The sequence below is a fragment of the Aquarana catesbeiana genome, linkage group LG13 (genome assembly GCF_042186555.1).
Source record: "Aquarana catesbeiana isolate 2022-GZ linkage group LG13, ASM4218655v1, whole genome shotgun sequence".
In the NCBI taxonomy this organism is placed as follows: domain Eukaryota; kingdom Metazoa; phylum Chordata; class Amphibia; order Anura; family Ranidae; genus Aquarana; species Aquarana catesbeiana.
This window is the reverse complement of record NC_133336.1, coordinates 225,254,011-225,326,099: the sequence shown is the minus strand read 5'-3', so window position 1 is coordinate 225,326,099 and position 72,089 is coordinate 225,254,011. Positions and strand designations below refer to the sequence as shown.

General features: G+C 46.1%; 2 protein-coding genes across 2 annotated transcripts; both read left to right on the top strand.

The window, feature by feature from the left end:
* The first annotated feature begins 34,413 nt into the window (after positions 1 to 34,413).
* On the top strand, positions 34,414 to 57,522 carry LOC141116863 (toll-like receptor 2). The gene is given in 4 exon segments (XM_073609336.1): positions 34,414 to 34,538; positions 43,812 to 43,940; positions 54,049 to 56,483; positions 56,486 to 57,522. Coding segments are annotated over 2 exon segments (2,484 nt in total). The 5' UTR covers positions 34,414 to 34,538; positions 43,812 to 43,940; positions 54,049 to 54,074; the 3' UTR covers positions 56,561 to 57,522.
* Positions 57,523 to 66,635: 9,113 nt separating this feature from the next.
* LOC141116861 (C-C chemokine receptor type 3-like) lies at positions 66,636 to 68,167 on the top strand. Its single transcript, XM_073609334.1, has one exon. The coding sequence runs from the start codon at positions 66,940 to 66,942 to the stop codon at positions 67,999 to 68,001; it is 1,062 nt and encodes a 353-aa protein (XP_073465435.1). The 5' UTR covers positions 66,636 to 66,939; the 3' UTR covers positions 68,002 to 68,167.
* The last annotated feature ends 3,922 nt before the right edge of the window (positions 68,168 to 72,089 follow it).

Sequence of the window (72,089 nt, the reverse complement as noted above, 5' to 3'; positions counted from 1 at the left end):
TCAAGGTCAGGGATGAGGAAGATAATTGTGAGGTACTCACCCTGAACATATATCATAAAGGGCACCATCATGGCACAAGGCATAGAGGAACAATTAGAGGAGTTTAAGCATATCTTCCCCCAAATTAAAGATCAGGCCAAGGTTTATAAGGATTTAAAAGCTACAGATAAAAAGGATAAGAAACAGATACCAGCAAAGACGTCCATAGACATGGCTGATGTCCCCTCACCCAACATCCTCCATTGCTTAATCTCATCTAGAGAGAGATTTTGTACAGCTCCAAAGACAGTTAGGTGACAAAAATGTAAATGACCAGCTGAGGGATGAGCTAAACACATTCAAGTCTGAACACAAGTCTGTCCTATTAGAAATCCGATCTACAATGCAACAGCTATGACAAGAAAACGCTCAATCGAGGGAAGAAATAAATACACTAAAATCACAAATGATACTCCACAATCAGGAAACAGAATTAAAAGGCATGGTCTATACAAAGTGCCCATCAACAAACAACAGACTAGTGAGACCCATCAACTTCCTAAAATTTAACATTACAAAGCCCAGCAACAGCCAAAACAACTCCAATAATCCAGAAACCCCAAACAAACCATTATCAAACCACAAGAACAGGCAGCAAACTCCTGAAATTGTTTTAATAATAAACTCAAATGGAAAATACCTTAACACCAAACGGCCTTCCCAAGAACAAGAATCTCCAAAATTCACTGTTTCCACAATTGAACAGGCAACAGGAGTCATCAACGATCCATATTTCACTAACCCCCAAACATATCATTTATATACACAATAGGCACAAACATTCAGGAACAATGGGACGTTATCGTGGACAAATTACTGCAACTAACAGAGTCTGCACAACAAAAATTCCCACAGTCCAAAGTAATTCTGTTCCTCCATTCTTCCAAGGAGAGACATACCAAACAGCGTAATCGAACTAATCAACACAGAGCTGGCAGACAAAACCAGGTCTAAGCCTTCCATTCACCTGGCACAACGCCATTCTATAACGCCCCAATACCTCTATGACAACAAACATCTGAACAAACAAGGGGTCAGTCACCTGGCAAGAGAATTCAAAGACATTGTTCTTGAGAGAACTCACAACCCTGAACATGGCAAACCCATTCTCAGACAGACACAAATAAAACTGCAAGACCCCAAACCTCACCACTAATACAATACAAGAACAATACACTCAGCCAAAAAACAGGGCCACGAAGATGGCAAGAATGGAGTAAACCACCCGCCCCAAGATGGATGTTAAGATCACTACAGAGCAGAGAAAAGGAGGAGATAGGAACCCTCCTCAGCACATAATGCAATAAACTACGTGACTGAGCTAAAAAAAAAAAGCAAAAAAGACAATGACAACCCACCCATAACCTGATTTGTCCCAGGAAATTTACCCATTACAAGGTATAGAAATATACAAACAAAAAATGATATCATTAGTAATCAGTAGCTGGAACATTCAGGGTCTGAACGCTTCAGCCTTCGGATCCAAAGAAAATGATCCAGATTTCAAGCAAAGACTACGTGAGACGGACATACAAATCCTACTAGAAACATGGGCCCCGGGCACAGGATGAACCATCAGTAACCTACTGGCTATAGGAATTCTCTGTCCCCGCACAGAAAGATAAAAACATCAAACAGGGTCGGTGTTCAGGAGGAATACTAGTCTGGTATAAGGAGGAGCTACATGGGAACATTAGTGCAATCAAAAAAGGAGAGAGCCACATCTGGCTAAGAATAAGCAGCTCCATCCTTACCTCTCAGTCAGACATCTACCTGTGTGCAGCATACATTGCCCCCAGCAGAGTCCCCATATTTCTGACCAGACACCTATGAGGTCCTACAAAGTGAGGTTATCCACTTCCAGTCCCCTGGGACAAGTGCTCATCTGTGAAGACCTCAATGCTAGGACAGGAAGGGAAAAGGACTATGCAAGTTCTGATGGCAACACATACATACTGGGCCATGCAAATTATGATCATGAGTCAATACAGGTACAAAGAAACAGCTATGACAGTACAAACCAACAAAAATGGAAGAAAATTGCTGAATTTGTGTCGCAGTCTGGGCCTCTACATCCTCAACGGCCGTACCAAGGGAGACTCTCTAGGAACGTACACATTTAGCTCCCATGTAGGCAGCAGTGTGGTAGACTATGCCATCACAGATATGAACCCCACACTCATCAATGGTTTTACAGTCACCCCACAAACACACCTGTCAGACCACAACCGACTACTGCTATACAATAAATCTTCTAGCAAACCATCACCAAAACTCCACCGGGCCTCTCTCTGCAACCTGCCACCATCATTTAAATCAGGGATCCTCAAACTACGGCCCTCCAAGCTGTTGCGGAACTACACCTCCCATGAGGCATTGTAAAACTCTGAACATTCACAGACATGACTAGGCATGATGGGAATTGTAGTTCCTGAACAACTGGAGGGCCATAGTTTGAAGACCTCTGATTTAAATGGTCCAAACCTGTCTACCACAAAATACAGAGAGGGTAACTGACAGACCTGACATTAAGAAACAGCTTGAAAACTTCCAAAACAAAGCCTATGAGATAAGGCCCAACGAGGTGTGAACCAGGCAGCAAAGGGACTTTCCATAAAATACTACACACCATCGCAGAAACAGCCAGCTGAGAAAAGCCAACTACAAGAAACCATCCAACCAAACAATCCAATAAATGGTTCGACAAAGAATGCAAAGCATTAAGGAAACACCTTACGGACAGTCCTCCAAATAACAAACATAGAGACCTGGACAACACTGACCTAAGTATAGCCCTTGGCACCCTACAGAAAAAATACAAACAAACACTTAAAAAGAAAAAGAAAAACTTTATCTTCAAAAACCTGCAACAGCTGGAAGAGGCACTTCAGGAAAAATTCTTTCTGGGAAATATGGAAGAATATTGGCTCAGCACCCAGGAAAAACAACCTCCACATCCAGAAACGGTGACATCTGGCTCAACTACTTTAAGAACCTCTACAAAGATATTCAGAGGAGGCTCTAACTGTAGAACAAAAAGACATCATCAAAAGACTTAATGATCTGGAGGAAAAAATTAAGGACTTCCAGAACCCCCTAGATGTATCGGTTACACCAGAAGAAATTAGGGGAGAAAATCCAAAACCTGCAAACCAAAAAATCCAGTAGGATGGATGGAATCCTGCCAGAGATGATTAAACAAGGGCTCCCCAGATGTACACGCTGCACTATGCAAAATGTTCAATCTGGTCCTAAACGCTGGTTACTACCCTACAGTATGGAAACCAAGGCCTTCATAACACCCATCCATAAAGAGTGGTGGACCAGTAATGATCCAAGCCAACTACAGGGGGATATGTGTCAGCAGCACACTAGGGAAACTATTCAACAGTATCCTCAATAAACTGATCCTCAACTTCCTGACACAACACAATGTTTCTCAGCAGAAGTCAGACAGGGTTCATGCCAAACCATCACACCACAGACCACATTTACACCCTGCACAGCCTCATCAAGAACCATGTGCACAATACAAAACATGGAAAGATATTTGCCTTCTTTGTGGACTATAATGCCGCGTACACACGGTCTGACTTTTCGGCTACAAAAGTCCGACAGCCCGTCCGACAGACTTTCGACTGACTTTTGGCGGACTTGCGGCAGACTTTCTAACGAACGGACTTGCCTACATACGATCACACAAAAGTCCGACGGATTCGTACGTGATTACGTACACCGGACTAAAATAAGGAAGTTGATAGCCAGTAGCCAATAGCTGCCCTAGCGTGGGTTTTTGACTAGCATACAGACGAGCGGATTTCGGGGTCCGGCGTAGTTACGACGTAAAGATTTGAAGCATGTTTCAAATCTAAAGTCCGTCAGATTTGCGGCTGGAAAAGTCTGCTGAAAGTCCGGGGAAGCCCATACACGATCGGATTGTCTGCCGTATTTGGTCAGTCGGCGTCCGTCGGACTTTTGTAGACGAAAAGTCCGACCGTGTGTACGCGGCATTAGAAGGCATTTGACTCCGTGTGGCACCCAGGCCCGTCCCTTAAACTATTAGAGAGTGGAATAGGAGGGAAAACATATGAGGTTATCAAGAGTTCATACACTGAGAACAGCTGCAGTGTAAAGGTGAATGGGAAAAGAACCGAACACTTCGGGCAAGCCCGAGGAGTCAGACAGGGCTGCAGCCCAAGTCCAACCCTCTTCAACATCTACATCAATGAACTGGCTGCAGCTCTAGAATCCTCCCCGGCACCAGGATTGACTCTACATGACACTGAGGTGAAGTTCCTGCTGTATGCAGATGACCTCCTACTTCTGTCACCAACAAAGAAAGGCCTACAAGATAGTCTGGAAGTGCTGGAGAAATACAGCGCCACATGGGCGCTACCAATCAACTCAAGTAAGACAAAGATCATGGTGTTTCAAAAGAAAAATACTAAACAAACAAAGAGCCCTTCCTTTACATTAAACAACTGCACTGTTGCTGAAACTAACAGCTACACATACCTCGGCTTAGAAATGAACAAATCAGGAAGTTTCAAGCCAGCCATAGAGGCACTAAAAGACAAGGCATGCAGAGCCTTCTATGCCATCAGGAGACAGCTGTACCACCTAAAACCACCAGTGAGGGTCTGGCTCAAAATATTTGATAGCGTCATCACCCCAATTCTTCTTTATGGCAGTGAAGTTTGGGGTCCTGTCACCTACCCAGACCAATCCAAATGGGATCCCAGCCCAACAGAAATATTCCATCCGGAATTTTGAAAGCACCTCCTCCAAGTCCATTGGAGCACCTCCAACAGTGCTTTCCGATCTGAGTTGGGCAGATTTCCCTTACTTCTCGCAGTACAGAAGAGGGCACTATCATACTGGGACCACCTACAAAACAGCAGTCCCAACTCATACCACCATAAAGCCTTATTGAACAGTAAGGACCAGTCCAAGCCGTGTGGCCTGCAACAACTCATCGACACCTTGTCTATCCCAAACTCTCAACAATGTGGCCTGACAAAATCTCAAATAAAAAACATAAGCAATGACTCCAAAGAAAAACATGTTGGAGAATGGAGAAATGAGCTAACAAACTCCAAAAAGCTAACTGTTTACCAGTCATTGCAGAGAGACTACAAACTGGCCCCATACCTGGAGGTGCTACAAGACCCCAAAGACAGACAGACCCTGAGCCTGTACAGGCTGAGTGCCCACAGCCTGAAAATCGAATTAGGATGGCACAAACAGACCTACAAGGCCAGGGAGAGTAGACTGTGCCAGCAATGTGACCAGGGGGTCCTGGAGGATGAGGACCACTTCCTGCTACATTGCCCAAAGTACTCATCAGTGAGGGACACTCACTTCCAGAGACTCTCCACTCTCATCCCGGACTTCAATTCTATAGAAGAGAAGAAGAAACTCCAATTTCTACTGGGAAAAGAGGAGCCAACTGTAAAAATTGCTGCCCAATATGTGACAGCGTGTCACCGACTGAGAGGGACATGAAAGACTGAGGACTTAAAAATCCTTTACATGGACTTATGCCCATTCCCCTCTATATTATCCCCCCCTTCTTTTTCTTATAGAAACTCAACTGCTTTGGCAATGCTAACATGTATGTGGTCCTGCCAATAAAGCTTATTTGAATTGAATTGAATTGAGGGGGGAGAGAGAGAGGGGGGGAGAGAGAGAGGGGGAGAGAGAGAGGAGAGAGAGAGAGGGGGGAGAGAGAGGGGGAGAGAGAGGGGGGAGAGAGGGGAGGGATAGAGAGGGGGGAGAGAGAGGGGGGGAGAGAGGAGAGAGATAGAGGAGAGAGGGGGAGAGGAAGAGAGAGGGGGAGAGGGGAGAGAGAGGGGGGAGCGAGAGAGAGGGAGAGAAAGAGAGGGAAGAGAGAGGGGGGAGAAAGAGGGGGGAGAGGGGGAGAAAGAGGGGGGAGAGAGAGGGGGGAGAGAGAGGGGGAGAGAAAGGGGAAGAGAAAGAGAGAGAGAGGGGGGAGAGAAAGAGAGAGGGGGGACAGAAAGAGAGAGGAGGGGGAGAGAGGGGGGGAGAGAAGGGGGAGAGAGAGATAGAGGAGAGAGAGAGAGGAGGGAGGGGGAGAGGTGAGAGAGGGGGAGAGGGAGGGAGAGAGAGAGATAGAGGAGATAGAGAAATGGGGAGAGGGGAGAGGGGGGAGTGAGAGAGAGGGAGAGAAAGAGGGGGAGAGAAAGAGAGAGAGGGTAGAGAGGGGAGAGAGAGGGGGAGAGGGGAGAGAGAGATAGGGGGAGTGAGAGAGAGAGAAAGAGGGGGGAGAGAGAGGGGGAAAAAGAGAGAGAAAGGGGGAGAGAAAGAGAGAGAGGGGGGAGAGAAAGAGAGAGAAAGGGGGGAGAGAAAGAGAGAGAAAGGGGGAGAGAAAGAGAGAAAGAGGGGGACAGAGAGAGAGGAGGGGGAGAGAGATAGAGGGGAGAGAGGGGGAGAGAGAGGGGGGAGAGAGGGGGGAGAGAGAGGGGGGAGAAAGAGAGAGAGGGGGGAGAGAAAGAGAGAGAGAGGGGGGACAGAGAGAGGGAAGGGGGAGAGAGGGGGGAGATAGAGGGGGGAGAGAGGGGGAGAGGGGAGAGAGTGGGGGAGAGGAGAGAGGGAGAGAGAGAGAAAGAGGGGGGAGAGAGAGGGGGGAGAGAGAAAGGGGGAGAGGGGGGAGAGAGAGGGAGAGAGAGGGAGGGAGGGGGAGAGGGGAAGTGGGAAGAGAGAGGGGGAGAGGGGAGAGAGAGAGGGGGGAAAGAGAGGGGGAGAGAGGGGGGAGAGGGGGGAGAGAGGGAGAGAGAGAGAGAGAGAGAGAGAGAGAGAGGGAGAGAGGGGGGAGAGCGAGAGGGGGGGAGAGGGAGAGGGGGAGAGAGAGAGAGAGAGAAGTGGGAGAGAGGGGGGAGAGAGGGGGAGATGGAGAAAGGAAAAAAAACAAGCCATTACCAGCCTGTAAAAGCATCTGATCACACTACTCAGTTTGATCAGAGGCTTCGGAGGCTAGAGGAGAGATCTGGGGTCTATTAGACAAGAGGACCTGTCACGTCTCATGCTATCATAAGGGATGCTGTTTGTCCTTTGTGACAGCAATAAAGTTGATTTAAAAAATGTAAAATAGTATTAAAAAAATGAATAAAAACAATTTAAATTGCTCCCCTGTTTTTACATGCACATGTGAATGGGCATGTAGGTCCTGCACTCATATGTAAACTACAATTGTACCACACATGTGAGGTATCGCCATGAACGTTGGAGCGACAGCAATAATTCTAGCACCAGACCTCCTATGTAACTGTAAACGTGTAGCCTGTAGGCTTTAAAGGTGCTACAAATGGATAAATATATAAATAATGTTCTTTATCTACTTACTGGCTTAACACCACCTTTTATATTTTACCAAAGAATTGGGTATTCTAGTGTGTTTTGTGTGCACTAAAATTAATTTTTTAAAACGCTGTGCAAGTATCATGTAACATAAAAAATTGCAACACCCACCATTTTATTCTACAGGGCCTCTGTCTATAATTATATATATATATATATATATATATATATATATATATATATATATATATATATATATATATATATATATATATATATATATATATATATATATATATATATATATATATATATATATATATATGTGTGTGTGTGTGTGGTTTAGGGCTTCTAAGTAATTTTCTAGCATAATAATGCTGATTCTTACATGTATGAGAGAAATGTCAGAATTGGCCTGGGGGGGTGGAGTGGTTAAGCTGATCCCCTTCACAGGTATGTACAGTATAGGAGTAGAGTTTCTCTTTAGGTTGCAGTTGATTTTCACACGCTGATGTCTCACCACATTGTTGTCACAGAGCAAACAGCTGCTGATGACAGAAGTGTGTTATGTTCTCCTGCTGCTCATCGGGGGCCCCCATTGTTCATCCATGTGACTGCTCCGGGTCCCCTCCAGAGTCGGCTCTTTGTTTTTCCATATAACCGCTCCCACAGCAAACACCCAACTGTCACTTTTTTTTTTACAGAACACGCCAGCAATAGAATCCACCTCTGGGCAAATGTTTTCACTCTCCAGCTTTTTTTTCTCTCTTTTATTATTGACTGGTAGGGATGAGCCGAACACCCCCCGGTTCGGTTCGCACCAGAACCTGGGAACGGACCGAAAGTTCGCACAAACGTTAGAACCCCATTGATGTCTATGGGATTCGAACGTTCAAAATCAAAAGTGCTCATTTTAAAGGCTAATTTGCATGGTATTGTCCTAAAAAGGGTTTGGGGACCCGGGTCCTACCCCAGGGGACATGTATCAATGCAAAAAAAACGTTTAAAAACGGCCGTTTTTTCGGGAGCAGTGATTTTAATGATGCTTAAAGTAAAAAAAAAAAAAGTGAAATATTCCTTTAAATATCGTACCTGGGGGGTGTCTATAGTATGCCTGTAAAGTGGCGCGTGTTTCCCGTGTTTAGAACAGTCCCTGCACCAAATGTCATTTTTAAAGGAAAAAATCTCATTTAAAACTACTTGCGGGTTTAATGTAATGTCGGGTCCTGGCAATATGGATGAAAATCAGTGAGACAAATGGCATGGGTACCCCCCAGTCCATTACCAGGCCTTTTGGGTCTTGTATGGATATTAAGGGGAACCCCGCACCCAAATTAAAATAAGGAAAGGTGTGGGGCCACCAGGCCCTATATACTCTGAACAGCAGTATACAGGCGGTGCAAACAAGACAGGGACTGTAGGTTTGTTGTTAAGTAGAATCTGTTTGTAATTTTGAAGGGGTACATTTTTAACGTGTTTAGCTCCAGCCAAAAAATCTTTTTTAAGCTTTTTGGAAAACATAGGGAAGGGTTATCACCCCTGTGACATTTGTTTTGCTGTCTTTACTCCTCTTTAGAAGATTTCACCTCACTTTTTGTCCCAATGACAAATGCTTTTTGAGAATTTGGGGTTTTTTTGTGGAACAACGATTGGAAAGCATCAGTGGAAAGGAGAAATGTTTTTCCCATATTAACTCTTACAGAAGAGAATTTCCCTTCCTAGGGGTAGATTTCATCTCACTTCCTGTTGTCTCCTTCCGTTTGCAAGTAGGAGTCATTTGTAAGTTAGATGTTTGAAAGTAGGGTCCTTCCCTATATACTCAGCAGAAATTTGGGCCTTAGGTGTTGTTGTGGCCACAACACTGTAAGCCCTCACAGGGCCCTGCTGTGATATATTACATCAAGAATTGTAATTACATGCCCCTGTTGAACAGGGGCAGAAAAATTGCGCCTTTGGTGGTGGTGGTGGTGGTGGTGGTGCTGGTGCTACAACACTGCAACCCCTCACAGACACTCTAGTTGGAACGCAGGAACGAGCCCTGCTGCAAAGTATTGCATCAAAAATTGTAATTACACGCCCCTGTTAAACAGGGGCAGAAAAATTGGGCCTTAGGCACTGGTGCTGGTGCCACAACACTGCAACCCCTCACAGACACTCTAGTTGGAACACAGGAACGAGCCCTGCTGCAAAGTATTGCATCAAAAATTGTAATTACACGCCCCTGTTAAACAGGGGCAGAAAAATTGGGCCTTAGGCACTGGTGCTGGTGCCACAACACTGCAACCCCTCACAGACACTCTAGTTGGAACGCAGGAACGAGCCCTGCTGCAAAGTATTGCATCAAAAATTGTAATTACACGCCCCTGTTAAACAGGGGCAGAAAAATTGGGCCTTAGGCACTGGTGCTGGTGCCACAACACTGCAACCCCTCACAGACACTCTAGTTGGAACGCAGGAACGAGCCCTGCTGCAAAGTATTGCATCAAAAATTGTAATTACACGCCCCTGTTAAACAGGGGCAGAAAAATTGGGCCTTAGGCACTGGTGCTGGTGCCACAACACTGCAACCCCTCACAGACACTCTAGTTGGAACGCAGGAACGAGCCCTGCTGCAAAGTATTGCATCAAAAATTGTAATTACACGCCCCTGTTAAACAGGGGCTGAAAAATTGTGCCTTAGGCACTGGTGGTGGCGCCCAGAACCAAAAATGTTCTTACAAGCTATCAGCGTGATCATTGAGGAGGAAGAGGATAATTACTCAGGGATAGTCACTCAGCATCAGCATAGGCAGTCTTTGAAGGGATCTGAGATTTCAAAAAAAATTATTCGGTTACATCAGCATCAGGTGCTTGGTAGCTGGTGGTGATCCAAGACTGATTCATTTTTATGAAGGTCAGTCGATCGACTGAGTCGGTGGACAGACGCACCCTGTGATCGGTTACCACACCTCCAGCAGCACTGAATGTGCGTTCCGAAAGAACGCTGGATGCAGGACAGGCCAGTAGCTCAATTGCATACTGTGGCCAGTGATCCATCCTCAAGACCCAGTAACCCAAAGGATTTTCGGTGGGAAAGGTGTCCAAGTCTGATCTTGCCCCTAGGTATTCCTGCACCATGTAAAACAGACACTGGCGATGGTTGCTGGAACCGATCATACCTTGTGGCTGCGGACCAAAAAATTGTCTGAACGCATTGGTCAGACGGCCACCTTCTCCACCACTCCTTCTTTGACTGACCGAAGCCTCAGCAACACGTTGTCCAGAAACAGGAGTTTGTAACCTCCCAGTCTCTGGGAACACGTTGCACAGACCTTTCTGCAAGGCCTCCCGAAGATGTTTCATCCTCTGCTCCCTCTGCGATGGCAAGATAAGGTCTGCAACCTTACCCTTGTAACGTGGATCAAGGAGGGTTGCCATCCAGTATTGGTCCTTCTCCTTGATACCACGAATACGAGGATCCTTCCGCAGGCTTTGCAGGATCAGGGAGGCCATGCAGCGTAGGTTTCCTGAGGCATTCGGTCCAGAGTCCTCTGGGTCACTAAGGACGACATGGTCCGCAGCCACCTCCTCCCAGCCACGTACAAGTCCATGTGTTTCTTGGGACTGATCCCTTAAAGACTGCTGCTGATGCTGAGTGCCAGGCTCCACCTCCATACTGACACAATATTCCTCCTCCTCCTCCTCCTCCTCCTCCTCCTCCTCATCCTCTTCCTGTGTGATCGGCGGGCACGCAGGAACACTGTCTGGATAAAGGGGGCCTTGAGAGCTAAGGAAGTCCTCCTCTTCCTGCCTCTGTTCTGCCTCAAGTGCCCTGTCCATTATTCCACGCAGCGTGTGCTCCAACAGGTGGACAAGGGGGACAGTGTCACTGATGCATGCACTGTCACTGCTCACCATCCTCGTGGCCTCCTTAAATGGTGACAGGACAGTGCATGCATCCCTGATCATGGCCCACTGGCGTGGGGAAAAAAAACAAGCTCCCCTGACCCTGTCCTGGTGCCATAATCGCACAGGTACTCATTGATGGCCCTCTGCTGCGTGTGCAGCCGCTGCAGCATGGCCAACGTTGAGTTCCACCTGGTGGGCATGTCACAGATTAGGCGGTTCTTGGGCAGGTTAAACTCCTTTTGGAGGTCCGTCAGCCGAGCACTGGCATTATATGACCGGCGGAAATGCACACAGACTTTCCTGGCCTGCCTCAGGACATCCTGTAAGCCCGGGTACCTGCCCAAGAACCGCTGCACCACCAAGTTAAGGACGTGAGCCAAACAGGGCACATGGGTCATTTGTCCCTGTCGGAGGGAAGAGAGGAGGTTGGTGCCATTGTCGCAAACCACCATTCCTGCCTTAAGTTGGCGTGGCGTCAACCACCTCTGAACCTGCCCCTGCAGAGCTGACAGAACCTCTGCCCCAGTGTGGCTCCTGTCCCCCAAGCACACCAGCTCAAGCACCACATGGCATCTTTTTGGCCTGCGTACTTGCGTAGCCCCTTGAACGGCTACGGAGCACCGCTGGTTCCGAGGACAAAGCACAGGAAGAGGCCATGGAGGAAGAAGAAGAGGAGGGGGTGGAGGAGAGAGGTGTGTCACAATCATTAGCATTTTGGAGGCGTGGTGGCGGAACAACCTCCAACACTACTGCACCTTGTCCTGCATCCTTCTCAGCTGCCAGCAGAGTCACCCAATGCACCGTGAAACTTAGGTAACGTCCCTGTCCATGCCTGCTGGACCATGAGTCAGCGGTAATATGCACCTTACCGCTGACCGCCCTGTCCAGCGAGGCATGGACATTGCCTTCCACATGCCGGTAGAGAGATATAGGAAGGACAGAGATACTCAACTGTAAGCACCACATCCTATGATAAAGTACTAAATAAGGGATAAGGGCTGAATTGCCCGAAGGAAGGGGAAAAGGACTTTTAAGGTGCTGTTTACATCAAAGATATAATCAAAAATTCTGTACAATCATATTAAAAAATGAAAAATTTTATTGAATTGAGATTAAAATATTCATGTCTCTCATAGAAAGTGGGACATGCTTTTAAGAACAGTATGACATTAATAATATCACCCAAAATTGTTCACATTGGACAATGCAACATAAAGCAACTACTTAAAGGTGCCATAACAATCTGCCGCTCGACATGTTTCGCTCTAATACGAGCTTCTTCAGGAGTTTAAAGGCTATGATTGTAGTGGACTCTATAATAATGGGAGAATAAACAATAATCAATACATGCGTTCAAACATATTAAAAATACATCCAATGGATGAATAAACTGGCTTATCAGAAGACAGGTTAATACAGAGCATATAATTGCATACACATAAGTAGAAGTTTGGGAACCAAACAGTTCAACCAAATATATATGGGAAATCAAAGTTTGTATATCTTACCAAGCTGTAATGCATCAATACGACATAAATGTTTCAATAGAGTGGCAAATTAGTGCTGATTTCGAACCGGGAAGTTCTCTCATATATATAGGGACATCGCTGCCATAGTGAGACCACAGGGGAACACAAAGTTATATAATGGCCCTTTAGAGAAATAAAACAGATTTAGAATTAATAAGGGGGGGGAGGTGTATGGGAGAGGGGAAATCAAATTTCAAAACATCCTTGTTTGATTTTAAGGTATATTTTCTGGGGTAGAACCAATTAAGAGTATTTACCTAAAGCATAAAAGTATCACGGTAAATGTATGTCAGATGGATATGGCTAAGTACCATAGTTTCATCAAACTGGTCAATGGTGACTACACAAACGATAACCAACCGCGATGTTTTCTGAGTGGAAAAAAGATACAGTATAAAGGACCATAAAAGTTCCGCAAGTGCAGCTCACTACCAACTGACAGTAATGCTGCAGAGGGAGAACTTACTTAGTGGGCAGTAGTCCGGCATGCAGGCTTGGGAGAGCTTCACGCTGCCTCCATTGAACAGCGCCGGTAGCAGAGCTGTGGGCGGTGTGTGACCGCCTTTATGTACCCCCACCACGGCGGCGTCTGGTTTCGCCGCCGTGATGCGGACGCTTGTTGAGGCTGGCTGCGTCATAACCTGGGGGAGGAAGAACGCGGCGGCGTCAATCTGACGTCGGTAACGTGCCAAGAACGTAGTGCGCATGTCTATGGATTCATTGAGCCCGTGGGACATCCGGGCGCCGAAAACGCCATGTTGGTAAAGGGAAAAGAAAAGATATAAACAGCTAGAACTAGACTGAAGCATTCAGCCCATCTAGCAACCAATAATTCAAAATAGAGGCTCATATGCATCATTTTATGGATATTAAAACACCCCATCTAATGCCGCAACCCGGATCAATAAAAAAGGGGCCACCACTCTGGGGACGATTGGCTCTACATCCCCAATAGTGGGTGCCCCGGGCGTCCGTGTGGTCTAAATTGACAGAGATGAACCCAATATGAGAGTATTCTCGGGAAATTGTTGCTAATCATAAAAAGAAACAAAAAGACTTTTTGTTAAAAAATCTTTGATAGATATTTGCAACAACAGCCTGCAAGAGTATAGCACAAATAAATCAGTGAAGGTTCAACGATATCAAGTAAGACATACAAAAATGTATATGGTCATAATCTAGTTATTATTGAATATTTTAACATAGCTTATACAAATATGTGACGCCAAATCAGTACAGCATTGAGAATACAGAATATAGTTAATATTTTAACATAGGTTATACATATATGTGACGCCACATCAGTACAGCATTGAAAATACTAAATATGATTAATGACCTATCAAAACAGAAAAGGCAAGAGAAAAGAAAAAAAAAAACACTATATTGTATTTGGAAAGCCAAAAAATAGAAAGCCAAGGAATGGAAAAAAGGGGGGGGGGAAGGGGGGGGAGGGGGGGGACAACAAGGTCATATCTAAGCTGGGAATGCCCCAGTTTTCAAAGAAATGGCTTAAAACTGAACGCATCGTTCATGCCTGGATGCTGGAGAGCTGACAACTCGTGTATCCAGCGTGCCTCCTTTTGGAGGAGGAGCTTGTCATAGTCTCCCCCTCTTACACCCGGAGGAATGTGTTCCAAGGCAAAAAAGTGTAAACAGTTAGCGTCAAAGTTGTGCTGTAGGCCAACATGACGACTGATGGGGGTTTCCATTCTTTTTTTCTGTATAAGGGAAACATGATCCCTAATACGGCAAAAAAAGGGGTCTCTTTGTCTTTCCGATGTAAAACATCTTACATTCGCATAACATAATGTATACTATACCGATGGATTGACATGTTACTGCAAATCTTGGTTTGAACAGATGCCCATTGGGCAACAAGAGACTACGAGTGGCTAAAATATATCTGCAGTATGAACATTGATGGCAAGGTCTACTTCCCCTATCAGTCTCTTTAATTTTTGCACTGTGGCTTTCATAGTGGCTATTAGGGATGAGCTTCGTGTTCGAGTCGAACCCATGTTCGACTCGAACATCGGCTGTTCGATCGTTCGCCGAATTGCGAACGTTATGGGCCGTTCGCGCTAAATTCGTGTGGCGCGTCACGGCCCATAATTCACTGCGGCATCGCAGTGCATTGCTGGCTGATGATTGGCCAAGCATGCACTATGACCCGCATGCTTGGCCAATCACAGCGCTGTCAGTAGAGAGAGCTGTAATTGGCCAAAGCCAGGGTGGCTTTGGCCAATTACGGCTCAGGGCATTTAGTACACACCCCACACTATATAAGGCCGCCTGCACGGCGGCCCTGTGTAGTGTGTGTTCCGGTGTGCTGAGAGATAGAGAGAGAGAGAGACAGTGTCATTTGATTTGAGTTAGATAGATTAGGCAGAACAGTCAGTCAGTTAGCTGCACTTACAGTGTATTGTGTATATATATGCATCCCAGGTGTTGCATATATATATATACACTGTATTCAGTTTAGCTAGATCCGTTCCTGTTATCTTCTATCTAGACTATTTACATTTAATGCAGTGCGTCCTGCTCACAGTGTTCAGCTAGATCCGTTCCTGTTATCTTCTAGACTATTTACATTTAGTGCAGTGCGTCCTGCTCACAGTGTTCAGCTAGATCCGTTCCTGCTATTTACATTTAGTGCAGTGCGTCCTGCTCACAGTGTTCAGCTAGATCCGTTCCTGTTAAATTCCTACTGACCGGCAGGCTTGTCTGGTTACAGTATATAAAGCTACCTGAAGAAAATTACAGGTGTTCTATTTGATCCTATTAGTACCACGGTCAGGCAGCTAGACTATTTACATTTAGTACAGTGTGTCCTGCTCACAGTGTTCAGCTAGATCCGTTCCTGTTATCTTCCTACTGACAGGCAGGCTTGTCTGGTTACAGTATATAAAGCTACCTGAAGAAAATTACAGGTGTTCTATTTGATCCTATTAGTACCACGGTCAGGCAGCTAGACTATTTACATTTAGTACAGTGCGTCCTGCTCACAGTGTACAGCTAGATCCGTTCCTGTTATCTTCCTACTGACAGGCAGGCTTGTCTGGTTACAGTATATAAAGCTACCTGAAGAAAATTACAGGTGTTCTATTTGATCCTATTAGTACCACGGTCAGGCAGCTAGACTATTTACATTTAGTACAGTGCGTCCTGCTCACAGTGTTCAGCTAGATCCGTTCCTGTTATCTTCCTACTGACAGGCAGGCTTGTCTGGTTACAGTATATAAAGCTACTTGAAGAAAATTACAGGTGTTCTATCCCAGCTTAGTGCAGCTACAGGCCATTAGTATGTCTGGAAGGCCAAGAAGGAGAGGCAGACAGTCACAAGCCAATAAGAGAGGGCAAGCAGGCTCTGTGTCTAGTGCTGGTCGTGGAGACGGTGCATCCTCATCAGCACGTGGCCATGGGACACGCTTGGCCTTTTTTTCGGCAGCTGGCCATGTTGAGCCGCAACATGCGGAAGACTTGGTCGAGTGGATGACCAAGCCGTCCTCATCCTCCTCATCCTCTCTCACCCATGCCCAGGGTGCTTTGTCTGGCAAAGCAGCGGCCTCTTCCCTCAGCTCAATGTCATCAGTGACTCCTTCCCTAGCTCCACCATGTCCTCATGAGGATTCCCTCGAACTGTTTGACCACAGTGTTGGGTACATGCTCCAGGAGGATGCCCAGCGTTTGGAAGGCTCTGATGACGATACTGAGCTCGATGAAGGCAGTAACATGAGCGCGGACAGAGGGGGTGCCCAAGAAGGACAGCAATCTGGCAGTCATGCTCCCCCTGCTGCAGCATACTGCCAGGTTTGCTCCAGTGATGAGGAGGGAGGGGATGATGAGGTCACTGACTCAACGTGGGTGCCTGATAGGAGAGAGGAGGAGGAGGAGGAGGAGGAGGAGGAGGAGGAGGAGGAGGAGGCGGCAGCACATCACCAACGAGGCAGGATGCCCTCCAGGGGCCAGCCTAAGGGCAGCACATTGACTGCATCACACCCCAAAGCTCCACATGTGCAGGGCGCTGCAGTCTCTGCGCGTTATTCAAAAAGTTCTTTGGTGTGGGCCTTTTTTGAGACGAGTGCATCAGATCGCACCGCTGCTATTTGCAACATATGTCTCAAGCGTATCTCGCGTGGCCAAAATATCTCCCGCTTGGGTACCACATGCTTGACCAGACATATGTTGACCTGCCATGCAGTTCGTTGGCAAGCGTATCTAAAAGACCCACACCAAAGAACAAAGAGGATCTCTCCTTGCTCCTCATCAGCTGAGATTTCCAACCCCACTAGACCTTCAGTCCTCTCTGAGACCTGCAGTGAGAGGAATGAAGGTGTAGAATTAGGTGTGTCACAGCCAAGTACTTGTGGGCAATCTGCTTTTGGTACACCGACGTCAGATTGTACCAGGCAAATTTCCCTGCCCCAGCTGCTGCACCGCCGAAAGAAGTTTGCTCCCAGCCATCCACATGCCCAGCGGTTGAATGCTAGCTTGGCAAAATTGCTAGCACTTCAACTGCTGCCTTTTCAGTTGGTAGACTCTGCCCCCTTCCGTGAGTTTGTGGAATGTGCGGTTCCTCAGTGGCAGGTACCCAAACGCCACTTTTTCTCACGGAAGGCGATTCCGGCTCTCTACCGGCATGTGGAAGGCAATGTCCATGCCTCGCTGGACAGGGCGGTCAGCGGTAAGGTGCATATTACCGCTGACTCATGGTCCAGCAGGCATGGACAGGGACGTTACCTAAGTTTCACGGCGCATTGGGTGACTCTGCTGGCAGCTGGGAAGGATGCAGGACAAGGTGCAGTAGTGTTGGAGGTTGTTCCGCCACCACGCCTCCAAAATGCTGATTGTGACACACCTCTCTCCTCCACCCCCTCCTCTTCTTCTTCCTCCATGGCCTCTTCCTCGGAACCAGCGGTGCTCCGTAGGCGTTCAAGGGGCTACGCAAGTACGCAGGCCAAAAGATGCCATGCGGTGCTTGAGCTGGTGTGCTTGGGGGACAGGAGCCACACTGGGGCAGAGGTTCTGTCAGCTCTGCAGGGGCAGGTTCAGAGGTGGTTGACGCCACGCCAACTTAAGGCAGGAATGGTGGTTTGCGACAATGGCACCAACCTCCTCTCTGCCCTCCGACAGGGACAAATGACCCATGTGCCCTGTTTGGCTCACGTCCTTAACTTGGTGGTGCAGCGGTTCTTGGGCAGGTACCCGGGCTTACAGGATGTCCTGAGGCAGGCCAGGAAAGTCTGTGTGCATTTCCGCCGGTCATATAATGCCAGTGCTCGGCTGACGGACCTCCAAAAGGAGTTTAACCTGCCCAAGAACCGCCTAATCTGTGACATGCCCACCAGGTGGAACTCAACGTTGGCCATGCTGCAGCGGCTGCACACGCAGCAGAGGGCCATCAATGAGTACCTGTGCGACTATGGCACCAGGACAGGGTCAGGGGAGCTTGGTTTTTTTTCCCCACGCCAGTGGGCCATGATCAGGGATGCATGCACTGTCCTGTCACCATTCGAGGAGGCCACGAGGATGGTGAGCAGTGACAGTGCATGCATCAGTGACACTGTCCCCCTTGTCCACCTGTTGGAGCACACGCTGCGTGGAATAATGGACAGGGCACTTGAGGCAGAACAGAGGCAGGAAGAGGAGGACTTCCTTAGCTCTCAAGGCCCCCTTTATCCAGACAGTGTTCCTGCGTGCCCGCCGATCACACAGGAAGAGGACGAGGAGGAAGAGGAGGAGGAGGAAGATTGTGTCAGTATGGAGGTGGAGCCTGGCACTCAGCATCAGCAGCAGTCTTTAAGGGATCAGTCCCAAGAAACACATGGACTTGTACGTGGCTGGGAGGAGGTGGCTGCGGACCATGTCGTTCTTAGTGACCCAGAGGACTCCGGACCGAATGCCTCAGCAAACCTACGCTGCATGGCCTCCCTGATCCTGCAAAGCCTGCGTAAGGATCCTCGTATTCGTGGTATCAAGGAGAAGGACCAATACTGGCTGGCAACCCTCCTTGATCCACGTTACAAGGGTAAGGTTGCGGACCTTATCTTGCCATCGCAGAGGGAGCAGAGGATGAAACATCTTCGGGAGGCCTTGCAGAAAGGTCTGTGCAACGCGTTCCCAGAGACTGGGAGGTTACAAACTCCTGTTTCTGGACAACGTGTTGCTGAGGCTTCGGTCAGTCAAAGAAGGAGCGGTGGAGAAGGTGGCCGTCTGACCGATGCGTTCAGACAATTTTTTGGTCCGCAGCCCCAAGGTATGATCGGTTCCAGCAACCATCGCCAGCGTCTGTTTTACATGGTGCAGGAATACCTAGGGGCAAGATCAGACTTGGACACCTTTCCCACCGAAAATCCTCTGGGTTACTGGGTCTTGAGGATGGATCACTGGCCAGAGCTTGCACAGTATGCAATTGAGCTACTGGCCTGTCCTGCATCCAGCGTTCTTTCGGAACGCACATTCAGTGCTGCTGGAGGCGTGGTAACCGATCACAGGGTGCGTCTGTCCACCGACTCGGTCGATCGGCTGACCTTCATAAAAATGAATGAGTCTTGGATCACCACCAGCTACCAAGCACCTGATGCTGATGTAACCGAATAATTTTTTTTGAAATCTCAGATCCCTTCAAAGACTGCCTATGCTGATGCTGAGTGACTATCCCTGAGTAATTATCCTCTTCCTCCTCAATCATCACGCTGATAGCTTGTAAGAACATTTTTGGTTCTGGGCGCCACCACCAGTGCCTAAGGCACAATTTTTCAGCCCCTGTTTAACAGGGGCGTGTAATTACAATTTTTGATGTAATACTTTGCAGCAGGGCTCGTTCCTGCATTCCAACTAGAGTGTCTGTGAGGGGTTGCAGTGTTGTGGCACCAGCACCAGTGCCTAAGGCCCAATTTTTCTGCCCCTGTCTAACAGGGGCGTGTAATTACAATTTTTGATGCAATACTTTGCAGCAGGGCTCGTTCCTGCGTTCCAACTAGAGTGTCTGTGAGGGGTTGCAGTGTTGTGGCACCAGCACCAGTGCCTAAGGCCCAATTTTTCTGCCCCTGTCTAACAGGGGCGTGTAATTACAATTTTTGAAGCAATAATTTGCAGCAGGGCTCGTTCCTGCGTTCCAACTAGAGTGTCTGTGAGGGGTTGCAGTGTTGTGGCACCAGCACCAGTGCCTAAGGCCTAATTTTTCAGCTCCTGTTCAACAGGGGCATGTAATTACAATTCTTGATCTATTATTTCACAGCAGGGCCCTGTGAGGGCTTACAGTGTTGTGGCCACAGCAACACCTAAGGCCCAAATTTCTGCTGAGTATATAGGGCAGGACCCTACTTTCAAACATCTAACTTACAAACGACTCCTACTTGCAAACGGAAGGAGACAACAGGAAGTGAGATGAAATCTACCCCTAGGAAGGGAAATTCTCTCCTGTAAGAGTTAATATGGGAAAACAAGTTCTCCTTTCCACTGATGCTTTCCAATCCTTGTTCCACAAAAAAACCCAAATTTTCAAAAAACATTTTTCATTGGGACAAAAAAGTGAGGTGAAATCTTCTGAAGAGGAGGAAAGACAGCAAAACAAATGTCACAGGGGTGATAACCCTTCCCTATGTTTTCCAAAAAGCTTAGAAAAGATTTTTTGGCTGGAGCTAAACACGTTAAAAATGTTCAAAATTACAAACAGATTCTACTTAACAACAAACCTACAGTCCCTGTCTTGTTTGCACCGCCTGTATACTGCTGTTCAGAGTATATAGGGCCTGGTGGCCCCACACCTTTCCTTATTTTAATTTGGGTGCGGGGTTCCCCTTAATATCCATACAAGACCCAAAGGGACTGGTAATGGACTGGGGGGTACCCATGCCGTTTGTCTCACTGATTTTCATCCATATTGCCATGACCCGACATGACATTAAACCCGCAAGCAGTTTTAAATGAGATTTTTTCCTTTAAAAATGACATTTGGTGCAGGGACTGTTCTAAACATGGGAAACACGCGTCACTTTACAGGCATACTATAGACACCCCCCAGGTACGATATTTAAAGGAATATTTCACTTTTTTTTTTTTACTTTAAGCATCATTAAAATCACTGCTCCCGAAAAAACGGCCGTTTTTAAAAGTTTTTTTTGCATTGATACATGTCCCCTGGGGTAGGACCCGGGTCCCCAAACCCTTTTTAGGACAATACCATGCAAATTAGCCTTTAAAATGAGCACTTTTGATTTCGAACGTTCGAGTCCCATAGACGTCAATGGGGTTCTAACGTTCGTGCGAACTTTCGGTCCGTTCGCGGGTTCTGGTGCGAACCGAACCGGGGGGTGTTCGGCTCATCCCTAGTGGCTATGTACAAGTGAATCTCTCAGGGATCGACAACGTCTGAAAGTAATCTCCGGATATGGATTTAGATGTTTGGCCACCTTTTCGTCTCCCATTAATAAGTACCAGTACTTTTTAAGGATATCACGTGTTTGTTGATGTTGACTGGAGTAAGTAGTGATGAGCCTGACACCCGGGTTAGCTTTTTTACGACTGGTGTTGTGCAAAAGAGAGGCTCTATTTTGATTTTTTGCTCTGAGGTATGCTTTTTTAAGGCATTTTTTGCTATACCCTCGGTTGAGGAAGCGTGAGCGTAAACATTTAGCTTCCCTTTCGAAGTCAGACTCATCACTGCAATTGCGTTTTGCTCGTAAATATTGCCCGTAGGGCACGCTCGTGATAAGAGGAACTGGGTGGGAGCTGGTAGAGAGCCGGAATCGCCTTCCGTGAGAAAAAGTGGCGTTTGGGTACCTGCCACTGAGGAACTGCACATTCCACAAACTCACGGAAGGGGGCAGAGTCTACCAACTGAAAAGGCAGCAGTTGAAGTGCTAGCAATTTTGCCAAGCTAGCATTCAACCGCTGGGCATGTGGATGGCTGGAAGCAAACTTCTTTTGGCGGTGCAGCAGCTGGGGCAGGGAAATTTGCCTGGTACAATCTGACGTCGGTGTACCGAAAGCAGATTGCCCACAAGTACTTGGCTGTGACACACCTAATTCTACACCTTCATTCCTCTCAGTGCAGGTCTCAGAGAGGACTGAAGGTCTAGTGGGGTTGGAAATCTCAGCTGATGAGGAGCAAGGAGAGGTCCTCTTTGTTCTTTGGTGTGGGTCTTTTAGATACGCTTGCCAACGAACTGCATGGCAGGTCAACATATGTCTGGTCAAGCATGTGGTACCCAAGCGGGAGATGTTTTGGCCACGCGAGATACGCTTGAGACATATGTTGCAAATAGCAGCGGTGCGATCTGATGCACTCGTCTCAAAAAAGGCCCACACCAAAGAACTTTTTGAATAACGCGCAGAGACTGCAGCGCCCTGCACATGTGGAGCTTTGGGGTGTGATGCAGTCAATGTGCTGCCCTTAGGCTGGCCCCTGGAGGGCATCCTGCCTCATTGGTGATGTGCCGCCTCCTCCTCCTCTCTCCTATCAGGCACCCACATTGAGTCAGTGATCTCATCATCCCCTCCCTCCTCATCACTGGAGCAAACCTGGCAGTATGCTGCAGCAGGGGGAGCATGACTGCCAGATTGCTGTCCTTCTTGTGCACCCCCTCTGTCCGTGCTCATATTACTGCCTTCATCGAGCTCAGTATCATCATCAGAGCCTTCCAAACGCTGGGCATCCTCCTGGAGCATGTACCCAACACTGTGGTCAAACAGTTCGAGGGACTCCTCAGGAGGACATGGTGGGGCTAGGGAAGGAGTCACTGATGACATTGAGCCGAGGGAAGAGGCCGCTGCTTTGCCAGACAAAGTACCCTGGGCATGGGTGAGAGAGGATGAGGGGGATGAGGACGGCTTGGTCATCCACTCGACCAAGTCTTCCGCATGTTGCAGCTCAACACGGCCAGCTGCCGAAAAAAAGGCCAAGCGTGTCCCATGGCCACGTGCTGATGAGGGTGCACCGTCTCCACGACCAGCACTAGACACAGAGCCTGCTTGCCCTCTCTTATTGGCTTGTGACTGTCTGCCTCTCCTTCTTGGCCTTCCAGACATACTAATGGCCTGTAGCTGCACTAAGCTGGGATATATATATATATATATATATATATATATATATATATATATATGTACTGATACTGCAGCCAGCAAAATCAACTGCCTGCCTGTAGTATGAGAACACCACCAACCTTCTACAGGTAGCTTTAGCTGAACACTGTGAGGTGGACGCACCCCACTAACTTGTAGGTTTAGCTGAACACTGTGAGCAGGACGCACTGCACTAACTGTAAATAGTCTAGCTGCCTGACTGTGGTACTAATAGGATCAAAAGAACACCAGTAATTTTCTTCAGGTAGCTTTATATACTGTAACAAGACAAGCCTGCCTGTCAGTAAGAAGATAACAGGAACGGATCTAGCTAAACTGAATACAGTGTATATATATATATATATATATATATATATATATATATATATATATATATATATATATATATATATGCAACACCTGGGATGCATATATATACACAATACACTGTAAGTGCAGCTAACTGACTGACTGTTCTGCCTAATCTATCTAACTTAAATGAAATGTCACTGTCTCTCTCTCTCTCTCTCTCACAATGAACACCGGAACACACACTACACAGTGCCGCCGTGCAGGCAGCCTTATATAGTGTGGGGCGTGTACTAAATCCCCTGAGCCATAATTGGCCAAAGCCTCCTTGGCTTTGACCAATTACGGCTCTCTGTTCAGGCGGCGCTGTGATTGGCCAAGCATGCGGGTCATAGTGCATGCTTGGCCAATCATCAGCCAGCAATGCACTGCGATGCCGCAGTGAATTATGGGCCGTGACGCGCCACAAGAATTTGGCGCGAACGGCCCATATCATTCGCAATTCGGCGAACGACCGAACAGCCGATGTTCGAGTCGAACATGGGTTCGACTCGAACACGAAGCTCATCCCTATTGACTGGCTGCGTCCTGAATCCGAGCTTCATCTCCGATTGGCCGGTTTCTGGTGGGCAAGCCACCGGCTTAGGACTTTGTTTGTAAACATTGCTTCTTTCTGACATGAATCTATTTTGATTGATTTGATTTGTATGTTATGATATGCTTTCCATAAATGTTTTTACCAACATGTATCAATGTAAAAGATTTCTGTAGAGTGATACGTCCTTCCTGTTTTGTAATACTGCGTGGTGATTGGGCTTCACTGTTCTCCTTTTTTTTTCTTTGTTTTTTAATCATTCGTCATGGAACAGAGCCAGCTATAAATCATGACTAGCTGGGTTATGCGCCACCTACAGGTGACTGGAAACTTGCAGAAAAAAAAAAAAGACAAGACATTCTCCTCTTATGCCTTTGCCAGCATCAGAAGCAGTGGTGGCTGGTGGTAATTTTTTGGGGGGCGGGGCAGAAAACATTGCACCCGCAGACGCACCCCACCCCCCCAAACCCCGTGCTCTACTCCGTGGGTGTCACGAGTGGCTTCTCCTTTGGCTAAGCGGCTTCTGTCTCCTCACTCCTCGGCAGCCAATCAGAATGCTTCTCCAATCCAGTCTTAAACCCGCTTCCTGATTGGCAGAGAGGAGATCCAGCGTGAGAATAGCGAATATTCATTCGCTATTCTCACACAACTCTATGGGCTCGGTTCTCTTTCTCTGCGCCCCGAGCCCACCCTATTTTGAAGCCTATTAGAGCCTTTAGCTCTAATCGGTGCTTAAAAAAAAAAAACACCCCACCCCCGGCATTGGAATTCATGCATCCTAAAAGGGCATAGACGCATGGATTGGGGGCGGCACCCGTGCGATTTACGTACAAGAACCTGGCATTTCTGGGTAGGGGTCGCTCGTGCACCTCCCTATCTGTGCTGTGATTCGCTTCAGCACAAGTCAGTCATCAGAATTTTATTGTGAAGGGGTGGTGAGGATTCTGATGTGAATGGAGAGGGGACTGAGGACTCTGATGTGAATGGAGGAGGGGACTGAAGACTCTGATGTGAATGGAGGAGGGGACTGAGGACTCTGATGTGAATGGAGGAGGGGACTGAAGACTCTGATGTGAATGGAGGAGGGGACTGAAGACTCTGTTGTGAATGGAGGAGGAACTGAGGACTCTGATGTGAATGGTGGAGGGGACTGAGCACTCTGTTGTGAATGGAGGAGGGGACTTAGGACTTTGATGTGAATGGAGGAGGGGACTGAAGACTCTGATGTGAATGGAGGAGGGGGCTGAGGACTTTGATGTGAATGGAGGAGGGGACTGAAGACTCTGATGTGAATGGAGGAGGGGACTGAGGAATTTGATGTGAATGGAGGAGGGGACTGAAGACTCTGATGTGAATGGAGGAGGGGACTGAGGACTTTGATGTGAATGAAGGAGGGGACTGAGGACTCTTATATGAATGGAGGAGGGGACTGAAGACTCTCATGTGAATGGAGGAGGAGACTGAGGACTCTCATGTGAATGGAGGAGGGGACTGAGGACTCTCATGTGAATGGAGGAGGGGACTGAGGACTCTCATGTGAATGGATGAGGGGACTGAGGACTCTCATGTGAATGGAGGAGGGGACTGAGGACTGTCCTGTGAAGGGAGAAGGGGACTGAGGACTCTCGTGTGAATGGAGGAGGGGACTGAGGACTGTCCTGTGAAGGGAGAAGGGGACTGAGGACTCTTGTGTGAATGGAGGAGGGGACTGAGGACTCTCATGTGAATGGAGGAGGGGACTGAGGACTCTCGTGTGAATGGAGGAGGGGAATGAGCACTCTGATGTGAATGGAGACAGGGACTGAGCACTCTGTTGTGAATGGAGGAGGGGACCGAGGACTCTCATGTGAATGGAGGAGGGGACTGAGGACTCTGATGTGAATGGTGGAGGGGACTGAAGACTCTGATGTGAATGGAGACGGGGACTGAGGACTCTGTTGTAAATGGAGGAGGGGATTGAGGACTCATGTGAATGGAGGAGGGGACTGAGGACTCTCATGTGAATGGAGGAGGGGACTAAGGACTCTCATGTGAATGGAGGAGGGGACTGAGGACTCTCATGTGAATGGAGGAGGGGACTGAGGACTCTCATGTGAATGGAGGAGGGGACTGAGGACTCTCGTGTGAAGGGAGGAGGGGACTGAGGACTCTCGTGTGAATGGAGGAGGGGACTGAGGACTCTCATGTGAAGGGAGGAGGGGACTGAGGACTCTCATGTGAATGGAGGAGGTGAATGAGGACTCTCATGTGAATGGAGGAGGGGAATGAGGACTCTGATGTGAATGGAGGAGGGGGACTGAGGACTCTCATGTGAATGTGAGGAGGGGGGACTGAGGACTCTCATGTGAATGGAGGAGGGGGACTGAGGACTCTCATGTGAATGTGAGGAGGGGGACTGAGGACTCTCATGTGAATGGAGGAGGGGGCTGAGGACTCTGATGTGAATGGAGGAGGGGACTGAGGACTCTGATGTGAATGGAGGAGGGGACTGAGGACTCTGATGTGAATGGAGAGGGGACTGAGGACTCTGATGTGAATGGAGGAGGGGACTGAGGACTCTGATGTGAATGGAGAGGCTACTTAGGACTCTGATGTGAATGGAGGAGGGGACTGAGGACTCTGATGTGAATGGAGAGGGGACTGAGGACTCTGATGTGAATGGAGGAGGGGACTGAGGACTCTTATATGAATGGAGGGGGGGACTGGGGACTCTCATGTGAATGGAGGAGGGGACTGAGGACTCTCATGTGAATGGAGGAGGGGACTGAGGACTCAGATGTGAATGGAGGAGGGGACTGAGGACTCTGATGTGAATGGAGGAGGGGACTGAGGACTCTGATGTGAATGGAGGAGGGGACTGAGGACTCTTATGTGAATGTGAGGAGGGGGACTGAGGACTCTGATGTGAATGGAGGGGGAGACTGAGGACTCTGATGTGAATGGGGGACTCAGATGTGACAGAGGGACTCCTATTTTAGACTGGGGTACCCTGAGATTTTTCATACTTTTAAATATGTGCCATGACAGGGGTGAAAAAAGAACTGATCTACAGCACATGGCTCGTCCTTTCCAGGGGTCATTCAGCAGTGGTCCTGATTGCACCCTCTAATGTACAGATCATTGAGGGGGAATCTACAATCACATGATATAAAATCTTAAAAATATGGAATAGATTTTTTTTTTAAGAATTGGAAAACTTCCCCAAAATCCAGAATCCGCATTCACTAAGAATAAGGGAAGAGAGATTAATTGACATCTTATATTTCCAATCAGGTGCGATCAATAATTACCTAAAAGGACAATTTTTTTTTACACATAAACTTTGTATCTTATGCAACTTTATTGGTTGTGCTGAACACTAGAGGATTCTTCTTAATAGACTGCCATCTTGTGGAGATTTAAGGGTAATGCACCAAAAAAAAAATCATGAACACTTGTCAATTTAGGGAGATTCATGCAGGCACCTGCAGTTAAAAATTTAGGTCCACTTTTATGCGATTTAGTTTTGACATCAAGGAAGTAAATGGAAATAAATATTCTATTATAGGAAGTGTTGTGATTAAAAAAAAAAAAAAGGAAAAAATCGGCCAAATTACGGTTTAGTCTTTTTGATACATCTTGCCAAATGTTGCTGTTTTTTTTTTTGGCTAATATATGATTTGAAATGGAAATGGTACAATGTTTAAGTGACAAACACTGACATTGCACACCCACCCACAGCCCATTCCTACAACCTAAAGCCCCACCTAACCCTAAACCCCACCCCCTGTAGTTCCACCCTAACCCTGCAGCTTCAGCCTCCCTCTAACTTCTACAGTGGTTCCTACAGCCCCACCCTCATTGCAATGGTTCCTAGAGCCTCACCCTCACTACAATGGTTCCTAGAGCCCCACCCTACACCCCCACCCTCGCTACAATGGTTCCTAGAGCCCCACCCTACACCCCCACCCTCGCTACAATGGTTCCTACACCCCCACCCTCACTACGATGGTTCCTAGAGCCCCACCCTCACTACAATGGTTCCTAAAGCCCCACCACCCTACACCCCCACCCTCACTACAATGGTTCCTAGAGCCCCACCCTCACTACAATGGTTCCTAGGGCCCCACCCTCACTACAATGGTTCCTAGAGCCCCACCCTCACTACAATGGTTCCTAAAGCCCCACCACCCTACACCCCCACCCTCACTACAATGGTTCCCAGAGCCCCACCCTCACTACAATGGTTCCTAGAGCCCCACCGTCACTACAATGGTTCCTAGAGCCCCACCCTCACTACAATGGTTCCTACAGCCCAACCCCAACTACAATGGTTCCTACAGCCCCACCCTCACTACAATGGTTCCTACAGCCCAACCCCAACTACAATGGTTCCTACAGCCCCACCCTCACTACAATGGTTCCTACAGCCCAACCCCAACTACAATGGTTTCAATAGTCCCACCCTAACTCTAAATCCCAAGACTGATCACTGCTGCTCTCTCACCAGGGGGACTGGTCTTGTCTCCGCCCCCTCCTGTAGTTTTCTGCAATCAGTCTGTAATGGGTGTAGCTTTCTGGCTCTCTCCCACAGCTCTGCACAGGCTATGCACAGCACAGTGATGATGTCACTGCTACTTGAATGTGGTATAGTTTTCCAATTGAGGTATTTCAGAAAACTAGACCACATTTCGGCCACTAGATGGAGCTGACATTCAGCTTGTACACATACTTCTGCCCTTTTGTGCAGTGAATGTTTTATAAATTGTTTTGCATGTGCGCATGCATGCATTTTAAAAGGGTAACTAAAGGTTTGTTTAAAAAACAAACATGTTATACTTACCTCCTCTGTGCAGTTGGTTTTCCACAGAGTGGCTCCGATCCTCCTCTTCTGGGGCCCCTCAGTGGCGCTCCTGGCTCCTCCTCTTCTCGAGTGTCCTGTCGAAGAAGTGCTCTCCCTTGGGACACTTGTGCGGGCGCGCTCCGTGTCCTGCTGCTGCGTCTATTGGCACAGACACTGCTATCAATCTATCCAATCAGGACCCGAGACACCGGCTGGAGCTGCATCATTTCATGATAATATAAGTGTTTGGGTATATCAAAACTTTGTTTGCCAGCAGCCACAAGTGTTATCACAGCGCAGATTCATTGCATTACTTTTATAGACTATTTTTCTAACTCCAATTTATTTATTTTTATAAAATAATAAAAACTGTGGAATTTCAACTTCAAAACTGTTTCACTGATGACCTCTTGTGGTGAAACATGTAACTGCAATAACACACTTTATTATATAAAATGTTAACCTTCTCACATCCGTGCTATAGCCGAATGACGGCTACGGCACGCACCTTAATTGCCGGGAGGCCATCATATGACGTCCTCCTGTACATGAGCTGTCTGTGCGCCCCCTGCGAGGTGTGGGGAGGGGGGGGCGCGCGGCACACTCAGTGATCACCGAGTCAATGAGACTTGGCTGATCACAGATCGGAATAAGGGGCCGATCTCGGCCCTTTACCACATGATCAGCTGTCAGCCAATGACAGCTGATCACGTGATGAAAACAAAGGATCGGTAATCTGCTTTTTTCTGACAGTGTGAGCAGAAAAAAAAAGCGATCGCCGGCTTGTGTCAGAGGGAAAGCGGTCCCGAAGAGGGTAAGACATCACCCGAGTATCTGTGCCCATCAGTGCCACCTGCCAGTGCATAGCAATGCTGCCAATCAGTGCCCACCAGTGCCACCCATCAATGCCCACCAGTGCCCCCTAGCAGTGTCACCTAGCAGTGCCCACCATCTGTGCCGCCCCAGTGCCCACCATCTGTGCTGCTGCAGTGCCCACCAGTGCCATGCCTCTGTGCCCACCAGTGCCACCTATCGGTGTCACCTAGCAGTGCCCACCATCTGTGCCCACCATCTGTGCTGCTGCAGTGCCCACCAGTGCCACGCCTCTGTGCCCACCAGTGCCACCTATCGGTGTCACCTAGCAGTGCCCACCATCTGTGCTGCTGCAGTGCCCACACCAGTGCCGCCTCTGTGCCCACCAGTGCTGCCTATCAGTGCAGCCTCATCAGCGCACATCAATGAAGTAGAAAAAAAATACCCGTTGGCAAAATTTTATAACAAACTATAAAACTGTTTTTTTGTTTTTTGTTTTCAAAATCTTTTTTTTTTTTGTTTTTTGTTTTTTTAACAAAAGATAAAAAAAACAGCAGTGATTAAATACCACCTAAAAGAAAGCTCTATTTGTGGGGAAAAATAATGATAAAAAAATTTCATTTGGGTACAGTGTTGTATGACCGCGCAACTGTCATTCAAAGAGCGACAGCGCTCAAAGCTGAAAGTTGGCCTGGGCAGGAGGGGGGTTCAAGTGCCCGGTAAGCAAGTGGTTAACCAAGTCAAATGGTGAAGACCCCTAGGTCGAAACGCGTCGGGTACATACACCACTCTCTTTGTTGCCCATTTGTTTTTATCCACCGTGATCACGCTTTTATTTGTGTATGGTCGTTTTTGTCAATAAAAACACCCTTTTTTATCTGCACCATGTGGAGGCACATTCTTTTTGTTTCCACATTTACCGCATGAGATCCAGTCCCTCCAACTGCTCCTTTCGGGGGACCGTTTGTGAAACTTCTGATGCACGCTGGGACGGTTCGGTGTGAGGACGGTTCGTTGTGAGGACCCATCCGGTTGCCGGCCGAGATCCATACAGACCACAATCCAAGAGATTGGCGATTCCTGAGCTCCCATTCCACGTCATTTGTGACAAACTGCGCATGCGATTCCCTGTCGCTGACATGGGAATCCACAGGATCTGGTAAGAGGCTTTTTTGCACTTTCTCTGAATGACCCATTGGGACCCGGTTTCTCGGTTGGGAAGTCGCTGTATGATGCCAGGTGTTTTCTGACAACCATCAGACCATCACCACCCCTTGGAGTACTTATACCTCCTGTGCGGTTGGACATTTACATCCATTTATGGACGTTTGTGTTTCAAGGCACCTGTGGTCAATTAGTTATTTCTTGACTGTTTCACCATTTTAAAGACCTATATTCATTTGTACATGCGCTGCATTTTTCCATATGCCTATTTTGTTGTTTTTGTCAAACTGTATGCAGCAGCTTTCATTCATTTTACTGGTTAGCGCGGTGTTTTCTATTTACCTCTGAAATGGTGATAGTGGATTTAAAAAGTATAGATGTCTACTACAAGGCTGGTGTAGTGAACATTGTTCATGTGCTAGTTCTGGTATGGAGTGAGGACCTATAGACCAAATCATAGGGAGCACCATCCCGATAAGTAGTGAAGAAAAACACAAAGGAAATATATAAAAGATGGGCATTTTAGATGGTGGTTCCCATGGGTATATCACACAAATGCATACATATTTAAAAGTATAAAAAAAAAATTATTAATACATACACTATATCGTATCAAAAAGATAAGGGCAACCAGGGGCGTTGCTAGGTCTACAAAAGATCTGGGGCTAGAGCCCATAGCAGCGTAGTAAAGAAATTTGGGCGGGCATACACATGTATATACAGTAACATACATGTGCGTGTATATATCCCCAGAGAGTCCCCCACTTACATCAGAGTCCCCAGAGAGCCCCCCTTACATCAGGGTCCCCAGAGAGCCCCCCACTTACATCAGAGTCCCCAGAGAGCCCCCCCCCTTACATCAGGGTCCCCAGAGAGCCCCACACTTACATCAGGGTCCCCAGAGAGCCCCCCACTTACATCAGAGTCCCCAGAGAGCCCCCCTTACATCAGGGTCCCCACAGAGCCCCCCCCCTTACATCAGGGTCCCCAGAGAGCCCCCCACTTACATCAGGGTCCCCAGAGAGCCTCCCCCTTACATCAGAGTCCCCAGAGAGCCTCCCCCTTGCATCAGGGTCCCCAGAGAGCCCCCCCCCCTTACATTAGAGTCCCCAGAGAGCCTCCCCCTTAAATCAGGGTCCCCAGAGAGCCCCCCCCTTAAAATCAGTGTCCCCAGAGAGCCTCCCCCTTTCATCAGGGTCCCCAGAGAGCCCCCCCCCCACTTACATCAGGGTCCCCAGAGAGCCTCCCCTCCCCTTGGGGACCCCTGCAGAGACCCCAGATTCGGGGCTATAGCCCCAAAAGCCACCCCCTAGTGATGCCCCTGAGGGCAACTATAAGCCCACATATATAAAAGAGCACATATACATGTCAAAGGATCATCAGACATAAAACAACACGTGTCACGTGGGATCTGCCAACATGGCCGCTTCTTCAGGGCTTCATTATCCATGTCTGAATCAAATCATCTCTAAAAAGAAGTGCGTTGGATGTGTTGGAGCTATGGGCAGACCGTACAGGTACAGACAAGAACCAATCATCAGATATAATATCTGCACGAAAAGAACAAACATATAGTTACATAGTTACATAGTAGGTGAGGTTGAAAAAAGACACAAGTCCATCAAATCCAACCTATAACATGGTCAAACATTAGGGGAACGGGACTTAACATGTTGACCAAAATCTGTGTAGACCATCAATATTTAAAACCACCTAATTTAGAGATCGTAGTCACATTCAACCAAGCGTCATAAACTCTATTGTACAGTATCTCACAAAAGTAAGTACACCCCTCACATATTTGTAAATCTTTTCTTCTATCTTTTCATGTGACAACACTGAAGAAATGACACTTGTCTACAATGTAAAGTAGTGAGTGTACAGCTTGTTTAACAGTTTAAATTTGCTGTCCCCTCAAAATAACTCAACACACAGCCATTAATGTCTAAACCGCTGGCAACAAAAGTCAGTACACCCCTAAGTGAAAATGTCCAAATTGGGCACAATTAGGCATTTTCCCTCCCAGGTTTCATGTGACTCGTTAGTGTTACAAGGTCTCAGGTGTGAATGGGAAGCAGGTGTGTTAAAGTTGGTGTTATTGCTCTCACTCTCTCATACTGGTCACTGGAAGTTCAACATGGCACCTCATGGCAAAGAACTCTCCGAGGATCTGAATATATATATTCCAATGAGGGTTTTTTTTTTCTAGAAGCACATGATTAGAGCCTGAGGCTCTAATTGGCTTAAAAAAAAGGGTGGCTCGTGGCGCAGAGCATTGCACTCTGAGCCCACCCAGTCGTGAGACAATAACAAATTAATATTCACTATTGTCTTCCTGATTCTCCTCCCTGCCAATCAGGAAGCAGCTCCTGTGACCCGATTGGCCAGGGAGTCTCAGGACCCACCTCCTGATCCCACCCAGTTGTGTGACAATAGTGAATGAATATTTCGCTATTGTAACACTGATTCTCCTCCTGGCCAATCAGGAAGCGGGTCGTGAGAGTCGCAGGAGGGTACAGAGTTGCAGGGCCTGGTGTGGATTTTGGGGGGAACCCCACGCAATTTTTTTTTTTATTTTTGGTTCAGGGTTCCCCTTAATATTCATACCAGACCCAAATGGCCTGGTAATGGACTTGGGGGGGGGGGGGGGGGGACTCATGCTGTTTTTTTCAATGAGTTTTATCTATATTGCCGAGACTCGACAATTCATTACAGCTGCGATCAGTTTTAAATGACTTTTTTCCTTTAGAAATGTCATTTTGCTCTTAGACTGTTCTAAACACTGAAAAAATGCGCCACTTTACAGGCATACTAAGGACACCCCCGAGGCACAATATTTAAAGGAATATTTAATTTTTATTGTTTGACTTTAAGCATTATTAAAATCACTGCTCCTGAAAAAACAGACGTTTTTAAAACTTTTTTTTGCATTGATCCATGTCCCCTGGGGCAGGACCCAGGTCCCCAAACACTTTTTATGACAATAACTTGCATATAAGCCTTTAAAATTAGCACTTTTGATTATTCATGTTCGTGTCCCATAGACTTTCACGGTGTTCCGGTGGCTTTCGAATTTTCGATTTTCGAACATCGCATATTGTTTGCTGTTTGCCGAACGTCCGAACAACCAAAGTTCAGCCCGAACTTATGCTCGGGCCGAACCATTCGCCCATCCCTACTACTGACTGACCGACGGGAGGGGTGCCACTCATGTCTCCCATGACCTGGCCGACTGACCAACCTGGGGGGGGGTGGATCATTTTCTGGCCCCCCCCCCCAAAAAAAAAAACCATCAGCAGCCACTGCATGCAACTTTATAGAGCAAAAACAATTACAAAAGTCAAAATCAGAGTCGCGACAAAGTCACAATCATCCAAAGTTGCATTGAAATCGCACAGTAAAGTTGCAAAAGGAAAATGCACAATTTTTTAAGTTGCACAGGTGTGAATGGGGCCTAAAGGCTGCTTTAAAATGTATCTCCTGTGTGAAAGAGCAGCCTAGGGTCACGCTTTTCCTGTACGGTGCGTTGTGGCGTGTTGGCTTGCATGTTACCCCCACATTACATGTGTTAGCGTGTTGTACCGCAAAACATACTAACACATGCATTGCAGCACTCCACCTCACAAAACAAGCACATAAAAGCAATGCACCAGGATGCTGAGGTACAAAGAGCTTTTGTTTATTTTATGTGTTGGAAGGAATTGTATGAAATGAGCTCAGTGCTGCTCCCTAGTGGTGGAGTCTGGCACTGCGCTGTGACTAATCCTCCCATGAAAGAGTTAAAGGGATGGGGACACGCCTCTCGATCGCTCAGCCACAATCATCCTTCAGACTGGAAGGTGATCTCAGGGAGAGCGGAGAGGAGAGCGCCCGGCGTTGCTCTGGTGGGAAGGCAAGTCACATTTTGTATTATTACGTGCGCGATGTTTGTGCAATTCGGCGATAAAATCTGGCAGCTCCTGCAACCCGAAAGCGTGAAGATCTGTGTTCTACTGTAAGAAATTTTTTTTTTTTTATCATTTAACACCCCCCCACCCCCATTTAGGCCCCTTTCACACCTGTGTGACCTCAAAGTTGCAAGTTTTTGCCACGACTTGAAGATATACCTGCGTAATCTTAAGATCTATGGACCTTGTCACATCAAAGTCAGACCAAAGTAGTGCAGGGGTTACTTTGGAGTGGCTGCGACATGAATGGTACTCATTGGAAATCATGGGCGGGGGTAAGACTTGTCGTGCAACTTTGCAGTCCCAAATCACAGGACAAGTCGCACGAGTGTGAAAGGAGCCTTAGCACAGTTGTGCAGTGGGGTGATGGCGCCCATTGTGTCTGACGTGTATGTTTTGGGGGGGGGGGGCGCATCGCACCGCTGTCTGCAGCAACCAACATTGGTCCTTGAGGAGGTTTTTGGTTTGTATTTATTGAATAAGAAAGATATTTTTAGCAAGTGTTTGCTTGAGAGGAAGCATGGACAAAGTCACGTGTTTTTTTTTTTTTTGTTTGTTTTTTTTGTTATGTCGGCATAATGACTTATAGATTTAGCAACAATTTTGTAGTGCGAGAGACTTCCTGATTGGGTCCAAATTAACCACTTAAGCCCTGAGCCTCTTTTTTTAGATTTGTTGTTTACAAGTTAAAATCTTCTTCTTCTTTTTTTTGCTAGAAAACTACTTAGAACCCCCAAACATAATAAATGATAATAAAAGAAAAATATTTATATATAGATATATATAAAAAATAAAATTACATTTTTGAACACCCTAGAGAATAAAATGGCGGTTGTTGCAATACTTTATGTCACACCATATTTGCACAGCATTCTTTCAAGCGCACTTTTTTTGGGGGGGAAAAAATACTTTTTTTTTTTTTTTACTTAAATAAGATAACAGTAAAGTTAGCCCAATTTTTTATTTTATATTTTTTTTATATTGCGAAAGATAATGTTACGCCTAGTAAATTGATACCCAACATGTCACGCTTCAAAATTGCGCCCGCTCGTGGAATGGCGACAAACTTTTACCCTTAAAAATCTCCATAGGCGACGTTTAAAAAAATTCTACAGGTTACACGTTTGGAGTTACAGAGGAGGTCTAGGGCTAGAATTATTGCTCTCGCTCTAACGATCACAGCGATACCTCACATGTGTGGTGCAAACACAGTTTTCATATGCAGGCACTACTCACGTATACGTTCGCTTCTGCGCGTGAGCTCGTCGGGACAGGGTGCTTCAAATTTATTTTATTTTTTTTTTCTTATTTATTTTACTTTTTTTTTTTTTTTTTTTTCACTGTCTTTTTAAAAAAAATGTTTGGGTCACTTTTATTCCTATTACAAGGAATGCAAACATTCCTTGTAATAGGGGGGAAAAAAAGCATAATAAATATGATAGCTGGGGGTCAAAAAAGATCTCGCATCTCATATTTACACAAAAATAAAATAAAAAAATGTGTGTGTGTGTGTGTGTGTGTGTGTGTGTGTGTGTGTGTGTGTGTATATATATATATATATATATATATATATATATAATGTATATGTGTAATTTCCCCTTTAAGAACATTTCACGGAAGTGACGTTTGACATCGCTTCCGTCCTCCAATGCTAAGGAGCTGAGTGGGAGCCATCATTCCCTCACTCGGCAATCAGGCAGTGAGGGAAGAGGAACTGATCGGCTCCGCCGCTACCGACAGCTCCGGTAAGCTGCGGAGACGACTGGAGCGTGGCAGGAGGCTGCCACCAATACAAGTGATCTCGCGGCGAATCCGCCGCTGAGACCACTTTTATCCGAAAGAGGACCACTGCCCGTTTTATTAAAAAATACCGGGGTTGTGGCAGCTAGCTGTTCCCTTACCCCTCGTATTTAATGTCAAAGTAGCAATGGCATCTGGTCCTAGCGAGTAGAAGGACGGCGGCTGGCCCTAGCGAGTAGAAGGACGGCGGCTGGCCCTAGCGAGTAGAAGGACGGCGGCTGGCCCTAGCGAGTAGAAGGACGGCGGCTGGCCCTAGCGAGTAGAAGGACGGCGGCTGGCCCTAGCGAGTAGAAGGACGGCGGCTGGCCCTAGCGAGTAGAAGGACGGCGGCTGGTCCTCGCGAGTAGATGGACGGCGGCTGGCCCTAGCGAGTAGAAGGACGGCGGCTGGCCCTAGCGAGTAGAAGGACGGCGGCTGGTCCTCGCGAGTAGATGGACGGCGGCTGGCCCTAGCGAGTAGAAGGACGGCGGCTGGCCCTCGCGAGTAGATGGACGGCGGCTGGCCCTAGCGAGTAGATGGACGGCGGCTGGCCCTAGCGAGTAGAAGGACGGCGGCTGGCCCTAGCGAGTAGAAGGACGGCGGCTGGCCCTAGCGAGTAGAAGGACGGCGGCTGGCCCTCGCGAGTAGATGGACGGCGGCTGGCCCTAGCGAGTAGATGGACGGCGGCTGGCCCTAGCGAGTAGAAGGACGGCGGCTGGCCCTAGCGAGTAGAAGGACGGCGGCTGGCCCTAGCGAGTAGAAGGACGGCGGCTGGCCCTAGCGAGTAGAAGGACGGCGGCTGGCCCTAGCGAGTAGAAGGACGGCGGCTGGCCCTAGCGAGTAGAAGGACGGCGGCTGGCCCTAGCGAGTAGAAGGACGGCGGCTGGCCCTAGCGAGTAGAAGGACGGCGGCTGGCCCTAGCGAGTAGAAGGACGGCGGCTGGCCCTAGCGAGTAGAAGGACGGCGGCTGGCCCTAGCGAGTAGAATTATGGCGGCTGGTCCTAGCGGGTAGAGCGATGGCGGCTGGTCCTTAAGTGGTTAAGCATATAAGGCTTTGTTTCCACTAGTGTGACTTGTCATACGACTTACACAAGAGCTAGTCATTTATATTACACAGAGAGTCGTGTGACAAGTCACAGCCCATCAATTTCACCTGTTTAAAAAAAAAAAAAAGGTGGCTGCACTACTTTTGATGCCACTTTTGTTGCAACTTTGATCCAGAAAGTGTAAAGTTAGGTTAAAGTCGCACTTTTAAAAAATCGCAGGACTTTGAAGTCGCACTAGTGGAAATTGAGCCTAATTCTGGCCAATCCTCACCTTACATGGCTATATTGGTAAAACATTGTAAAGAGATCGTCCAATCAGATTGAAAGATGCGTTCAGCCTAAAGCTGTCTGTAGACCGCGCAATCTGATCGTACGAACTCCTAGCTCTACCAAATGTTATGTAATGTGTCCGATTGGATACCAACCGATTGGATGGTTTAGGACTCCGCAGGTGTTAGGCATGTGTGGTTTGTTTTGAGACGAAATTTATGTTCCTGGTTTAACAAAAATGCAGTTTAATGCAACGCAATGCCACAATTGCAGGGCAGAGCTTGCACTGCGCCCCGAACGGACGGCCCGCCAGGGGTTCTTATCCTAGAAAGTGCACGGCGGTGAGAACGGTGTGCCGAAAAACTCCTTTTTTTTTTTTTTTTTTTTTGTTTACTAACAACACAGAGCTCTGTACACGGAGCAACCATGTGCCTGTTTTTTCTCCCTGCAAAAGCAGGGAGAAAATTCTGCCACCTTGATTAGTAGAAGCAACACACTACATATTGTTAGGCTCACAGTTAACCCTTCGATTACCCCTTCCCAGCCAGTGTCATTAGTACAGTGACAGTGCATAGTATTATCACTGATCTCTGTATTAGTGTCACTGGTGATATCAGTGGCAGTTAAAGCGGAGCTCCGCCCACCCCCCAAAAAAACCGGAAAAGTCAGCAGCTAGAAATACTGTAGCTGCTGACTTTTACTATTGGGGTACTTACCTGTCCAGGCATTCAGCCTGAGCTGATTCTTGAATCGGCTCTTGGGTGCTGGCGCCGCCATCCTGACTAAGGGAAACTAAGGGAAACAATCAGTGGAGTCCTGAGGCTTCACAGACTGTTTTCTACTGCGCATGCATGAATCACACTGCGCTTTCTAAATGGGCTGGCTGGGGGGGATGCTGAACTTGTGAAAACCAGATACCCGTCAGTTAGTGTCCGATTGTCCGTCACACTATGTGTGTGTGTGTGTGTGTGTGTGTATAATGTAAATATAAATTATACTGCTCAATTTCCTCGACGGGGCGCCCCCCCCCCCCAGCTGGACACCCAGCCCCCCACCCCCCCCCCCCGTGCTCATTCAGTCGATCGCCGTTTCCCCCCCCCGGCGCTCGATCGCCACATCGCTGGCCCCCCACCCTCCAGGCCCCCTGCCATCCCCACACTTGCCCCATCCAGGTCGCGGCTTTGGTGGCTTCCCCTCTGCTTCTTCTCCCGGCCAATCAGGACTTCGGACTCGCGGCCAATCAGGTCTCAGGACCCGCTTCCTGATTGGACGGGAGGACAAACAGGAAGACATGTCACACATGTGGGTGGGCTCAGGGCGCAGTGTTCTGCTCCCCGAGCCCACCCTTTTTGAAGCCAATTAGAGCCTCAGGCCCCAATCACATGTTTAGAAAAAAAATGCATTGGAATCCATGTGTCCGCGCATGTAGATTAGGGGGTCAGTCACATGGATTAGGGGGATGTGCCCCGTATGGACAGGCCGCTACTGTACAGTACCATCATTTGTAGACGCTATAACTTCACCAATTTCACTACAACCAATCAATATACACTTTTTTTTTTTTTTTATACCAAAGACCTGTAGAAGAATAAATTTCGGCTCAATTTTATGAAGAAATTCGATATATTTTTTTTTTGGTTATTTTTTATATCGGAAAGAAACTTTTTTTTTTTTTTTTTTTTTTTTTTTCAAAATTTGCAATCTCTCTTTTTATATAATGAAACATAAAAACCACAGAGGTGATCAAATACCACCAAAAGAAAGCTCTATTTGTGTGAAAACCATTATATAAATCTGTCATTTGGGTACAGCGTGGCATGACCGCGCTATTACCAGTTAAAGTAGTGCAGTGCTGAATAGCCAAAAATGGCCTGGTCATGAAGAGGGGGGGGGGATCTTCCGGAGCTAAAGTGGTGAAAGCCAGCGCCACTCAGTCTTGGTTCACACCAGACATGTGCAATTCGCTTCGTTCGGAATTCGCATCTTTAACAAATTTTGTCAAAATTAGTTAATTTGGAAATAACCGGATAAATGAAAACCTGTTTAACTAATTTTTCCGAATATTCAGAAATTTGAATATTTGGAAATTCGAAAATCCAAAAATAAGAATGAAAATTAGAAAACCCAAAAATTAGAAAATCTGAAATATTACCTAACTATTACTAAATTTATTAAATTATAGGTTTTGAAATTTCCTTTCAAATCTGGCTGTTAGTGAACGTAACCAATACGAATTTATCCAAAGTTACAAATTATCTGAAATAACGAATGCCGCATCTAAACAAATGGAACGGAACAAATTATTTATTTTTGTAATTATTATTATTAATTAACCACCTCGTGCCCAAGGTACGTCATATGATGTCCTGGACTTTGAGGGGGGATCTCTGAATGATGGGTGCAGCTACAAGCATCATCCAGATATCATTTTTTTTTCAGCCAGCGATTCTCTGCACCATAAGAACAATCATAGTGGCAGTTCAGCCGCTTGATTGTTCTCTGGGATCGTGAATTCCTATTTTATTTTTATCTTTATTATTATTTTTTTTTTTTTTTTTTATCTAAGCCTTTCCTGCCTAGAGGAGAGATGTGGGGTCTTATAGGCATAATATCTATCAAATATTAAAAGAAAACCCTTCATTGAGTAAACAGTAGTATAGATAATAATCTAAAAGGAATACTAAAAAAAAAAACCTAACACTGGCGTGAATGGGAAAAGAAAGATCAGCTATTATCAATGAAACAATTAATATCCCATTTTATGTTATATATATATATATATATATATATATAATTTTTTTTTGTTTAAATTAATAAAAAAAAATATTTATTAATTTAAACACACATATACATATATATATATATGTATATGTGTGTTTAAATTAATAAATATATATATTTTTTTAATTAGATAGAGATATAGATATATATTTATAATTTTTTTTTTTTTTTAATCTTTATTAATTATTTGTGACCTTTATGCATGCCTAATACTAAGTATGGATTACACTTTTTTACATGTCCCATCTAGGTGACGCCAATAGGATGTGTAGATCAATTCAACTTCCGGTGTCACCCACATCCACTTGTACTTATCTGCTATTAGCAGACGTCTCGGGTGAGTCTCCCTTTCCCAGCTGAAGCCTATTATGGAGAAACTAGTCAGGTGGAGCCCATTGTGAGACGTCTAAGCTGCTGAGCTGCCTGGTGCAAAACCACCGCTCTGTTTTTTTTTTATGTGCATTTATTTTTGCTGATGTTTGGTTGCCTTGAAGGAAAACTTTTAGTGTGCTGTTTTAATAAACCCCTTTTGTTGAAACATTTTGCACTACGAGGCTATCCCTCTTCCCTTCTGCTCCGGGATTTATCCTCGAGCTGCCAGATTGGATTTCAGCTTTTCCAAAGATACTGAGATTTTCCAAAGATACCGAGATTCCTGAGTCCATTGAAAAACCGGGTCCACTTTTACAGCTTAAGGTGTTGGAGCCTGATGGGGTCAATGTCCATTGTCTGATATCGCTGTTATCTGGAATGTGGGTCATTTTTACAGCCCAGTCTGTTGGAGCATTGGTGGGATTGTTGGAGCATTGGTGGGATTGTTGGAGCATTGGTGGGATTGTTGGAGCATTGGTGGGATTGTTGGAGCATTGGTGGGATTGTTGGAGCATTGGTGGGATTGTTGGGATTGTTGGAGCATTGTTGGGATTGTTGGAGCATTGGTGGGATTGGTGGGATTGTTGGAGCATTGGTGGGATTGTTGGAGCATTGGTGGGATTGGTGGGATTGTTGGAGCATTGGTGGGATTGTTGGAGCATTGGTGGGATTGGTGGGATTGTTGGAGCATTGGTGGGATTGTTGGAGCATTGGTGGGATTGGTGGGATTGTTGGAGCATTGGTGGGATTGTTGGAGCATTGGTGGGATTGGTGGGATTGTTGGAGCATTGGTGGGATTGTTGGAGCATTGGTGGGATTGGTGGGATTGTTGGAGCATTGGTGGGATTGTTGGAGCATTGGTGGGATTGGTGGGATTGTTGGAGAATTGGTGGGATTATTATCCAATGCTTGAAACTACTGCTATCTGGTAAGAAGTGAATCTATGTGGTGATGGGATCCTAAAGTCTTTGTGTTTTGAAGAGCACTGAAGTTGCCTTTATATTTGGTTCATCCAATTCCCTTGAAGAGCACAGAAGTTTTTCACATACTTGGTTCACTTGGTTCCCTTTTTGTATACGGGTTTGCCAGTTGGACATTTTTTTTATGCACATCTTTTGTATGCAAATTTTTTTTCTGCAACTTTTTATGAACTGAATTGTATATTTTTCACTTTGAGTCATTTCGTCAGTGTGTGGTGTGTTTTTTTTTGTTTTTTTTTTTTTTGTTTTTTTTGTTTTTTTTTTCACTTGTTTTTGCCCTTAAATTTTTTTTGTCATTTATTTTTGCACTGTGAATATTCTTATAGATTAGCGCACTTTGTTTCTTTTAATTGTTAGTTGTTTTTTCAGATTTTTGGATTTTTGTTCTTTTGAATAATTCTTATTTTTTTTTTTTTTTTTTTTTTTTTTTTTTAATTTTCGGATTTTCAAATTTTAAATGGGTTGTTCGTTAATGAGGATATTTCCGCATTAACACATTTGTCGAAATTCGTAAAAAAAAAACGAATTCGCAACTAAACAAATTGCACATGTCTACCCTCCATCTCTGTCCTCTCTTCATGTGATAACAAAGCCTCTGGTATGTGTCTCTGGGGAAGGTGTCACAGATTTCTGACCTAACCAGTTACAGTAGATTTTGCCCCCTGGTGTGTCTTTGCACTGGCTGGTGGGGGGGGTGCATTGACAGCACGGTTGTCACCTCTCTAGAAGAACAGGACCTTCAGGTTCTGTTTGTATTTATCTGTAAAAGTGACAGACGCTCAGCAGACCCTGAAGCCGTGGAGCCTGCGATAGCTGACACAAACCTGGTTGCTCTGCCCAGAAATTGCTGTCACTTTGGAAAAGGTCACCAAATACTTAAAAAAATTTTTATGGTATATGTGACAAATGGGAATGAGAAAAACCGAGTCCTAGCTTCTCCAAAATGTTACGTACTATCCAGAAAATGATAATGGATGAATTGCATTGTTAAAGGTGAACTCCTGATATGGATTTTATTGCAGTGTCAGATGGTCCAGATATACAGTATATATGCTCTACCTGTGGGATCGTCGCTACTACAGCGATCGCTGCTATCTTCTGGGTCCCCATGCCGAGCGGCTGCCACTCTGCATAGTGTCTACAGGAGGTCGATCTTCTGGCGTGACTTTTATTTGCAGAACACCTTGTATGTTTTTCAATAAATACTATACATTTTGGACAAGGCAAGGGTTGTGACTTCACTGCCCTGCCCCCGGTAGTCCTTCCTTTTTACTGGGGACCTGGATCTTTTTTGGTTCCACTTGCCGTAAACCTGCTGTTCCGATTGTGTGCTGAGTTCCCGGGTCTGTACACCTGCTGTACCCATTATGAGGGGTTCCCACCCTCCCTGTGCTGAGTTCCCAGGTCTGTACACCTGCTGTGCCCATTATGAGAGGTTCCCACCATCCCTGTGCTGAGTTCCTGGGTCTGTACACCCGCTGTGCCCATTATGAGGGGTTCTCACCATCCTTGTGCTGAGTTCCCGGGTCTGTACACCTGCTGTGCCCATTATGAGGGGTTCCCACCATCCCTGTGCTGAGTTCCCGGGTCTGTACACCCGCTGTGCCCATTATGAGGGGTTCCCACCCTCCCTGTGCTGAGTTCCCAGGTCTGTACACCCGCTGTGCCCATTATGAGGGGTTCTCACCATCCTTGTGCTGAGTTCCCGGGTCTGTACACCTGCTGTGCCCATTATGAGAGGTTCCCACCATCCCTGTGCTGAGTTCCCAGGTCTGTACACCCGCTGTGCCCATTATGAGGGGTTCTCACCATCCTTGTGCTGAGTTCCCGGGTCTGTACACCTGCTGTGCCCATTATGAGGGGTTCCCACCATCCCTGTGCTGAGTTCCCGGGTCTGTACACCTGCTGTGCCCATTATGAGGGGTTCCCACCATCCCTGTGCTGAGTTCCTGGTGCTTACAATCTAATGGAGACCACAGAAGTCAAATTTCACATTTTGAACATTGTAGAGATCTGGTGTTAAAATGTCTCCTAAATATTTCATCAATACCACCACACAACTGACACAGGTCACTACTGTCTTCCTTTTTAGGTTCCTCACTGCAGACCAAGATGGCACAACCTTCGTTCACCACCCATAATCCTCTGGGCAGCCCCCGCGGTTCCCTAAGGATGACCACACCTCTGACACCAGAGGAATTTTGATAATGAATGATGTGAGGTAAGACTCTTGATCACCTTATTTGGGATGCTGGGTTAAATATTAGAGGGCCACAATGGACCATAATTGTTTAATCTTTTACACAAAGTTTCTTTTATAGTTTTAGTGGGCCATTTAATTGGACGCCGTTCTAGCATACACTATAATGTTGCGTTGCTTCTTTAGCAGTCTTCTGGATGAGTGCCATTATAGTCCCACCACATCTCAAGGGGCAGAGTGTGAATGATTTCGCTGAGCGGCCTGAGGATGTAGAGTGTGGAAAATGCATTATTCAGCTAATTACCGAGGAGTAAATTGTAGAAACGGGAAAGGGTTAAGTTAAAGCTGCACATTCTAGATAAGCTCATCTGAGTGGAAAATCTGTTTAAACCAGCCGTCATTAAATGGCGGTCCGAGTACCGGACCGAGTGACGCTCCTACCCGGACCGCCAGTGTAGTGGCGAGTGTCAGCAGTCACTGGTTTGCTGGGACCACGGGTTTCCCAGCAACCAGTGATGTTGCATGTGCGCACCTCACCCCCTGCTCCTGACCGCAGCTCTATGCCGGGCCGCAAGTTGTGGGTGTGACGTCACGTGCACGCCCCGCCCCCCTGCTGCTTGCGGCTCCTGCCTCTCACTCCTTGCAAGGTAAATCTTGCAGCTTCCATCCCCTGCAGCCTGCCAATTGTGCTGACTTTGGCAAGCAATGTATGTGGGGCACATTTTTTTTCTAATATGCACACTGATGGGCATATTTTTTTTGTGCCCGTCAGCGTGCCCCTTCACATAAAATGTGTCCGTCAGCGTGCCCCTTCACATAAAATGTGGCCTTCACCGTGCCCCTTCACATAAAATGTGGCCTTCACCGTGCCCCTTCACATAAAATGTGGCCTTCACCGTGCCCCTTCACATAAAATGTGGCCTTCACCGTGCCCCTTCACATAAAATGTGGCCTTCACCGTGCCCCTTCACATAAAATGTGGCCTTCAGCGTGCCCCTTCACATAAAATGTGGCCTTCAGCGTGCCCCTTCACATAAAATGTGGCCTTCACCGTGCCCCTTCACATAAAATGTGGCCTTCACCGTGCCCCTTCACATAAAATGTGGCCTTCAGCGTGTCCCTTTACATACAATGTGGCCGTCAGCGTGCCCCCTTCACATACAATGTGGCCGTCAGCGTGCCCCCTTCACATACAATGTGGCCGTCAGCGTGCCCCCTTCACATACAATGTGGCCGTCAGCGTGCCCCCTTTACATACAATGTGGCCGTCAGCGTGCCCCCTTTACATACAATGTGGCCGTCAGCGTGCCCCCTTTACATACAATGTGGCCGTCAGCGTGCCCCCTTTACATACAATGTGGCCGTCAGCGTGCCCCCTTTACATACAATGTGGCCGTCAGCGTGCCCCCTTTACATACAATGTGGCCGTCAGCGTGCCCCCTTCACATACAATGTGGCCGTCAGCGTGCCCCCTTCACATACAATGTGGCCGTCAGCGTGCCCTTTAACATAAAATAAGGGGCATGCAGATGGGCACATTTTATGTTAAGGGGCAATCTGATGGGGCACTCTGGGGATACCTGATATAATGGGATACCCTGATGGTGGCAACTGATTTTATGGGGGTAGTCTGATGAGAGTACCCAATGTAATGAATTACTCTGGTAGGGGTAGAACACTATTGGGGACATTTACAGAGTATTACCGGCGTGTGTGGAGGAAACAGTAAGAAAAGTGGTTTGCACCAAAAAAAAGAAAAGCAGACGCGTACAATGTTTCGTGGCACAGACTTGTGATTCGGACCTCGGCCGGAAACATTTTTTAGTTACCGGACCTCCTTGACTTTTCATTCACTACCCCTGTGTTAAAAGAGGGAAAATAAGTCATGCGTCTTCGTTGAATACACACTGTGACAATTACAGACTCTCCCTAAACAGAAGTTTTTCCATCTTGTGGGGAAACAATCCAAACGCCAGCAGGTTAACCCTTTTACACACCCAGTGGCCAACACCATGTGTTTTATCTATAATGCACAACAATTACTGCATCCCCTGCTGCGATTCTGTCTTTTAAAGAATATGTCTACATTACTAGCTGCCACACCCAGACAGGAAGGTAATAAAGTTGAACCTATGCAGCTGTGGGTCAAGAGAGTGTAAAGCATAGAGTGCGGGGGTCATGATTGGGTAATGCACAGAGTTCAGCGACGAGGATAGGTAACACACAGCAGGTAGTCAGGATTAGGTAGTGCCCGGAGTGCAGGGGCCCAGGGTTGGGTAGTGCCTGGAGTGCAGGGGCCCAGGGTTGGGTAGTGCCTGGAGTGCAGGGGCCAAGGGTTGGGTAGCGCCTGGAGTGCAGGGGCCCAGGGTTGGGTAGCGCCTGGAGTGCAGGGGCCCAGGGTTGGGTAGCGCCTGGAGTGCAGGGGCCCAGGGTTGGGTAGCGCCTGGAGTGCAGGGGCCCAGGGTTGGGTAGCGCCTGGAGTGCAGGGGCCCAGGGTTGGGTAGCGCCTGGAGTGCAGGGGCCCAGGGTTGGGTAGCGCCTGGAGTGCAGGGGCCCAGGGTTGGGTAGCGCCTGGAGTGCAGGGGCCCAGGGTTGGGTAGCGCCTGGAGTGCAGGGGCCCAGGGTTGGGTAGCGCCTGGAGTGCAGGGGCCCAGGGTTGGGTAGCGCCCGGAGTGCAGTGGATCGGGTAAAGACCAGATAGTGGCAACTCTAGGAACAATATATAAGGGGGGCACATAAGATACAGTACTACAGTCCACACTGGGGGGGCACTCATAATTTTCACCACTAAATCATACCACTGAAAAAAATAAAATAAGTCTATATAGTATCTCACAAAAGTAAGTACAACCCTCAGATTTTTGTAAATCTTTTCTTCTATCTTTTCATGTGACAACACTGAAGATATGACACTTGTCTACATTGTAAAGTAGTGAGTGTACAGCTTGTATAACAGTGTAAATTTGCTGTCCTCTCAAAATAACTCAACACACAGCCATTAATGTCTAAACCGCTGGCAACAAAAGTCAGTACACCCCTAAGTGAAAATGTCCAAATTGGGCTCAATAAGCCATTTTCCCTCCCCCCGGTGTCATGTGACTCATTAGTGTTACAAGGTCTCAGGTGTGAATGGGGAGCAGGTGTGTTAAATTTGGTGTTATCGCTCTCACTCTCTCATACTGGTCACTGGAAGTACAACATGGCACCTCATGGCAAAGAACTCTCTGAGGATCTGAAAAAAAGAATTGTTGCTCTACATAAAGATGGCCTAGGCTATAAGAAGATTGCCAAGACCCTGAAACTGAGCTGCAGCACGGTGGCCAAGACCATACAGCGGTATAACAGGACAGGTTCCACTCAGAACAGGCCTCACCATGGTCCACCAAAGAAGTTGAGGTCACATGCTCAGCTTCATATCCAGAGGTTGTCTTTGGGAAGTAGACGTACGAGCGCTGCCAGCATTGCTGCAGAGGTTGTAGGGGTGGGGGGGTCAGCCTGTCAGTGCTCAGACCATACGCCGCACACTGCATCAAATTGGTCTGTATGGCTGTCGTCCCAGAAGGAAGCCTCTTCTAAAGATGATGTACAAGAAAGCCACAAACAGCTTGCTGAAGACAAGCAGGCAAAGGACATGGATTACTGGAACCATGTCCTGTGGTCTGATGAGACCAAGATAAACTTATTTGGTTCAGATGGTGACAAGCGTGTGTGGGGGCAACCAGGTGAGGAGGACAAAGACAAGTGAGTCTTGCCTACAGTCAAGCATGGTGGTGAGAGTGTCATGGTCTGGGGCTGCATGAGAGCTGCCGCACTGGGGAGCTACAGATCATTGAGGGAACCATGAATGCCAACATGTACTGTGATATACTGAAGCAGAGCATGATCCCCTCCCTTCAGAGACTGGGCCGCAGGGCAGTATTCCAACATAACAACCCCAAACACACCTCCAAGACCACCACTGCCTTGCTAAAGAAGCTGAGGGTAAAGGTGATTGGACTGGCCAAGCATGTCTCCAGACCTAAACCCTATTGATCATCTGTGGGGCATCCTCAAACAGAAGGTGGAGGAGCGCAAGGTCTCCAACATCCACCAGCTCTGTGATGTCATCATGGAGGAGGGGAAGAGGACTCCAGTGACAACCTGTGAAGATCTGGTGACCTCCATGCCCAAGAGGGTTAAGGCAGTGCTGGAAAATAATGGTGGCCACACAAAATATTGACACTTTGGGCCCAATTTGGACATTTTCACTTAGGGGTGTACTGACTTTTGTTGCCAGCGGTTTAGACATTAATGGCTGTGTGTTGAGTTATTTTGAGGGGACAGCAAATTTACACTGTTATACAAGCTGTACACTCACTACTTTACATTGTAGCAAAGGGTCATTTCTTCAGTGTTGTCACATGAAAAGATAGAAGAAAATATTTACAAAGGGGTGTACTTACTATTGTGAGATACTGTGTGTGTATGTATATGTGTGTGTGTATATATATATATATATATATATATATATATATATATATATATATATATATATATATATATATATATATATATATATACATACATACATACATACATACATACATACATACATACATACATACATACATACATACATACATACATACATACATACGCACACTACGAAAGTAATGCTGGATGTAATGATGGTCAAACACATTGAGAGTGAAAAGGAATGGACTTTATAGGCATATATTAAAAGGGTTTTCATTTTTTAATTTTTATTAAACATAAATCGGTGAAAGTGACTAAAATAACATTTATATCTCAGTGACCACCCAGCAGCCCAGAGTCCCAAAGAACTCAATAGACTGAGTTGGAGGGCCACAGAGAAACCTAGAGGTAACTGTACCCCAATAGGATAGCACATGTAATAACCTGAAAGGGTGTAACCCTAAAATTAGTAAAGCAGGGGTTAAAGAAGCCAGTTCAAAAGATGTCGATACTGTATTAAAAAAATTCAGAAGACTTGCTCGACTAGTTTCGTCCTTACAGAACGCTTCTTAGGGAGCAGGATACGTCTAATAGGAGTACAAAGAAGAGAGAGTAACTAGCTTATATGGTTATTACAACAAAGAACATGTTTTTCTTGGTTGTTACCTAGTTGAAACAAAACACACATTATACATATCATTTTAAAAATGGGTTCTTTCAAAACAAAAAAAATGTATATAGTTGGTATACTTGCAAAAGTAAAGTGTGATATTTTTTTTTTTTTTCTTTGTACTAACCTTACACCTAAAAGACAAGCTTTCAAGAGTTTTCCTTTCTTCCTCGGGTATTGCTTCAGACCTGAGAGGAAAACTCTCAACTTTTCTTACAGTTTAACCAATTGCTACCCAGGCCAATTCTGAATATTTCTCTCCTACATGTAAAAATTTTCATCTTCTTCTTTTTTTTGCTAGAAAATTACAAACCTTTTATTGCAACCTTTTATCTTGCACGGTATTTGCGCAGCAATCTTTCCAACACCTTTTAGGTTTTTTTATTTTTTTATTTTTTTTTTAAATGCATGAAACACAAAAAAAAAAAAAAAGTTGGCCCAATGTTTTTGTATAATGTGAAAGATGTTACGCCGAGTAAATAGATACCCAACATGTCACACTTTAAAATTGCACTCGCTCATGGAATGGCGCCAAAGTTCGGTACTTTAAAAATCCCCATGAGCGACGCTTTATGTGTTCGCTTCTGCGAGCGAGCACATGGGGACAGGGGCGCTTAAAAAAATTTTCTTTAATTTTATTTATTTTTTTTTTTTTTTATAAATTTTACTTTAATTTTTTTAGTTTGATGCTTTCTTTTTACATAATATTATTTATATATATATATATATATATATATATATATATATATATATATATATATATATATATATATATATATATATATATATATATATATATATATATTTTTTATTCCTATTACAAGGAATGTAAACCTCCCTTGTAATAGGAACAGTGCATGACAGGTCCTCTTTACAGTGAGATATGGGGTCAGAAAGTCCCCACATCTCACCTCCTAGGCTGGGAAGCCTGAAATAAAAATAAATTTTAAAAATCTCGGCTTCCCAGGCGAGGCAGCGCCCTTTTTTTTTCAAACGCAGGGGCCAGGCGTGACTTCATAACATCGCGCCCGGCACCTGAACGAACATAGATACACCGGGGACCATCTGGCCAATCGAAAATCTCTCTCATCAACATCTGGCATGCGGTGGATCCCTTCTCCGACTCACCGATCGTAGGGGTGAGTTGGTAGAAGCACCAACTCAACTTTTTCGCGGTCCGTTCATTTAGATACGGCTTTCGTTATTTCGGATAATTCATAACTTCGGATAAATTCGTTACGTTTGCTAACAGCCAAATTTGAAAGGAAATTCCAATACCTATAATTTTAATAGTTAAGTTTTATTATTAGTTACAGCATTTCAGATTTTTTTTTTTTTTTTTTAAAGCGGGGGTCCACCTATCTATCGTGTTTTTTTTTTTTTTGTTTTTTTTTTTTGAGTTCATTCACAAACTTTTCTTCTCAGCATTACATACTCACATATTGTGTGTAATATGTCCGCCTGTGTCAGATTTTGTCGGAAAGAATAACTTATATTATTCACTGCAGGCGGTTTCCATCTTCATTGTGGGCATTTGAAGCCCACAAGCATTTATTTCCTGGATGTGGTGAATGCTGTGCTCCCAGCATTCACCGCTCGTTCCCGCACATGCTCAGTGGCATCCTGGGAAGCCTGAGACTAGCTCCCAGGAGTCTGGGAGAGGCTAGAAACACGCCTACTCCCACGGGAGGAGAACCAGGAAGTGCAAAGAAGAATAGAAAAATAAAAGGTAATTACGGCGATTTAAATTTTTTTAAACGGCATGTCAGCACCTAGGCAAGGAAGAGAATACATACAGATATTGTTCAAAATTTGGGTGGAACCCCGCTTTAATTTTTGGATTTTAGTTTTTTTGAATTTTCGTTCCCATTTTCAGAAATTCTGAATATTCTGAAAAATTTGTTAAACGGGTTTTCGTTAATTCGGATATTTCCAAATTTAATGAATTTGTCGAAATTCATTAAACGATTTCGGAACGAAGCGAATTGCACGTGTCTAATAAACACTGCCACTGTCCACTAATACAGCAATGACCAGTGGCAGTGTTAATTAACCTCTTGCATTACCGGCAATGTCATTCCATCACTCCCCTCAAGGGGTTAATCATTTCTTTCTATTAGGCCAATATAAACCAAATGTACAACTTTAAAAACTTTCAAACAAATAAAAATGTCAAACTATAAAATTGCAGTATATTTGTGATGGTGACGCCCCCTATTGTTGGTGGAGCCTTGTTTTTATTTCTTGAGGGGGTGTTACCATCACTTTAATATATTCTAATTTATATTATAAAATCTTTTAGGTGGGGTGTCGCCATCACTAATATCCAGCAAATTTTGATTTTGAAATTGTTTGAAAGATCTAAAGTTGTATATATTCTTTTACATGACACCACATATACATTATATGGCAGGGCTTGACAACTATTTGCTTAGAATCAGCTGAAAATCTTAGGAGCTAGTTTTTTAACCGCTCCCGAACCACCCCCCCAAACCCCCCCCGCGTACATTTACTGCGGCAGAACGGCCCGTCTGTGCAAAATCACGTATGTGATTTTGTGCACGCGGGGGCGCACGGGCGCGCAGCCAGAGCACCGCTCCCACTGTGATTCGACACACAGGGAGCCAATCAGCGGATCCGGCGGCCGCAACCCTCCGATCGTTCTATGGAGAGACGGATCAGTTGTGTGCCTATGTAAACAAGGCGCACCGCTGATCTGTAAGCAAGGAAAGGAGAGATCTTCTGTTTCAGCTAAGCTGAAACTCAATCATTGCTTTCCTCCAGTGTGACCCCCCCCCCCTTAGAGTCACTTAGGATCAGATATGTCCGCCGCAATATCGGAGTCCTGCTAAAAATCGCAGATCGCCGCCATTACTAGTAAAAGAAAATGCCATAAATCTATCCCGTAGTTTGTAGATGCGATAACATTTGCGCAGTGCTGTATCGCAAAAAATGGCCTGGTCAGGAAGTGGGTAAAACCTTCCGGGGCTGAAGTGGTAAATCGGCTGCCCAGTGCCCAGAATCGCATGTCTGTGGCGTCGGGCAATAAGAATTGCTCACACCTGATGCCAAACGAAAAAAGACTAAAAATTAAAAAAAAAAAAAACTTTTTTGTTTTGTTTGTAAGATTGTGCAAGGTGTGTTGTGTTTTTTGTTTTTCTCCTTCACTGATATGTTCTGCACTGATGAGATGGCACTGATGTGCTTCACTGATGAGGTGGCGCTGAGGTGGTACTAATGGGCACTGACGGTATCACTGCGCACTGACAGGCAGCACTGAGGTAGCAATAATGGGCACTGTCAGGTGGCACTGATGTGGCACTGATGGGCACCAATAGGTGGCACTGACAAGCATCACTGGGCACTGACAGGCAACACTGAGGTAGCACAGACAGGTGGCATTGATAGGCAACACTGAGGTGGCGTTGATAGGCAGCATTGACGGGTGGCACTGAAATGGCACTGACAGGTGGCACTAATAAGTAACTTTGGGCACTGACGGGCAGCACTGAGATGGCACCGACGGGCAGCACTGATGATGTTGCACTCCCCGTCCACAGCGGTGGTAAGGAATGGGCGACCGATCAAACCTGCAGCCTCAACCCCACCTGTCCAAACTGGGAAGATGATGTCGGAGGTGGGCGGTGAGAGCAAACCACGCTCATCATAGCAACGCCCACCACAGGAGGGTGCTGGTTCACAGAAAGCTGCGGCCTCAATTTTGGCCAGCCCGACCTGAGTCCGCGCACCCACGCAGGGGTCACGTGGCAGGAATCCAGGCCGCTGGTATTCAGAGGGAGGGTGCCACCATGGAGCAATTACATTGACATTGAGTTACGAAGAAGTGAAGTGAAGAAGGGAGCATTGTATACTTTATTGTAATATTTACATAGTAGAGGGAGGGGGGAGGTAACTGTCAGTCAGTTAGCTAATTGGGGTAGAGAGGGGGCGGGGCTGGGTCAGGGCTCCGTGTCTGCATGGATAGACGGAGCTCTGACTCGGCTCAGGTGCCCCCCATAGATGGCTGCTGGCTGTGGGGGCACTCGACAGGAGGGAGGGGCCAGGAGAGCAGAAGAGGGACCCGAGAAAAGGAGGATTGGGGCTGCTCTGTGCAAAACCAACTGCACAGAGGAGGGAAGTATAACATGTTTGTTATTTTAAAAAAAAGAGAGACTTTACAATCACTTGAAAAGCTGCAGTGCCAGGAGTGTGAAGCTGGAGAGGAGGGAGAGCACAGGGCACCTCCCACTTCTCTTCTCCTCTTCTGCCCGGCAGCCTATTTTAGCAGGGGGTCAGGGTTAGGTAATGCCCGGGGGTGCAGGGGGTCGGATGACGCCGGGGGTGCAGGGGGTCGGATGACGCCGGGGGTGCAGGCAGCCGGGGTTAAGTAAGGCAAAGTTCAGGGGTCGTGTTAAGTAACGGACAGGAATTCACATAAACACAAGTGAAACACATACATTTTTCAGTAGGGAAATGTCGCTTGTGTGGAAGGGTTGAATCCCCTGTTGGGTTTTGATTTCTGTCCCCTCTGGGGAGATTCTCTCTCTCCTCTGCTCCTGGTAATCATTGTGACCGAGAGAAAGCAATAGGGAACAGCAATGGACAACTAAGAGATAATCTCACCTTTCCTGTTGTGTCTCGGAGACAGAAAGTTAAGGAATATCTCCCCAATTGGACAAAAGACTGCACATAAAAAAAAAAAAAACTTGACAGGTGTTTTAGTCTTTTCACACTCTGCAATATAAAAAGTTAAGGTTTTACATATATTTTTTAAAGTGGTGAAAATGCTAGTTGCCTGGCGCTGTTATTTCCATTGTCCTGGGGTAGGACTCAGCCCTGCTGTGCTCTCTGCAGACATTTCTATTGCATGCCCAGTGAAACGTTGTGCCAAAAATTCAGGAAAATGAACAATGCTTGTAGCATAGACCGCCCCACCTGGTGTTTGTGGGGTCGAATTTTAGTTTTGGAGCATCCAGTTAACTATTTTATATTCTTGCCTTTCAGAAAATGAAGATGTGGATTGACTAGATATGTCCCAGTTCACTGGGTGGTTGATGACCCTCATGGTCCTGATTGGAACTTTGACACGGTGCAAGGCGAATTGTAATATCAGCACAGATGGAAAAAGGGTCAACTGCAAAGGACAGTATCTTGAACAAATCCCTCAAAACCTCTCAGAGAGCCTGGAGTACCTGGATATATCATATAACAGAATTTCGGAGATAAGAGCTGACAACTTTATCCAATACCCCAATCTACAAATGTTAAACCTGAGATTCAATAACATTTCATACATTGAAAATGGAACATTTCAGTACAACTTGCTTTTGACAAACTTGAGTCTGTCTAATAACCTTCTCTCGGAGATTCCCAATTCTTCCTTGATGGGTTTGAAAAACTTGCAGATCCTTGACTTGTCCAACAACCTTTACCAGCGTGTCACTCTTGGGGATGTCTTCAGCACTCTGGTGAATCTGACAGATTTGTCTATAGGAGGTCCTCGGATCTCCGGCATCTTCAAAGGTGACTTTGCTTCTATCAAAAATCTCAGTCTTAATAGATTTGCTTTGAAATCCAAATCTAGCTTGGATTATTACGATCCTGGAGCCTTCTCTGTTCTGAACACTAAGAATTTGTGGCTTGACATCGCTGTGGACACAAATGCAACACTGCTGAGTGATATGTTGAAGGATTTGACAAATAAATCTCTCACGAGCCTCAATTTTATAAACTTGTTTGAGTTTTCCTATTATGTGGACAACAAAGATATATTTTCTTATCTACCTTCTATTGATCTAAGAGACCTGGTCTTCTACCAAGGGGAATTTAGTGAGAATCTTCTATACCTGCTCTTGATGAATGTCCAGATATCTTCTGTAAAGAACCTTTACCTGTTTTCTCTTGATTTTGCCCTTTCTCCAAATCTCAATATATCAGATGTTGCTATTGACAACCTACATTTGGAAAACCTTGTGATCCAAGATGTCATTAACCCAGATATACTAGGATTTGACTTGACGTTCACCTGGTTCAGCAAGATTGTCAACCTTAGTGTCATTAACATGAACTTCAACCATGTCCCTTGCAATGCTTGGGCCCAGATGACCAATTTGGTCGTGCTCAATGTATCGAGCAACCGTCTCTTGGCCACCTACCTGTACAACCTGTTGTGCAAGAACACTGTGTTACCCAATATTGAAATATTCAATGCTAGCTACAATGCAATGCACAGTCTGAAGACCATCTCTTTGTTGACGGCTCAGTGGCCGAAACTCACCTACCTTGATTTAACATCCAACAAATTTGGGACACTCAATGAATTTTGTGTGTGGACAGCTAACATCAAAGTGCTTATTTTGAGGGGCAATGTGCTCCAGTACGAGGTGTTCCAGTGTCTACCTACAACTGTGGAAAATTTAGACCTGTCCAATTCTCAGCTCGAGCAACTGAATATGAGTTACTTTAACCTGGCTACGAATTTGACAGAACTAAATCTTAGCAACAACAAAATCAAATTCATACCTTACAACTGGCAGAGTCCCAGCATTCAAGTATTGGCACTGGAAGGCAACTCTTTTGGAATTATCGATAAGGGTTCCTTTAAATACCTGCCCCAGCTGAAAAACTTGATGGCGGGTAACAATCCTTACTACTGTATGTGTGACCTTTATGACTTCTTTACAGATGTTTTAGATGAGGGATCCTTGGTTCTTACTGACTGGCCCGATGATTATTACTGCTATCACCCCCAAAATTTAATGGGAACTAGAATTGATCATTTCCACCCTGGAAAACTGGATTGTAATGTTGGCTTGGTGGTGGCTATATCTGTATCGGTGACAGCTTTTGTCATCATTGTCTGCATGCTCTTGGGTTGGAAATTTAATGCACCGTGGTACATTAAAGCAACTTGTCAAATAATCAAAAGTAGATATCGGTCACAGAAGGCTGACCAGACCAGAAACTATGACTACCACGCCTTTATCTCTTATAGCTGTTTTGATGCCGATTGGGTAAGAGGGGTCCTTCTCCCTCAACTGGAGAACTCCAACCCAGCCTACAAAGTATGCATCCATGAGAGGGACTTTCAACCAGGGAAATGGATTATCGATAACATAATAGAGAACATTGAGCAGAGCCGAAAGGTTATCTTCATACTGTCCCACAACTTCATCAACAGCGAGTGGTGCAACTACGAGCTGTACTTTGCCCACCAAAGGGCCATTGGGCACGCGTTTGCAGATGTCATCCTGGTGGTCAAGGACAGTGTTGGTATGGAGGACCTGCCAAAAAGATTCCATAGGCTACGGAAATTGCTTAGGACCAAAACCTACTTGGAATGGCCCAAGGAGGACAGCAGACAACCCTTCTTTTGGGTCCAGCTCAAGAACATCTTGGGAAAGGACAGTTTAAGTATTATGGGGCAAGATAACTTGACTTATTTTTAGTGAATATAACTGCTATTGTAGGGCAGGCTATGGCAACCGTCAAGGCGAATGTGCCTGGAAAATACTGATTTAGAAGCCCTATTCTAATATTTTATTGTCCTTAATGATGTCTATATTGTAAATATTACTTCCTCCCTCTGACACCAAAGATAGGGCAAAATTTCCCTCAATGACACCAAAGATAGGGAATAATTTCTCCTAATGACACCAAAGATAGGGCACAATTTCCCTCAATGATACCAAAGATGGGGCATAATTTCTCCCAATGACACCAATGATGGGGCACAGTTCTTCCCAATGACAGTAATGATGGGTCCCAAGGACACCAATAATGGAATACATATCCTCTCTCTGACACCATAGATGGGGCACAATTTCTCCCAACGATACCAATGATGGGGCACAATGACTGCAATGAGACACCATGCCTCCCACTGACACCAAACATGGGGCACGATTCCTCCCACTAACATCAATGATGGGGAACAATTCCTCCCAATGACGGGACACAATTTCTCCCAATGAGATGAACGATGGGGCCCAATGATGGGACACAATTTTTTCCACTGACATAAAAAATTGGGCATTGTTTTCTTCCACTGACAGGGCATTTTCTACTCGCAAAGGCCACAGTCTGCCCCCTTAAAGTCTGAAGGACAGTTACCTGGTTGTTTGTTTAGAGGTTTGGAGACCCCTGACCCAGACCGTGACCAAGGCCAGAGTTGAATTATTTTATATTGTATATAGATTGGTTATCGGTTTGGGATAGAGTGGGTTCCTGTTTGGCCGATCGGTCTAATTTCCTGTCCTCTTTCCAATGTCTCGAATTTTGGCCAATTTCTATAGAATATGTAATAGAATGTTGGGTACCCAGCGGTGTCATGAAGGTCTCGATGGTTGTTACATTAACTTATTCTGTAAATATTGTATAAAAGTGTCCACAGAGTCCATTTCATTTGTAAATTTGCTGTTACAGAGTTTGTAAATCTATTTGTTTCTGTTTTTTTAAATAGTGAAGTTTATAAAATTATATGATGTGTCCATGTTTTTTCAAAAAGATTATATTTAATCTGCCTGTACGTGCCTTCCCTGGTGTCTTACCCCCCCCCATCAACATGATAATAACCGTTTTAAATCCAAAACTTTTCATTGCATACCTTACGTTAAGATCTGTGATGTCATCACTGGATCTCTATGCTTCTCTATGTAATGCAGGCAGATCCTGGCTAGTGGGAGGGGCCAGTGGGGTGCCATACATAGCTTCCTGAAAACATCACAGCACCCAGCCTCAGTACTCCTCTTAAAAGAACTCATCCGTGATGCAAGCAGTGGGAGGGGTCATGAAAAGATCAAAATGTCTTGATAGATGGGCGCCAGTCTAGAGGAGTGGGCGTTCCTAGGCAGGCTGCATTTAAATAGGTGACGCCCCCATGTGATGCTGAGCCTGCAGGATTGAAAGGACTAAAATCCAATAAGTGGCGGGGGCAGGGACAGTCGGGCTGGGGAAGAAACGGCTAGATCAATGGCCTGCAAACTGCAGGCCAGGGGCCAGATGCGGCCCTTTACTTGTTATGATCCGGCCCTATTTTATTCACTGACTCCAATGAAGGGCACAATTCCTCCAAATGACACCAACAATGGGGCCCAATGACACCAATGATGGGGCACAGTTTCTCCCAATGACACCAACAATGGGGCCCAATGATGGGGCACAAGTCCTTCAAATGACACAATCAATGGGGCCCAATGACACCAATGATGGGGCACAGTTCCTCCCAATGACACCAATGATGGGGAACAGTTCCTCCCAATGATGGGGCACAGTTCCTCCTAATGACCCCAACAATGGGGCCCAATGACACCAATGATGGGGCACAATTTCTCCTAATGACACCAACAATGGCGTCCAATGACACCAATGATGGGGCACAGTTCCTCCCAATGACACCAACAATGGGGCCCAATGACATGAAATGATGGGGCACAGTTCCTCCCAATGACACCAACAATGGGGCCCAATACCCAGTTGGCATCCCAAATTCTGCAGCGCAGGCTGTGCAGCAATCGGAACTGTCCCTGAATGTATGGCGTCTGACAGCATCTGCCGCTACCTGCTGTTCTCAGCGCCAGGGTTTGGTTGCTAGGACCGCCCATGTCCTAGCAACCAATCACATGCTTGCCCCTCCCCCAGGCCCTGGCATTCAGAGGAGGAGGAGGAGGAGGAAGAAGTTTCTCCTCCAATCCTATCCTGTCCCAGTGCCCAGCCTTCCAGCTTCCACCTGTCCTGTAGCCAACTGCTGCAATGAGAAGGAATGGATCCTGATGTAAACTCGGGTCTTCACAATACTCCTCCGTCCTCCCCTTCCACCACCCCAACTATTCTCTTAAACCACTCCACTCTCCTTACCCCACTCTTCTCTTCCTTTCGACCTTTGGGGACCCTACTGAAAGAGAATGGGCTCTAGGGACCCTGATATAAGGGGGGCTCTAGGGACCCTGATGTAAGGGGGGCTCTGGGGACCTTAATGTAATGGTGGGCCTTTGGCTACCCTAATGAAAAGAGTAAACTCTGATGTAAGGGTGTAACCTGGGGGGGGCCTGTTCCCCACACACTGCCTTGACGTTCTGCATATCGCTGCAGGATTGGATGATGTTAGCTGGAGATGGATCCGTCTCCTGCAAACTTCAGCCAATCTGTGAAGAAGCGGTATTCAGCCAATGAGGTGCAGGCTGTATTTGCAGCCTTTATTTTTATTTTTTGGGGGGGGGGGAGGGTGCAAGTAGCTGATCTTGGCTAGGATGCAAAATAGTCTAGCACCAGCCCTGTACAGCTCAGTGATGATGTCACTGCTACTTTGGCCGGAATGTGGTATAGTTTTCTCATTGAGGTGTTTCAGAAAACTATACCACATTTTGACCACTAGATGGCACTGACGATACAGGCATTTATCTCTGAAATTAGTTACATTTCGTTCAGCTTGCGCCCATGCCTCTGCCTTTTTATGCAGTGAACATTTTATAAAGTGTGCATGCATACGCTATTTTTAACTATAACATTTTTTTTTCATAAAATAATTTTAAAAAATTATTCATTTCCAGTTCAAAAATGTTTCACTGATGACCTCTTGTGGTGAGACATGTTACTGCAGAAACACACTTTATTATATAAATGTTAACTGAGTCAACTGTTGACAGTGGGCACAATGGTTTAAATAAAAACGATTGAATGTTGTATATAAAGAGATTTTCCATCATGGTGGTAAATCTCTGCACAAAAAGGGATTTAATCCCTGGCTGTTGGTGGTGAAAGGCTTTGCAGGGCCTTAAACAAAGGTGGGCAAATCAGCCATGATTAAGGCCTGACGGCCAAAACGCGTTGACTTTCTTTTTGACTGTCGTTCACCTGCAATAATAAAACAATGTTTTAGCTGACTTCCATGGCACCAGCCTTTCTCCTTTTTTGCGTGGACTATATGGAGGTTTACAGAGACTTCACAGGATGAGTTCTTTAGGCTCACCAGGCATTGCACAGGAGGGAGTAGCTCCGATGCACCTGTTCCAAAAGTGGGCAAATGTCCTAGGGGAAATATCGATACCCTTATTTTCTTTATGATCAGAACACCAGCATTTGCTAAGGGTTAGCTGTCTGCTAGAAGGCTGGTCTAGTTAAAATTGTTATAGATGGAATCTGAGATGCTAAATATGGACCTGCCATGAGATTTATTTTCACGAAGGGTGCAGCATGCTAAGCACGTATCTATATACGAGTACCTCCCCCTGGCAATGCCTTCATCTGCTATCTTTTTTTTTTTTTTCTTGCTCCAGAAGAACGGCACCATCTTTAAGGCATCAGCCACAGTCCCTGCCTCCTTTGTGAACTGAGATGCCAGTTCGGTGATGACAGTCATGTAAATCGTGGTTCCTGTACAGTTTTCTGGTTGAGTACCACTCGCAGGATCTGCAGGTCTGTCCAAGTGACACCAGTGAGGCCCATAACTACACAGAGCTCAAAACTGCCATTCCGCTCTTCACACCACTGCGCAGCAGTGACAGGTTCCATCATGGTGACTTAGCTGAGGAAGGCAGTCATCACTCTTTTTTTTTTCTCAGTCCCAAATTCAAATCCCGGATGAGCCCCCACTTGTAGCGCTACCCTCCCCCCAGGAGATACTGAATTGTTCTGTTATTTTTGTCTGCACACCTGAATAGGACACACCTTACTCACCCAACACTTTCCGACACACCTTGAGGCATTTTAGAGAATTTATTAGGGAAGGATAGTCTAAAAAGAAAAATGATTAGCAAGTGTACTTATGCACCACTCACAGGACCTGCAGGTCTGTCCATGTGTGACACCAGTGAGGCCCATAACTACACAAAGCTCAAATCTCCCATTCTGCTCTTCACACCACTGTGCGGCAGTGACATGGTCTATCATGGTGGCTTGGCTGAGGAAGGCAGTCATCACACTTTTTTTCTCAGTCCCAAATTCAAATCCTGGATGAGCCCCCACTTGTAGCGCTGCCCTCTGCCAGGAGATACTGAATTGTTCTGTTATTTTTGTCTGCACACCTGAATAGGACACTTTACTCATCCAACACTTACCAACACACCTTGAGGCATTTAAAATAATTTCTTAGGGCAAGAATAATCTAAAAAGGGAAAAGATTAGCATGTGTACTTTTACAATCAATAATGTTAATCTGAGAGATCTGGTTAAACACCTGCAGTATTATATATAACAATAATTAAACTGAACTGCATTTTCCTAGCAACAGTGTATAAAGCCAGTCCCAATGTGCTTTAACAGTCAAAATTTAGTCACACTAGCCAGTAAATGTTTAAAAAAAATTGGTCAAAGTTGGGGCCCTTGAAGAAAGCACAACAGTTCCCAGCAGCTAACAGATTAACTTTTGCAATGGTAGTCCCTTCCCAGACCCAGAGTGCCCTCTTCTGGGTCTCTGAACATGTCCTCTGATCCAGTAAAAAGTCCAGTTCAAGTCAGACAGGGATAAAAGTTGCTGTGATTTTTCTTTTAATTCTGCTGAGATAGTGCCTAATGTCCTTACTTACAAGCCGTAGGATTGCCCTCCGGTACAGTCTGAACACACCAGGCACCCAAATCACACCTCACACCCACCCAGGGAGGAAGTTCCTGATCTAAAAGGCAAGGTAAGTAGTTTCTTTGTTTCTCCTGATTGTGGTCAGCTATGGCAGGGTTCAGGCAGCAGCCCAAATGCCCACCTGTTTGCTTCAGGACAGTCCTCTCCTATTCCCTCACCAGCCTGCAGACCCACTTCTCCTTGGACATACAAATAATCACAAACAACACATTCTCCTGCGCTTGGGAGTGAACCTGCTTGGGATGAATATGCTATATCTCCATCTTGGGTCAACAATGATAAGCCATGTTTTGCTGCCCTCTAAAGACTGGGGTAGTCTGATATTCTAAAACCACAAGAAAAAGAAAGAAAGGGTGCACCGACCTAGTGCATTATCCTAAAACCATAATTTTATTGGTAAAAAGTGGTAAGTATTATACTCACAACATTACAATTGAGTTGGAGCTCATCACATGGTACACCACTTCTCCTTGCTCTGTTGCATCAGCTAATCGCCTCCAGAATCAAATCAGAGCCAGCCAGAATGGCTGCCTTCTGGACTGGAGATGCTCCATAGATGCTCCTAAAGATGGCTGCAGCACTTCTGTAATAATGAATGTTCAGTTTAACCCTGTCCACACTGCAGAAGGATAATACAGCAGTGGCAAAGGAAGAGGTTCCCTAGCAGTTATCAGGTTACACCTACATTCTATACCATATCAAATCCAGATTGGTAGGTTGGGGGAGGAGGGGGGCAGGCGATCTTGCTAACATACAGACAGGGCTGCTGTTAGAAAACATGGGGCCCCGTACAGCCTCCCAACCCTGCCTACACCCCCCTCCCCGGGATGCAGTGGAGCAGCGGCGCTGGCTTTATTCGCCAACACCCAAAAAATGAAAAGGAGTCTTTCTTCTGTTCCCACCTCCTGGGTCCCTCTGTTGAATTGATGGAGCCCAGGGAAATGTAATTTAAGCCCTGGTAAGCAAGAAGGAGGGAGGGGGTGGTTTTGTAAAATCCATTCATTCATTTAGGCAGAAATGAACAATAAAACTGCCTTGGGCCCCCCTGTTTAGCTGATGGGGCCTGGGCCCAGTACAACCTACCTTGTACTGCCTTATCAGCGGCCCTGCATACAGAAGAAACTAGTGGGCTATTTAACTTTCCAGTAGCAAGCACAGTAGAATATTTGTATGGAGTGATCCTTAAACTCTGAAGAAAAATTCTCAGCAACAGCAGCATACATTGAAACAGTCATGAGCTCTCCATTGTTTCAGCCTGTTCTGAACCCAGGTCTTTATTTCCCTCTAAAAGGACAGGTTCTCTTTATGAATAAACAATGTGCCATTGAACAGTTTGCTGCCTGCAGAGTAAGCGGGGGTTTTGATGGACTTAGAGTGACAGGCTTTTATCCCATTGGCAGATGTGGTTAGTTTTCTGTTAGCTCGCTGCCTCTGAAGGGTCTTTGTCATAGTTTTGCTTCCCCTTTTTTCCTCCTGTACAGAAAGGCTTTTTTTTTTTTTTTTTAATTTTCAGCAGTTGAAGCAACTCCCATCGTGTCAGGGATTGTGAAATACAGGAGTAGAATTTGAACTATTCTGTAGACGTGAAAGATTATTTACGGAACAATGTGAGATTTAAGGTTTCAAACATAAATGTTTAGAGTATGTAAAAACTGATGGGGTAGGAGGAGGACTGATGGGATAAGGTTGGAGACTGACGGGATGGGAGGAAAACTGACAGGATAAGGAGGAAGACTGATGGGATAGGAGGAAGCCTGACGGGAGCAGATGGAAGACTGATGGGATAGGAGGAAGACTGATGGGATAGGAGGAGTACTGATGCGATAGGAGGAGGACTGATGGGATAAGGAGGAGGACTGATGGGATAAGGAGGAAGACTGATGGGATAAGGAGGAAGACTGATGGGATAAGGAGGAGGACTGAGGGGATAAGGAGGAGGACTGAGGGGATAAGGAGGAGGACTGATGGGATAAGGAGGAAGACTGATGGGATAAGGAGGAAGACTGATGGGATAAGGAGAAAGACTGATGGGATAGGAGGAAAACTGACGGGATAGAAGGAGGACTGACGGGATAGAAGGAGGACTGATGGGAGAAGAAGGAAGACTGATGGGATAGGAGGAAGACTGATGGGATAGGAGGAGGACTGACGGGTTAGGAGGAGGACTGACGGGTTAGGAGGAGGACTGACGGGATAGGAGGAAGACTGACGGGATAAGGAGGAAGACTGACGGGATAAGGAGGAAGACTGACGGGATAAGGAGGGAGACTGACGGGATAAGGAGGGAGACTGACGGGATAAGGAGAGAGACTGAGGGGATTAGGAGGGAAACTAAGGGGATAAGGAGGAAGACTGAGGGGATAAGGAGGAAGACTGAGGGGATAAGGAGTAAGACTGAGGGGATAAGGAGTAAGACTGAGGGGATAAGGAGGAAGACTGATGGGAAAGGAGAAAGACTGATGGGAAAGGAGAAAGACTGATGGGAAAGGAGAAAGACTGACGGGATAGGAAGAAGACTGACGGGATAGGAAGAAGACTGACGGGATAAGAAGGAAGACTGATGAGATAGGGGGAAGACTGATGGGATAGGAGGAAGATGGATCGGGACAAACATGAAACTGATGAGATAAGGAGGAAGACTGACGAGATAAGGAGGAAGGCTGACCAGGACAGGAGGAAGTCTGTGGGGATAAGGAGGGAGACTGATGAAACAGCGAGAAATAATGGTGAGATAAGGAATAAGACTAACGGGACAAAGAGGAAGACTTATGAGACAAGAAGGAAAGCTGACCAGGATAGGAGGAAGATTGATGGGATAAGGAGAAAGACTGACTGGGAAAAGGAGGAAGACTAGTGGGATAAGGAGGAAAACTGACGGGGATAAGATAAAGAGGGAGACTGATGGGTTAGTAGGGAGGCTGATGAGATAAGGAGGAAGACTGATGGGATAAGGAGGGAGACTGACATAAGTGAGACTGATGGGACAATCAGGAAGACTGACCAGGATAGGAGGAAGACTGAACAGGATAAGGAGGAAGACTGACCTGGACAAGGAGGAAGGCCTGACTGGGACAAGGAGGAAGGCTGATGGGAAAAGGAGAGAGACTCGTGGGATAAGAAGGAAGACTGATCGGGGCAAGGAGGAAGACTGAACAGATAGGAGGAAGACCCATGGGACAAGGAGGAAGTCTGACCAGGATAGGAGGAAGACTGACTGGGATAAGATAGAGGAAGACTGTTGGGTTAGTGAGAAGACGGATAGGATATGGAGGAAGACTGTCTGGTTAACTAAACCAAAAGGGGTTCTAATCCCTCTCTACTCCACCCAACAATTTGGAAATTTTTTTTAGCTTGACATACATTTTATTGCAATTTCTTCATCAGTAGAGCAGCATGGGGCAATTAAGGGGTCTCCAGATGTTGTGGAAGTACAAGTCCTATATATCCCATGCATCTTAGTAGCAGAGAGTCCACAAACTAAGGCCCATTACAAGTTTTTATACAGCCCGCAGCTAGTGTCCATGGACTATTATTGTGCACAGATTGAAGATTCAGATCAGCAGAGCGCCTATGGTCTCTGCTTTGGCCTGATGTAAGGGGGAACTGTGATGGAGACTCTGGTGTAAGGGGAAACTCTGTGTGGGGACCCTGACCAGAGCTGATGCAAGGATTTTTGACACCCTAGGCAAAACCTAATTTTGCCGCCCCCCTTGGCTCCACCCCTTTTGCCCTGCCCATGTACAGTATACTCCACCTTTTTAATGAAGCATCCATCAAATGCAGCCCACCAGCGCCCATCAAATGCAGCCTACCAGCGCCCATCAATGAATGTTTGCTTGCTTCCATTCCTTCGGGAGTCAGGACACAGACACAGTCCTCTGCTGGGGCTGCGTGTCCGACACTATGTGCGAATGGAGAAGCGGCTGCTTGCTGATGCTGATACTTAGTTGCTTGCTGCAGAGAGAAGAGAGTAGGAACACCAGTGGCCAAGCGCCCTAGGCAGCAGTGCGCCCTAGGTGGCTGCCTAGTTTGCCTAGTGGTAGCAGCGGCCCTGACCCTGACATAAGGGGGGACTCTGATGGGGACCCTTACAGTGTGTAAGGGTAAATCTGATGAGGACCCTGATGTTCATATTGTAAGGGGGACTGTGAGGAGAACACTGATTTATTGGGGGACTTAAAAGGGAACTCTGATGTAAGGGGGGACTCCTAACTAAGGGGAGTCTGATGGGGATTCTGATGTAAGGTGGACTTCAGCTATAAAAGTTTTTGTTTTGTTTTTTCCAGCCCATGGATATTAGTAGAATACATGATGTGGCCCTTGTATTGGAAAGTTTGGACCCTCCCTGCTCAGTAGTGTTTAAATTCAGCCTAGGGAGTTGCCAAGGCATGCTGGAACTTCTCCAGAACTAGTTCTACAACAAAGATCCAACAATCTGTCCCAGTCCTAAAGAGTACGGTAATCGAGATTCTGGAGTGATCCTTCGTAAAGTCGGTGAGTTGGAAATTTTCAGTCGTTCCCTGCCAGATCAATGACGGCGATTTCTGACCGAATTGTGGTAATGCAAGGTTTTCAGTGAGTAATGATGAAAGTTTTTGGTTTCCTTGTTCTCGGTACATCATCTGCTGCAGAGTTTTATTTTCTATATGAGACCGCCATCATTGTTAGAGGAAAAAGACCGAAAATTATATTTATTACATTGTTACGGAGTGATGTATCATCAATGTAGAATCATCTGTAGAGGGGAAGGCTGATCAGCAAAGGCGGTATATGTCAGAGCTATATAAATGTATAATAATAATAGTGTGTGACTGTGGGGGAGGGGACATTAGAGTGTAAGCTTCTTTGGTACAGAGTCTAGTTCAATGTTTCTCTATAAAGCAATTCGGATTAAATTGAAGATTTACAAATATGATGAAAAAAATCTTTTGATCTTCTATTCCACAAATGTGGGAGGGCTCTCACGTTTTTTTGTTTTTTTTTTCCAATCTCTGTGCCGAAGTGTGTCGGTCTGCCTATTTTCGCTGCATTTGATTTAATCAGACAAAATACAACCATTGCACAAGTCTCCATGGAAGCCGTCAATGTGTTTCCTGCCTCTTAAAGCTTGAAGCAGCACAAAGAACCTTCACATTGCTTCCTGAAATTGCAAAAGGTCCATTGCTCATCAGCCATTGGGAGTGGGTGACGGGAACAAATCCTTAACACTAGCATAAAATTGCTTCCTCTATCTTGCTTTGAGGATCCAATGCTCTGATCGAACGCTATTCAAAGGAATTTAAACATTTTTTACAACAGGTCAAGGAGGATCTCACAGGCCTGCCATGGCTGATGAAGACCAGCACAACCTTGCCAACATGACCGCTGGTGGCTCTGCAGTCACCACCTATAACTATGACGAAGAGGAGGTCTTCCTTTGCACAAAAATCGACAGCAATAAATTTGGAGACGCCGTTGTCCCCATTTTTTTCTACTTGATCTTCACCATAAGCTTGTTGGGGAATGGCCTGATCTTGTTCCTACTCTTGAAATTTGAGAACATCAAGACAGTGACCAACTTATTCATCCTCAACTTGGTGATCTCGGACTTGCTGTTTACGGTTTCGCTCCCGTTTTGGGCTTATTACCAAACCCATGACTGGATCTTCGGAGATGGTCTGTGCAAGGTGGCCTCTTCCACCTTTTACATCGGATTTTACAGCAGCATCCTGTTCCTGACCATGATGACCGTTGATCGCTACATGGCCGTTGTCCACGCCATTTCTGCCGCCAGGACCAGAAAACTCATGTATGTCTACTTGGCAAGCGCCATTATCTGGGCGGTAAGCCTGCTGTCGACCGTTCCCAAATTAATCTTGTACGGAACGAGGAGTGATCTGGTATATGGCACTCTCTGTGTGGAGACTGGTTACGACAAGCAAACGATCCAGTGGTGGAAGATGGTTGGGTACTGTCAACAGTTGCTCATATTTTTCTTGATCCCGTTGCTTGTCATCCTCTACTGCTACACGTTGATCGTCGTCAAGCTGTACCGCACCAAAATGAACAACAAGGACAAAGCTGTCAAGCTGATCCTCATCATCGTGTTGGCCTTCTTCATCTGCTGGACCCCATTCAACGTCGTCCTCTTCATCGAAGCTCAGAACCTATACCATGAATCTCAGGACGACTGCAACAACACCATTGACTATGTCTACTTTCTCTGCCGAAACATCGCCTATTTCCACTGCTGTGTCAACCCCTTCTTCTACACCTTTGTCGGCACCAAGTTCCGGCACCATTTGGCGTCCCTGTTCGGCAACTGGATTAGGCGCGGACTGAGGTACAGGCACCCAAGCCTGAGCAGTAGAACCAGTGAATATTCCCCACAGACCATCTATGAATAACTTTAGACTTTATGAAGGACAATGGCAGTTGACAACTGCAGTAACCTTTTTTAGCTTTTTTTTAAGGATACATAACCTTTTTTTTAAATCTTACATTTTAAATTTTTGTTTAGCGAAGCTTGCTAAATGTCTGATAAAAACCTTATAAATGCCTGCTAAAAGCTTACTAGAGCCTGCATTGTTCTTTTTATATTTTGGTAAGTCCCATCAGAGGTTGACTAAAGGCTGCTTTGAGGGCTTCAGGCTGCTTTTTTATAAGCTTTGTGAATGTTTTCTGAATGTGATCCCCTTTGTACTAGGTTGTATCGGCTTCATTTTGAAGAAACAGGTACCTGTGGGCTTGATTTACTAAAACGGAGATGACTAAATCTGGTGCAGCTCTGCATAGAAGCCAATCGGCTTCCAGGTTTTTTTTTTCTTGTCAAAGCGTAATTGAACAAGCTGAAGTCAGAAGCTGATTGGCTCCCATACACAGCTGCACCAGATTTTGCACTCTCCAGTTTTAGTAAATCGAACCCAGTGCTTTTAGCTCATAGCCACCTAGGACTGATCTGCTGGTTATGGAGAGATGCTGGGGACTTCAATCACTTTGGAATGAATTATAATGATCACGGTATTGGAGCAGAGTCAGGGACTCAGATTTACCTGCTAATGTCCCTAAGCGAAGGAAAGGGCGAATGTGGCCAAATACACTATATTACCAAAAGTATTGGGACGCCTGCCTTTACACACACATGAACTTTAACCTCCCTGGCGGTATGATTATTTCGGATTTTAGGTGCTAAAAGCGGTACAATTATTTTGCATGGAAATTTGGCGTTTTATATTGTAGGTCTGTAATTCTTAACAATAACACACTTAAATCTGTTCAAACAAGAGTCTAGTAGATATCCCGGGTATGATAAAGTTTGAAACACAAAAACATAAATTTTAATATAATAAATAAAAATAAATAATTAAAAAAAAAAAAAATAATAATAAAATAAATTTCCCCACAATTCACTATCGCTCAATTCTGCAAGTGTTCTAATTTACTATCGCTGTTTTCTAGCTGGTCCAAAGCCACTTTTGACGTAAAGGGACACTTTTTGGTTGCTATGGACAATCTCCAGTTTCCAGGCAAAAAGAACAGTATATGTAATAAAAAAACTGCATGCAGGGCATGGGCCAAAGCACTGGGGACAAAAGGGATGTGAAATCATTTCATACAGTACTGTAATCTGTAAGATTACAGTACTGTATGTGTTATGATTTTTACATTTTTTGAATTTGCCGCCAGGCTCCGCCCCCGTGCGTCGCGACGCTCGCAGTGAACGGAGCCTGGCACAGAGAGGCTACGGGAGGAGGACGGAGCCCACGGACACTGTGGGGGACATCGCAGGATCCCGGGGACAAGGTAAGTGTACCGCTCCAGGATCCTGCAATGTAATCCCGAGTGTGGCTCGGGGTTACCGCTAATGGTGCTGAATTTTAACCCCGAGCCACACTCGGGAAAACCGCCAGGGAGGCTACTGGCATCCCAGTCTTAGTCCGTAGGGTTCGATATTGAGTTGCCCCCCCCCCCCCCTTTGCAGCTATAACAGCTTTAACTCTTCTGGGAAGGCTGTCCACAAGGTTTAGGAGGGTGTCTATGGGAATGTTTGACCATTCTTCCAGAAGCGCATTTGTGAGTTCAGGCACTGATGTTGGATGAGATGGCCTGGCTCGCAGTCTCCGCTCTAATTCATCCCAAAGGTGTTCTATCGGGTTGAGGTCAGGACTCTGCTGGGAAGGCTGTCCACAAGGTCTGGCTCACAGTTTCCTCTCTAACGCCAGTCAACTTCCTCCACCCCAAACTCACTCATCCGTGTCTTTATGGACCTTGCTTTGTGCACTGGTGCGCAGTCATGTTGGAACAGGAAGGGGCCGTCCCCAAATTGTTCGCACAAAGTTGGAAGCATGAAATTGTCCAAAATATCTTGGTATGCTGACGCCTTAATGGTTCCCTTCACTGGAACTAAGGAGCCAAGCCCAGTCCCTGAAAAACAACTCAACACCATAACCCCCCCTCCACCAAATGATTTGGGCCAGTGCACAAAGCAAGGTCCATAAAGACATGGATGAGCGAGTTTGGGGTGGAGGAACTTGACTGGCCTTAGAGAGGAGACTGTGAGCCAAACCTTGTGGACAGCCTTCCCAGAAGAGTTGAAGCTGTTATACTTTTGACAGTATAGTGTATATTTTGCTGCTATGTGGAGTGGATTCTGCTGAACTTTTATTTTGGCGGTTTTAATAATGAACAAAAACATTAATGAGCGAGTTTGGGGTGGAGGAGCTTGACTGGCCTGCACCTCAATCCTATAGAACACCTTCGGGATGAATTATAGTGGAGACTGTGACCTCACAAATGCTCTTCTGGAAGAATGTTCAAACATCCCCATAGACACACTCCTAAACCTTGTGGACGGCCTTCCCAGAAGAGTTGAAGCTGTTATAGCTGCAAAGGGGCAACTCAATATTGAACCCTACGGATCAATTTTGGGGAGGCTGGCCCTTTAAATGGGTCTGATTTTGTATTTAAAGGGCCAGAAATAGTACAAAAAAATGTCTGCTAATCATGCAACTAAATTTGTTTTTAGGCGTGCCCAATAGTAAGTCGGCCATGGCCACTTTTCACTGCAATGCTCTCCTTGCCATGCCCACAGAAGTTTATAGCCACACCCAATAATAAGTAGCCACGCCCGCTTTTATATTGCAGTACTCTCCTCGTGCTGCACATCGTCTGCTCACCAGGGAGTTCCTCTTTCTCAGGTTGTAATGTGGGAGGGATGTTTTTTTTAGGCTTGTTTTTGAGATAAAGTGTTGACTTCTGGGGGAAGATATTGTCCAGCACACAAGCGATATCCTGCCATAAGCCCAGAGTGGGTGTTGAAGGCAACAGCCTCTCCTCCGTCTCAAAAGGATATGATTAGCCTAAATATAATGTAATATTTAAAATATAAAATATGTAAAATATCTCTGCATCTGTTCAGAGGATTTGTTCTGTACTCATGTAAAAATTCATATTTTTGAGTTGCCTGGCCCTTTTTAATTTGGTCATTTTATTAAATGTGCAGAATTTTTTGAAGCTACAAGATTTGGGTCCGTCATCTTCATCCTTTCTTCTTCCTTGAAACGGTGATGCAGCTAATGTAGTAACGCCCAACCTGTGCTTGGCCAAGGTCAAAGAACTTTAGTCAATATAATTGGGTCCTGCTAGATGACTCCAGGCTGGCCCCTTTTTGCCGGTAAGGGTATGCAAAACATGAAAAATAAGTGCCTACACTGTTTAAAATCCAGGACTACGCCGCCTCAGCCTGCTCTGCACATGCTCAGTTGCTCTCTATTTTTTGGCACCGTGCCAAAAATCAGAGCCGCCAGAGGCTAATCTGCTGAAAGCCTAAAGATTTACAGCTGCTCAGGGGCTCTGGGCTTCAGCAAAATGGCCGCCTCCAGCAAGAAGAGACGGGAGCAATGCTGGAGGCAATTTACAGCACACAGTAGCATAATTGTTATTGTGGAATGTGCGTTCCTTTCTAAAGAACATTATTGTTTATCAAGTTGTTATGGGTAAAGTTCTGCTGTAGGAACCCATTTACATTTGTGCAGTGCTTAATGTCACGTGTTAAGGCAGTCCATTAAAATCAATGGGCTGCCTATGCACTGAAACATATATACAGGTGTGTGTGTGTGTGGGGGGGTGCTGACATATATACAGGTGTGTGTGGGGGGGCTGACATATATACAGGTGTGTCGGGGCGCTGACATATATACAGGTGTGTGTGGGGGGGCTGACATATATACAGGTGTGTGTGGGGGGGCTGACATATATACAGGTGTGTGTGGGGGGCTGACATATATACAGGTGTGTGTGGGGGGGCTGACATATATACAGGTGTGTGTGGGGGGGCTGACATATATACAGGTGTGTGTGGGGGGGGCTGACATATATACAGGTGTGTGTGGGGGGCTGACATATATACAGGTGTGTGTGGGGGGGCTGACATATATACAGGTGTGGGGGGCGCTGACATATATACAGGTGTGTGTGGAAGGCTGACATATATACA

Coding starts and splice junctions, on each gene's coding strand:
- LOC141116861 (XM_073609334.1), top strand. CDS start 66,940: ATGGCTGATGAAGACCAGCACAACCTTGCCAACATGACCGCTGGTGGC.